The 72,089-nt window shown below is 38.3% G+C and overlaps 1 protein-coding gene across 7 annotated transcripts; it reads right to left on the bottom strand.

The window, feature by feature from the left end:
• Positions 1 to 21,519: 21,519 nt before the first annotated feature.
• Positions 21,520 to 55,234, bottom strand: ikzf1 (IKAROS family zinc finger 1 (Ikaros)). 7 transcript variants are annotated; one of them, XM_041788707.1, is made up of 9 exons: positions 48,974 to 49,070; positions 48,346 to 48,355; positions 46,425 to 46,478; positions 46,102 to 46,269; positions 28,886 to 29,152; positions 27,236 to 27,403; positions 24,058 to 24,183; positions 23,450 to 23,584; positions 21,520 to 22,973 (listed from the first exon to the last, which is right to left on the bottom strand). In XM_041788707.1, the coding sequence occupies exons 3-9, from the start codon at positions 46,462 to 46,464 to the stop codon at positions 22,282 to 22,284; spliced, it is 1,596 nt and encodes a 531-aa protein (XP_041644641.1). In that variant the 5' UTR covers positions 46,465 to 46,478; positions 48,346 to 48,355; positions 48,974 to 49,070; the 3' UTR covers positions 21,520 to 22,281. The 7 variants fall into 7 exon arrangements, with proteins under 7 accessions (XP_041644641.1, XP_041644640.1, XP_041644643.1 ...); XM_041788706.1 differs by lacking the exons at positions 48,346 to 48,355; positions 48,974 to 49,070 and adding an exon at positions 55,135 to 55,234; XM_041788709.1 differs by lacking the exons at positions 48,346 to 48,355; positions 48,974 to 49,070 and adding an exon at positions 55,135 to 55,234 and having other exon boundaries at positions 23,450 to 23,581.
• Between the last annotated feature and the right edge of the window lie 16,855 nt (positions 55,235 to 72,089).

Raw genomic sequence — 72,089 nt, 5'->3', positions numbered from 1 at the left:
GAATTTAAAGGGTTAAAATCCTGAAAACTATTCAATAATTGATTGTTTTAATCAGAACTGAAGTTGATCAAAAGGTTTGACCAAAAAAGCAGAAAAAAATATTAATGTATACTGTTTATATTGGCATTTTTGGAAGTGGACATTTTTGTCCTTAATGATTTGAAAGGGTAGGACATTTTAAATCAGATGCTACACAAAAACTAAAAATGCATCAAAGTCAATATTTTGGCTAATTATTCCATCATAATCAAGCTGGATTTAGAAATAATGCCTCAGCCATCCAAGATTTGGTTTTAGGAAGATTTCACATTTTTTCACCTTTTTCATAAAAAACAACATTGACTTTAGGTCATCAAACTGGCATTTGAAAGGTTAAAATCCTCAAAATGATTGAATATTTGGTGGTTCTGAGCACAGCTGAAGTTGTTTAAGAGACTTATGCAAAAAAAATAAAAAAATAAAAAATATGAATCTGTTAAGTTTTCATAGCAGTTTTTTGGAAGTGGACGTTTTTGTCCTTAATGGCTTTAAAGGGTAGCAAATTAAAGTGATGCCTGAGGGTTAAAAATAAAATTTCATGACTCACAAGGTTTAAGACCAGGGGTTCCTTAGATTTGTTACACAAAAAACCCATTATCGTTATCCTCCGGGGACAAACCCTGCAAAATTCCTTAAATTGTTCTACATTAAAACTGAGTATCAACAGGTTTTTATATGGAGTGTGTAAATGTGAAGATAGCACTCAGTTTTAACGTGATTCTACCTTTTTTTAACTTTGTAAAGTTAAAGACCATCATTAAACAACAGTGGTCTGTGCTATGGCTCAGCAAAACAGTCCTTTCTAAAGGGGGCTAATAATTTCAGTTTTTGGCTGTGAAATAATTCTGTTTCTGTGTGCAAAGAAAAATAATGTAAGTGTCCAAAATAAAACATGGATGTTTGGGAAAAAGGGAAAAACTCCTGGCATTGTTTGCCAGCTCTTGGGAAAAACTGAAAATTTTTAGGGGGGCAAATAATTTCATCCCCATTTGTATATAAACTAAGGCTGTCAAAATTAATTGAGTTAAATCTGAGTAAGGGCCACATTTAATTCACCAGTGTTAATTTGGACAGCTGTTGTCGTCTTTAGATTACATCTCTTTTAATTTCAGTCACATTTCTATCCTTTCTAGTTTTAGTCTCGTTTTAGTCCGTAGAAAGTCCTTTGATTTTAGTCTTAACTTTTATTCTCTTGCCTAAATCTGGTACCAAATCATGGTAGAGTCTTTGGTGCACTCTACCAAATCAGGGTTCCTACTTTCTACAGCTGAGAAGCAGAATAGCTACAGATGTATGTTGACAGATTTACCCACAGTGGAGAAATATCAGAGTCTGAATGTCTGACGAAAACTAAATGACTTTTTAGTCTAGTTTTAGTCATCTTGATGGAAACTAAACTTACTTCAGTCAGTTTCAATCATAACAGATCTATTTTTGTCTTGTCTCCATCTAGTCTTTCTCATGGAAAAAGGTCAACAAACTTTATTAGTCATAGTCTTAGTTGAAAAAATTAACAGTGTAATGCACTAATATTTTTTAATTGCAATTAATCGCATGTTTTATTGTCCCTACAAACACACTGGCTAAGGTGCATCAGCGTCTCCCTGCAGCCATGGAGCTGTAAAATAAGTCCCCCACTGCTCCTTAAGGTCTCATTTCTCTTTAAAAGACTTTCTCCACTTTCACTCAGACTTTCAGTAGACTAGTAAAAGTCATCTGAACCTTTTACTGTTTTCTTATTATTTTAAATCCAAAATAAGTTCCTTTTCTGTGGTAAAGAAAAAACAGGTTAAAATGCAAAAAAGTGGAATTTTAAAATGCAATAAAAAGGGTGGGAGTAGCGGCACAAATTCTGCAATTATTTGAGATTAAAATGTGAATCTTTTGACAGCCCTAACACAAATATATTTGAATACTAACCAGCTGGGATAGGCTCCAGCCACCCTGAATGAGATCTATGCTTATTTAGATGTAACATGCCTGTAGTGTGTGATCTACCAGTGGATTATGTCAGTGAATTTTGTTGAAACTCCGATGCAGTATTGCAATATAACAAATACCTTCCCCTCCCCCCATGATTATTTTTTTCTAATTCTTTGCCTTTTTAGCATTTTCTTACAGGATTGTTACTTTCTTGGGTACATTTTGATCATGTATTCATTTAGAAATGCATCAAACCTAACACTAATGATTGTAAACTGTATGCCTGAAAAGCTCCTCTGTAAAAGAATTGTAAAATATCCCAATCAAAGAGAACCTCAGCATTCTCTACTGAGTCCACGAAACACTCCTCTATACAGTTTCTGAGATCTGACAATGACTTCTAACCTGGCCGGATTCTGAGTTAAGGTCTGACCTGTAGGCCTAACAGGGTCCACATTTATCTGTCAGCATGATTTTTCTCCAGTAATTAACTATAGGGGAAAAAAAGTTAACAGTGATGATAAATGATTCTGAGATTTAAAAAGTCAAAATGATAAGTTAAGGCTCAAAATCTGAGATATAAAGTCAAACTTATTTGTTTCAAAAGGTCAAAACACAAAATTAAATGTTAAAATAGTGCTTTAAGTAGGCGAATATATGAAAAAATAAAGTCACAGTCATATTTTCAAGGCAAAAATATGGCTTAAAATTTAAAATGGTGCACCTTAGAGGTTAAAATTTGATATCAAGGTTGAAATGATGAATTAAAAGGGCCAAAATATTAAATAAAAAGTCATAATAATCAGTTGACAGTTAAAAATATGAGATAGAAAGTTAAAATCATAAATTTAAAAGGTCAAAATATTGGCTAAAAAGTCAAATATTCAATTGAAAAGGTCAACATGTGAGATAAAAAGTCAAAATAATCAACTGACAGTTAAAAATATGAGATGGGAAGTCAAAATCATTAGTTGAAAAGGTCAAAACATGAGACAAAAAGTGAAAATAATAAATTAAAAATGGTCAAAATATGAAATAAAAGTCAACATATTAGGTTGAAGCCATAATTTTTCAATGCAAAATTGAAAATATGAAATGAAAATACAAATGAATTTATTTGTATAATATATATATATATTTTTTTAATATATATAATTTATTTTCCCACATTTCTTTTGATCTAGTTATTTTTCCTCTTTATTTTTTTTTGACACGTTTATGACTTCAGGATATTTCACATCATCCAGGTTACGTTTACATTTTTATTCTACAGGAAATCTGCAGACCTCACATTTTAGAGCCAGTTATAATAAGATTAGGAATGATCTTGTGGGCTGGGTGTAACTGTACCATGGACCGGATTTGGCCCCTGGGCCTTGGGTTTGGACCCCCCCCCCCCCCCCCCCCAGATAGACTGTTTCATATTTTTACTGCATGATTATATTTCAACATGGTGTCTGGCCAATCCATCTGCTTCTAAAGTTATAGGATGACATTAAAGACTGACAAAAATACATTGAAATAATCAGTGAACGGAGTGCAATGTTGCAAAAATTAAATGGAGTTAGTTGAGTAGTCAGATTATCAGATAAGCAATCACACAAGGACTAATTAGCAACACCTTTCTTTTAATATAAAATAAATTGACAGTTAACATCAGTCATTAACAGGAGTTCATACATTTACCGCAGCAGCAGATTCTGGTTAAAATCAACATTTTTGGGCTGAATTTTAATTTCTATTAAAAGCAACACTTCCCTTTTAATATAGTTAACATTATGAAAATAATGAAAGTGGAATAAAAATAATTTATTTTCTGATTCTGCTGTAAATGTATGTCTATTTATCAGAATTAAAACTGCTTAGATGAGTGATGAGGGAAAAAGTTGGTTAATCCACTTCTAAGTCGTGGTTCTGTCGAGGAAAAGAAGCTGACCTTCTCTGCCTCTGTCCCATTGAAGAGGACCATTATAGATTGTGCACACATGAATCGAAATTCTCATGTAAATTTAATGAAACAATCTTTCAAAATCTGGAAGACCATGAAAAAATTGACTCATTTATTTTTCATCTTTTTGTCAAGTCCCTGATAAATATTTCAGCTGAGTGTGGTTGGCCACTGCATTGAAACTTTGTTGATTTAGCCAGTGGTGAAAGTAGTCACACAACACCCCCTCGGGCGTCTCCAAACACGGGGACTCCTCGCAGCTGAACTAGAACAGATGCACAGAATTCCTCTGGTGCCGGCGGGATCCATAGAGTACGGACTGAATGTGGGGCCATATGGTGGAAGCTTGTAGCACTGTGGCTGTGCAGCAGTGGTCACATCTGGGGCTGTATGGTCACAAGCATTAAGAATACATAGTCTGTGTTCATCAAAAAAGAAAGATTTAATACTTTTTCTCCTTTATTGCTTATAGATGAGGGAAACGTTGGATGTGGAGAGTCTGTTTAAGGGAGGATGTAATCTGCCTGTTGGACCATCGCTGCTGAGTAGTACCTAGACCTCAGGCCTGGTAAATGAGGCCCTATCATATTTCACACAGGCTGCTTACACTGACCTGACTGTTATTCTTTAGTAGATTATTGATCTGCACCCAGTGAAACAACTTTAGTCAAGTCAAACTGTATGTCTGTAGCATGTTTATAACAACCACAAAGTGCTGCACAGGCTTAGGACACAGAAGCCACTAAACAACAATACAAAAAAATCAAAGAGCAATAATAAGCAGCATAGATAGGAGCAGAAAATGTCAACATGTCAAAGCTCAACTTGTATTAAAAGCCAGTTCAAAGAGATGGGTCTTAAGTAAGGACTTAAAGTGTTCACTAGATTGAGCAGCTCTAATATTTTCAGTTTTCCACAGTCTCAGAGCAGACGCTGTCACCTCCACTTTTAGGCCTGCACCTTGAGACATCTAAGACCCCCTGATGTGTGGACTTAGTGGACTAGTAACGTTTAAAAAAACCACTGAAAGAATCTTAAAGGTCACATATAATACAAAATACACTTTTCAGGCTTTTCTGACAAAAATATGTGTCCCTAGCGTGTCCACAACCCCCCCAAGAATCAAATAAATCCCCCCTCTCTGTCTCGACCTTTCAGGAGATGTGTTCTGAAACAAACCGTTTTCAGATTTTCAACCTCATGATGTCATGTGGGCAATTAGCCCCGCCCCCAGGAGCAATTTCTTTGAGGAGCTGATAAAATGTCCTATTATTGAGAATCCTTTCTTGAAGGAGCTGATAAAGTGTCCTGTTATTGAGAATCCTGTCTTTAAGGAGCTGATAAAGTGTCCTGTTATTGAGAATCATTTCTTTCAGGAGCTGATAAAGTGTCCTGTTATTGAGAATCATTTCTTTTAGGACCTGATAAAGTGTCCTGTTATTGAGAATCATTTCTTTAAGGACCTGATAAAGTGTCCTGTTATTGAGAATCATTTCTTTCAGGACCTGATAAAGTGTCCTGTTATTGAGAATCATTTGTTTTAGGAGCTGATAAAGTGTCCTGTTATTGAGAATCATTTCTTTTAGGAGCTGATAAAGTGTCCTGGTATTGAGAATCATTTCTTTCAGGAGCTGATAAAGTGTCCTGTTATTGAGAATCATTTCTTGAAGCAGCTGATAAAGTGTCCTGTCTGTGAGAATCCTGTCTTTAAGGAGCTGATAAAGTGTCCTGTTATTGAGAATCATTTCTTGAAGGAGCTGATAAAGTGTCCTGTTATTGAGAATCATTTCTTGAAGGAGCTGATAAAGTGTCCTGTTATTGAGAATCATTTGTTTTAGGAGCTGATAAAGTGTCCTGTTATTGAGAATCCTGTCTTTAAGGAGCTGATAAAGTGTCCTGTTATTGAGAATCATTTCTTGAAGGAGCTGATAAAGTGTCCTGTTATTGAGAATCCTGTCTTTAAGGAGCTGATAAAGTGTCCTGTTATTGAGAATCATTTGTTTTAGGAGCTGATAAAGTGTCCTGTTATTGAGAATCATTTGTTTTAGGAGCTGATAAAGTGTCCTGTTATTGAGAATCATTTCTTTTAGGAGCTGATAAAGTGTCCTGTCTGTGAGAATCCTGTCTTTAAGGAGCTGATAAAGTGTCCTGTCTGTGAGAATCATTTGTTTTAGGAGCTGATAAAGTGTCCTGTTATTGAGAATCATTTGTTTTAGGAGCTGATAAAGTGTCTTGTTATTGAGAATCATTTCTTGAAGGAGCTGATAAAGTGTCCTGTTATTGAGAATCATTTGTTTTAGGAGCTGATAAAGTGTCCTGTTATTGAGAATTATTTGTTTTAGGAGCTGATAAAGTGTCTTGTTATTGAGAATCATTTGTTTTAGGAGCTGATAAAGTGTCCTGTTATTGAGAATCATTTGTTTTAGGCGCTGATAAAGTGTCTTGTTATTGAGAATCATTTGTTTTAGGACCTGATAAAGTGTCCTGTTATTGAGAATCATTTGTTTTAGGAGCTGATAAAGTGTCCTGTTATTGAGAATCATTTGTTTTAGGAGCTGATAAAGTATCCTGTTATTGAGAATCATTTCTTTTAGGAGCTGATAAAACGTCCTGTTATTGAGAATCCTGTCTTTAAGGAGCTGATAAAGTGTCCTGTTATTGAGAATCATTTCTTTTAGGAGCTGATAAAACGTCCTGTTATTGAGAATCCTGTCTTTAAGGAGCTGATAAAGTGTCCTGTTATTGAGAATCATTTCTTGAAGGAGCTGATAAAGTGTCCTGTTATTGAGAATCATTTCTTTCAGGACCTGATAAAGTGTCCTGTTATTGAGAATCATTTCTTTTAAGAGCTGATAAAGTGTCCTGTTATTGAGAATCCTGTCTTTAAGGAGCTGATAAAGTGTCCTGTTATTGAGAATCATTTGTTTTAGGAGCTGATAAAGTGTCCTGTTATTGAGAATCATTTCTTTTAGGAGCTGATAAAGTGTCCTGTTATTGAGAATCATTTGTTTTAGGAGCTGATAAAGTGTCTTGTTATTGAGAATCATTTGTTTTAGGAGCTGATAAAGTGTCCTGTTACTGAGAATCCTGTCTTTAAGGAGCTGATAAAGTGTCCTGTCTGTGAGAATCATTTCTTTTAGGAGCTGATAAAGTGTCCTGTTATTGAGAATCATTTGTTTTAGGAGCTGATAAAGGGTCCTGTTATTGAGAATCATTTGTTTTAGGATCTGATAAAGTGTCCTGTTATTGAGAATCATTTCTTGAAGGAGCTGATAAAGTGTCCTGTTATTGAGAATCATTTCTTGAAGCAGCTGATAAAGTGTCCTGTTATTGAGAATCATTTCTTTTAGGAGCTGATAAAGTGTCCTGTTATTGAGAATCATTTGTTTTAGGAGCTGATAAAGTGTCCTGTTATTGAGAATCATTTCTTGAAGGAGCTGATAAAGTGTCCTGTTATTGAGAATCATTTCTTGAAGGAGCTGATAAAGTGTCCTGTTATTGAGAATCATTTCTTTAAGGAGCTGATAAAGTGTCCTGTTATTGAGAATCATTTCTTTTAGGAGCTGATAAAGTGTCCTGTTATTGAGAATCATTTGTTTTAGGAGCTGATAAAGTGTCTTGTTATTGAGAATCCTGTCTTTAAGGAGCTGATAAAGTGTCCTGTTATTGAGAATCATTTGTTTTAGGAGCTGATAAAGTGTCCTGTTACTGAGAATCCTGTCTTTAAGGAGCTGATAAAGTGTCCTGTCTGTGAGAATCATTTCTTTTAGGAGCTGATAAAGTGTCCTGTTATTGAGAATCATTTGTTTTAGGAGCTGATAAAGTGTCCTGTTATTGAGAATCATTTGTTTTAGGAGCTGATAAAGTGTCCTGTTATTGAGAATCATTTCTTGAAGGAGCTGATAAAGTGTCCTGTTATTGAGAATCATTTCTTGAAGCAGCTGATAAAGTGTCCTGTTATTGAGAATCATTTCTTTTAGGAGCTGATAAAGTGTCCTGTTATTGAGAATCATTTGTTTTAGGAGCTGATAAAGTGTCCTGTTATTGAGAATCATTTCTTGAAGGAGCTGATAAAGTGTCCTGTTATTGAGAATCATTTCTTGAAGGAGCTGATAAAGTGTCCTGTTATTGAGAATCATTTCTTGAAGCAGCTGATAAAGTGTCCTGTTATTGAGAATCATTTCTTTTAGGAGCTGATAAAGTGTCCTGTTATTGAGAATCATTTGTTTTAGGAGCTGATAAAGTGTCTTGTTATTGAGAATCCTGTCTTTAAGGAGCTGATAAAGTGTCCTGTTATTGAGAATCATTTGTTTTAGGAGCTGATAAAGTGTCCTGTTATTGAGAATCCTGTCTTTAAGGAGCTGATAAAGTGTCCTGTTATTGAGAATCATTTGTTTTAGGAGCTGATAAAGTGTCTTGTTATTGAGAATCATTTCTTGAAGGAGCTGATAAAGTGTCCTGTTATTGAGAATCATTTGTTTTAGGAGCTGATAAGGTGTCCTGTTATTGAGAATCATTTGTTTTAGGAGCTGATAAAGTGTCTTGTTATTGAGAATCATTTGTTTTAGGAGCTGATAAAGTGTCCTGTTATTGAGAATAATTTCTTGTTGGAGCTGATAAAGTGTCCTGTTATTGAGAATCATTTGTTTTAGGAGCTGATAAAGTGTCCTGTTATTGAGAATCCTGTCTTTAAGGAGCTGATAAAGTGTCCTGTTATTGAGAATCATTTGTTTTAGGAGCTGATAAAGTGTCCTGTTATTGAGAATCATTTGTTTTAGGAGCTGATAAAGTGTCCTGTTATTGAGAATCATTTCTTTTAGGAGCTGATAAAGTGTCCTGTTATCGAGAATCATTTGTTTTAGGAGCTGATAAAGTGTCCTGTTATTGAGAATCATTTGTTTTAGGAGCTGATAAAGTGTCCTGTTATTGAGAATCATTTGTTTTAGGAGCTGATAAAGTGTCTTGTTATTGAGAATCATTTCTTGAAGGAGCTGATAAAGTGTCCTGTTATTGAGAATCATTTGTTTTAGGAGCTGATAAAGTGTCCTGTTATTGAGAATTATTTGTTTTAGGAGCTGATAAAGTGTCTTGTTATTGAGAATCATTTGTTTTAGGAGCTGATAAAGTGTCCTGTTATTGAGAATCATTTGTTTTAGGCGCTGATAAAGTGTCTTGTTATTGAGAATCATTTGTTTTAGGACCTGATAAAGTGTCCTGTTATTGAGAATCATTTGTTTTAGGAGCTGATAAAGTGTCCTGTTATTGAGAATCATTTCTTTCAGGACCTGATAAAGTGTCCTGTTATTGAGAATCATTTGTTTTAGGAGCTGATAAAGTATCCTGTTATTGAGAATCATTTCTTTTAGGAGCTGATAAAACGTCCTGTTATTGAGAATCCTGTCTTTAAGGAGCTGATAAAGTGTCCTGTTATTGAGAATCATTTCTTTTAGGAGCTGATAAAACGTCCTGTTATTGAGAATCCTGTCTTTAAGGAGCTGATAAAGTGTCCTGTTATTGAGAATCATTTCTTGAAGGAGCTGATAAAGTGTCCTGTTATTGAGAATCATTTCTTTTAGGAGCTGATAAAGTGTCCTGTTATTGAGAATCATTTGTTTTAGGAGCTGATAAAGTGTCCTGTTATTGAGAATCATTTCTTTTAGGAGCTGATAAAGTGTCCTGTTATTGAGAATCATTTCTTTTAGGAGCTGATAAAGTGTCCTGTTATTGAGAATCATTTGTTTTAGGAGCTGATAAAGTGTCCTGTTATTGAGAATCATTTGTTTTAGGAGCTGATAAAGTGTCCTGTTATTGAGAATCCTGTCTTTAAGGAGCTGATAAAGTGTCCTGTTATTGAGAATCATTTCTTTTAGGAGCTGATAAAGTGTCCTGTTATTGAGAATCATTTGTTTTAGGAGCTGATAAAGGGTCCTGTTATTGAGAATCATTTGTTTTAGGATCTGATAAAGTGTCCTGTTATTGAGAATCATTTCTTGAAGGAGCTGATAAAGTGTCCTGTTATTGAGAATCATTTCTTTTAGGAGCTGATAAAGTGTCCTGTTATTGAGAATCCTGTCTTTAAGGAGCTGATAAAGTGTCCTGTTATTGAGAATCATTTCTTGAAGGAGCTGATAAAGTGTCCTGTTATTGAGAATCATTTCTTGAAGCAGCTGATAAAGTGTCCTGTTATTGAGAATCATTTCTTTTAGGAGCTGATAAAGTGTCCTGTTATTGAGAATCATTTGTTTTAGGAGCTGATAAAGTGTCCTGTTATTGAGAATCATTTCTTTAAGGAGCTGATAAAGTGTCCTGTTATTGAGAATCATTTCTTGAAGGAGCTGATAAAGTGTCCTGTTATTGAGAATCATTTCTTGAAGGAGCTGATAAAGTGTCCTGTTATTGAGAATCATTTCTTTTAGGAGCTGATAAAGTGTCCTGTTATTGAGAATCATTTGTTTTAGGAGCTGATAAAGTGTCCTGTTATTGAGAATCATTTGTTTTAGGAGCTGATAAAGTGTCCTGTTATTGAGAATCATTTGTTTTAGGAGCTGATAAAGTGTCCTGTTATTGAGAATCATTTCTTTTAGGAGCTGATAAAGTGTCCTGTTATTGAGAATCATTTGTTTTAGGAGCTGATAAAGTGTCCTGTTATTGAGAATCATTTCTTGAAGGAGCTGATAAAGTGTCCTGTTATTGAGAATCATTTGTTTTAGGAGCTGATAAGGTGTCCTGTTATTGAGAATCATTTGTTTTAGGAGCTGATAAAGTGTCTTGTTATTGAGAATCATTTGTTTTAGGAGCTGATAAAGTGTCCTGTTATTGAGAATAATTTCTTGTTGGAGCTGATAAAGTGTCCTGTTATTGAGAATCATTTGTTTTAGGAGCTGATAAAGTGTCTTGTTATTGGGAATCATTTGTTTTAGGAGCTGATAAAGTGTCCTGTTATTGAGAATAATTTCTTGTTGGAGCTGATAAAGTGTCCTGTTATTGAGAATCATTTCTATTATGAGCTGATAAAGTGTCCTGTTATTGAGAATAATTTGTTTTAGGAGCTGATAAAGTGTCCTGTTATTGAGAATCATTTCTTGAAGGAGCTGATAAAGTGTCCTGTTATTGAGAATCCTGTCTTTAAGGAGCTGATAAAGTGTCCTGTTATTGAGAATCATTTCTTTTAGGAGCTGATAAAGTGTCCTGTTATTGAGAATCATTTCTTTCAGGAGCTGATAAAGTGTCCTGTTATTGAGAATCATTTCTTGAAGCAGCTGATAAAGTGTCCTGTCTGTGAGAATCCTGTCTTTAAGGAGCTGATAAAGTGTCCTGTTATTGAGAATCATTTCTTGAAGGAGCTGATAAAGTGTCCTGTTATTGAGAATCATTTCTTGAAGGAGCTGATAAAGTGTCCTGTTATTGAGAATCATTTCTTTCAGGACCTGATAAAGTGTCCTGTTATTGAGAATCATTTCTTTCAGGAGCTGATAAAGTGTCCTGTTATTGAGAATCCTGTCTTTAAGGAGCTGATAAAGTGTCCTGTTACTGAGAATAATTTCTTTTAGGAGCTGATAAAGTGTCCTGTTATTGAGAATCATTTGTTTTAGGAGCTGATAAAGTGTCTTGTTATTGAGAATCATTTGTTTTAGGAGCTGATAAAGTGTCCTGTTATTGAGAATCATTTCTTGAAGGAGCTGATAAAGTGTCCTGTTATTGAGAATCATTTGTTTTAGGAGCTGATAAAGTGTCCTGTTATTGAGAATCATTTGTTTTAGGAGCTGATAAAGTGTCCTGTTATTGAGAATCATTTCTTGAAGGAGCTGATAAAGTGTCCTGTCTGTGAGAATCATTTGTTTTAGGAGCTGATAAAGTGTCCTGTTATTGAGAATCATTTCTTGAAGGAGCTGATAAAGTGTCCTGTTATTGAGAATCATTTGTTTTAGGAGCTGATAAAGTGTCCTGTTATTGAGAATCATTTCTTGAAGGAGCTGATAAAGTGTCCTGTTATTGAGAATCATTTGTTTTAGGAGCTGATAAAGTGTCCTGTTATTGAGAATCATTTGTTTTAGGAGCTGATAAAGTGTCCTGTTATTGAGAATCATTTGTTTTAGGAGCTGATAAAGTGTCTTGTTATTGAGAATCATTTGTTTTAGGAGCTGATAAAGTGTCCTGTTATTGAGAATCATTTGTTTTAGGAGCTGATAAAGTGTCCTGTTATTGAGAATCATTTCTTGAAGGAGCTGATAAAGTGTCCTGTTATTGAGAATCATTTCTTGAAGGAGCTGATAAAGTGTCCTGTTATTGAGAATCATTTGTTTTAGGAGCTGATAAAGTGTCCTGTTATTGAGAATCATTTGTTTTAGGAGCTGATAAAGTGTCCTGTTATTGAGAATCCTGTCTTTAAGGAGCTGATAAAGTGTCCTGTTATTGAGAATCATTTGTTTTAGGAGCTGATAAAGTGTCTTGTTATTGAGAATCATTTGTTGAAGGAGCTGATAAAGTGTCCTGTTATTGAGAATCATTTGTTTTAGGAGCTGATAAAGTGTCCTGTTATTGAGAATCATTTCTATTATGAGCTGATAAAGTGTCCTGTTATTGAGAATCATTTGTTTTAGGAGCTGATAAAGTATCCTGTTATTGAGAATCATTTCTTTTAGGAGCTGATAAAACGTCCTGTTATTGAGAATCATTTGTTTTAGGAGCTGATAAAGTATCCTGTTATTGAGAATCATTTCTTTTAGGAGCTGATAAAGTATCCTGTTATTGAGAATCATTTCTTGAAGCAGCTGATAAAGTGTCCTGTCTGTGAGAATCCTGTCTTTAAGGAGCTGATAAAGTGTCCTGTTATTGAGAATCATTTCTTGAAGCAGCTGATAAAGTGTCCTGTCTGTGAGAATCCTGTCTTTAAGGAGCTGATAAAGTGTCCTGTTATTGAGAATCATTTCTTGAAGGAGCTGATAAAGTGTCCTGTTATTGAGAATCATTTCTTGAAGGAGCTGATAAAATGTCCTGTCTGTGAGAATCCTGTCTTTAAGGGGCTGATAAAGTGTCCTGTTATTGAGAATCATTTCTTTCAGGACCTGATAAAGTGTCCTGTTATTGAGAATCATTTCTTTTAGGAGTTGATAAAGTGTCCTGTTATTGAGAATCATTTCTTTTAGGAGCTGATAAAGTGTCCTGTTATTGAGAATCATTTGTTTTAGGAGCTGATAAAGTGTCCTGTTATTGAGAATCATTTGTTTTAGGAGCTGATAAAGTGTCCTGTTATTGAGAATCATTTGTTTTAGGATCTGATAAAGTGTCCTGTTATTGAGAATCATTTCTTGAAGGAGCTGATAAAGTGTCCTGTTATTGAGAATCATTTCTTTCAGGAGCTGATAAAGTGTCCTGTTATTGAGAATCCTGTCTTTAAGGAGCTGATAAAGTGTCCTGTTATTGAGAATCATTTCTTTTAGGAGCTGATAAAGTGTCCTGGTATTGAGAATCTTTTCTTTCAGGAGCTGATAAAGTGTCCTGTTATTGAGAATCATTTCTTGAAGGAGCTGATAAAGTGTCCTGTTATTGAGAATCATTTCTTGAAGCAGCTGATAAAGTGTCCTGTTATTGAGAATCCTGTCTTTAAGGAGCTGATAAAGTGTCCTGTTATTGAGAATCATTTGTTTTAGGACCTGATAAAGTGTCCTGTTATTGAGAATCATTTCTTTTAGGAGTTGATAAAGTGTCCTGTTAATGAGAATCATTTCTTTTAGGAGCTGATAAAGTGTCCTGTTATTGAGAATCCTGTCTTTAAGGAGCTGATAAAGTGTCCTGTTATTGAGAATCCTGTCTTTAAGGAGCTGATAAAGTGTCCTGTTATTGAGAATCATTTGTTTTAGGACCTGATAAAGTGTCCTGTTATTGAGAATCATTTCTTTTAGGAGCTGATAAAGTGTCCTGTTATTGAGAATCATTTGTTTTAGGACCTGATAAAGTGTCCTGTTATTGAGAATCATTTCTTTTAGGAGCTGATAAAGTGTCCTGTTATTGAGAATCATTTCTTTTAGGAGCTGATAAAGTGTCCTGTTATCGAGAATCATTTGTTTTAGGAGCTGATAAAGTGTCCTGTTATTGAGAATCATTTGTTTTAGGAGCTGATAAAGTGTCCTGTTATTGAGAATCATTTGTTTTAGGAGCTGATAAAGTGTCCTGTTATTGAGAATCATTTGTTTTAGGAGCTGATAAAGTGTCTTGTTATTGAGAATCATTTGTTTTAGGAGCTGATAAAGTGTCCTGTTATTGAGAATCATTTGTTTTAGGAGCTGATAAAGTGTCTTGTTATTGAGAATCATTTGTTTTAGGAGCTGATAAATTGTCCTGTTATTGAGAATCATTTGTTTTAGGAGCTGATAAAGTGTCCTGTTATTGAGAATAATTTCTTTCAGGAGCTGATAAAGTGTCCTGTTATTGAGAATAATTTCTTTCAGGAGCTGATAGTGTCCTGTTATTGAGAATCATTTCTTGTAGGAGCTGATAAAGTGTCCTGTTATTGAGAATCATTTGTTTTAGGATCTGATAAAGTGTCCTGTTATTGAGAATCATTTCTTTCAGGAGCTGATAGTGTCCTGTTATTGAGAATCATTTCTTGTAGGAGCTGATAAAGTGTCCTGTTATTGAGAATCATTTGTTTTAGGAGCTGATAAAGTGTCTTGTTATTGAGAATCATTTGTTTTAGGAGCTGATAAAGTGTCCTGTTATTGAGAATCATTTGTTTTAGGAGCTGATAAAGTGTCCTGTTATTGAGAATCATTTGTTTTAGGAGCTGATAAAGTGTCCGGTTATTGAGAATAATTTCTTTCAGGACCTGATAAAGTGCCCTGTTATTGAGAATTATTTCTTTTTTTCTGTCGTGCCATCCCTCTGTGTTCTGCAGGAAGAGTGACTGAAAGTGACGGAGGGTGTGTTTTAAAGAAGCATGTCAGTCAGCTGGCTGAAAGGGGAAGTGAGATTTGGGATTCTGGCAGGGCCATACTTGGTTGGCCAGATTTTCCCTCTCATGCAAATGCCCTCCCTCCCCTGTTGGGTCCTATTCAAGCGTGGGGGGGGGGCTCAGCGCTGGCCGCAGCTGCTTCCCGTTTCTGCTAATTCACACAGAGGCCATCTGGATGAAGCTGTCGCAGCCCAACGCCGCCGAAGTCTCCTGCAGGCCTCTGCTGAGCCTCTTCAGACAGGCTGGGCCCTCAGAGCCCCGGCCCCTGCCTTCTGCTCCAGTGCCCAATCCTCGCTGTCCCAGCTCTCGGCCGCTGCTCCTCAGAGGTCCTGTGGGACTCTTCAGGTCCTGAAAACAGCAAATGTCAGTGTGCTGTTTGTCCATGGAGGGTCTCCACGCTCATATTCAGGCTGATAAATCTGTCTAAGACCAGGATCTCTGTGCAGACACATGCCATTGTAACGTGTTAGTCCATCACTGCTGCTTTGGCATGTTTGGTGAATCAGACACTAGCTGGGGCTTAAAATAAATATGATGATAGCTTTAGTTTAGTTTAGTTTTATTTAATCATAACATAACTACTCCAAACATCTTACACAGTATAGATATTTCAAAAAAATCAGCAGTCATGTGATGAGTAATGACTGAAAAGGCATAGGCAGAATCAAAAAGCCTATCCTACATTTTCAACTATTTACACTTCATCTTCCAGAAATACAAAGAAACGACAGATAATCAGTCACACTTGCAAGATAAAAAAAAAAGCTTTGCAAACCATTTTCTTAAAAACCAAAAGTAAATTACATGTTTTTCATTTTATATTGGCATCATCCCAGAATTTAATTCCAACAACAGAAACACGTCTCCTTTTCATACCTTTTTTTTTTTTTTTTTTTATGTCTTTGTACATTAAATTAACAAACACCTCTGAGATTACACGGACTCTCCTGAATTGAAAAGAACCTCTGTGCTGATTAAGAAGGCGTTTTTAAATTTTGCTCTAAACATTATTCGCATTATTTTGTATTTAAACAAATGATTAAATTTCACAACATGAGAATTTAGAAAATTATTATTAGTGAGCAGAATAATCAGCCTTATTGATGATACGTACGGCTCGTTTTTGCAGTTTTATTATTGAATTTATGGTCATTTTAAAGATGGATCCCACAATTCCACATAATAAGATATACAGGGAGCAATTAGTGAGTGACAGATTGAAAACAATTGTAACAGGTTCAAAATACACCTCTGTAGTTCATTATTACCTCCGCCAAGGAGGTTATGTAATCGGGTGGGTTTGTTCGTTTGTTAGTTTGTTGGTTTGTTTGTTAGCAACATAACTCAAAAAGTTATGGACGGATTTTGATGACATTTTCAGGAATTGTCAGAAATGGCATAAGGAAGAACTGATTAGATTTTGGGAGTGATCCGGATCACCGTCTGGATCCAGGATTTTTTTTTTAAGGATTCTGCACTGTTGGGAGAAAGGGCTAATGGCAGAGGTCTCTGCTGTTACCACTTTACACCAGGAGATGGCCGACATGGGTAACTTCAATCCCAGCAGCAGTTTTTGGTGTGTTTCTATTCAAAGTTTTGGAGTTTTGGAGTTTACAGATGCACGGTTGAGGAGACGAGTCGGAGCATAACAGAGAGAAAGACGGCGAATTGTAGCGAGAATACTCACAATACTGGGAGGAATAGAGGAATATTCACCCTCTGCCATGACTTCCAGTCGTCCAGTGAGACCATGGGTGCATCTGTTGGCACTCGTAGTGAAGCCAATGCTTTGCCAGCCCCACCGGGGAGGGAGTAATTGGCGAATGCCGTGGTAGGGGGCACATGGGGACAGAATTTTTTGAAGGGTTCTTCACTACTGGGAGATTGGGCTAATGGCAGAGGTCTGCGCTCTCCGAGTGCTTTTCTAGTTCATTGTTATAATTACACAAAATTTCCTGGCATTTAGCTGTTTTTTAGCCTGAGAGAAACTCCTTGGTCCATGATGCACTGTGTTGTTGTTTGTAGCCCCTCCTTCCTTTGTTTTCTTCTTCGTTGGTTACTTGTATATATTCTTTTTGCCCCCTCTCCCCTTTTGTATGAATCCCTGTGGGAGAGGTGGGTGTCCATTGTTTTGTTCAAGTTGATATCTGTTTCCATCCTTGTGTTAAATGTCACATCTTCTACATATTTTTAGTTCTTACAGTGTCCTTACATATTTTTCCACCTGTTTACATGTTTATATCGTTTAAATTTCTTGTATTATTACTTTTATGGATGTTCGTTTGCTGTTTGGGCTAGCTTATGTGCACGTTACTTCAAGCTAACATTTTGTGTACGTATTTTTGTTTTGTGTAGAATCTGAGCAGGCTGGGAAATTCACGGGAGTTTTTCTGTTTGATGTTATCCTTGCTAGCCAATAAGGAGGTCAAAGAGAGATCCTGAGTCGCAGTCTCCTTCCCATCATCACAAACACAACACAGATATTTCCACTGGTTACACAAAGTCCTAGAATTTGATATATTTATGGATTTATACCAATGTTAATTTCAACTAAAACTATGACTAAAAATGTTCATCAACAGCCTTTTTTCCATGACAAAACTAGACTAAGACTAAGAAAAATAGATCTGTGATGACTAAAACTGACAAAAACTAAGCGTAGGTTTTTGTCAAGATGACTAAAACTAGAATAAAATGTAATTTAGTTTTCATCAGACATTCAAAATCCTTACTGTTTTTTCACTGTGGGTATATCTGTCTAAAAACAACGCATCTGTATCTATTCTGCCTCTCAGCTGTAGAAAGCAGGGACCCCAGGTTTGGCAGAGTGCAGAGAACACACTACCATGATTTGGTACCAGATTTAGGCAAGAGAATAAATGTTGGACTAAAAGTAAAGGCTAAAATGTGAGGACTTTTTATGGACTAAAACTAGACTAAAATGTTCTTGAGTTTTCGTGGACTAAAACTAGACTAAAACTAAAAATGAGTAAAATGTGACAAAAACTAAAATGCATTCCATCTAAAGACTAAGACTAAGACTAAAATTAAAAATAGCTGCCAAAATTAACCCTGATTTATACAGAATTGCAACTGACGTTAAAATTTTCTCTTTCATGTATTCAACATGTTGTTTCCATGTTAACTTTTGGTCCATCTCAACCCAGAGGAATGTGGTCTAAAAAACCTCTTTCAGTGTCAACATTACAGATTCTTAATTTAACATTTCCATCACTTTCCTTTAGATTCCCCAAAAGCATAAGTTAAGTTGTCTTAATATTTAGAGATAATTTATTGACATCAAACCAAGTTTTGAGATTTTCCAGCTTCCTTTCTACACCACAAAAGTTCCTTTAAATTCTCATCTGCAAACATTACACACCTAAAGAGATCGGTAGCAGCAGATATCATTGATGTAAGGAATGAACAGTATTGGACCAATCACCGATCCTTGTGGTACACCACAGGTAATCTTTCTAAATGCTGACACAGTATTATTCGTCTGTACACACTGCTGTCTATTTTCTAAATAACATTCCAGCCAAGAATGAACGACCCCTCGTATCCCACACATCTTTGATTTCTTTAGTAACAGTCTGTGACCGATGGTATCAAAAGCCTTCTGCAGATAAACAGACCAATAACTCATCATTTTCTTTAGCTTGCCATTTCTTCCACCATTTGCATTACAGCCAGGAGTGTAGGAGGGATTTTGGGCCCCCAGAAAGAATATTACCCAGGGCCCCCCTTAGCTGGCTAGCATAGCAGCAAATGTCTCATTTTTACAGATATTAATGCATTCTAATGTATTTTTGAACCACAATTTCCCCATTTATGAGCAACATTGTTTACTATGGTTAAACTAAATTTATTAGCATTATTTCACAGTGCTGGACTACACCATTGGGACATTTTTAAGGGAGCAGTAAAGCCCCCCAGTATTTTACTCTATTTAAACAAATTTAAATCTGTTAACCCATTGGTTCCTCGGGATGGGGATTGTTAATTTTTATTGATATTGATATCCTTATCGATACTCCTCATTGATCCAAGTCCTTATCGATACCACCATTGATACTTTTCTATGGTTTAAAAACAAAATGGAAACAAATATTTACACTCGAGTGGTCTTGGCTGAGCAGAGCTTGAGGTAAAAGCTATAATTCAGTCCGTAACCTCTATTGTATATCCCTCAAAAACAAACATTCTTCATATTCACAACTGTATTCAGTAAGGTTTCTCGTCCAAAACTAAATTTTCCCATTTTTAATGTGACATTTGAACACATTGTAACATATGGAATACAGTCGTCTAATTTACTGAGGTTACCTGAATGCATCATATTTTCTGTCTTTCAGCTGTGAAATTCACTAATTAACTTTAATTCTGCTGATTCCACCGTGGATTTCTACAATGCAAAGATCTTTAGGGGAGGTGTGTAGCGCCACATCATTTAATAACACCGCATTTTGTAAGCCACTAAGCGGTTAGGGTTAGGGCAAGGTAGTAGGGTATACCCTGGAGCCCACACTAAGTCCTGTAGTTAGGGTTATTACATAATGTGGTGCTACAAGGTGTAAAGCTTTGTCTGTTCTGATGGTACCAAAATCAGATTTGCAAATACTTATTAAAAACATGATAAAGCCAGGGAAAACTGGTGGAGAAACATTGTGTTAACTGATTCATTTAGTCTCTTTTGATTCAGTAATGACACTAATTACTAAGAAAAACTAAATAAAAACACAGGCCTCTCAAGGACCCCTCTGAGGTCGGCCCAGGTAATTAGCACACTTTTTCCCCTGTGCTACACCCTTGATTACAGCTTAAGCAGTAGTTCTGTTTTCTCTAAATCCGTGCTGATCTTCATCAGTTTATTTTTATGAATACACAGATTTAGTTGTTTCAAAAACAACTTCTCTAAAATTTTAGAAAATTGTGGAAGAAGTGATATTGGTCTGTAATTTTCCATGCAGTGTTTACCCCCATTTTTAAAAACTGGGATCATCGTCACTAACTTCATGGTTTCTGGAAAGATTCTCTTTTGGAAAAACAGATTACAAACACAGGTCAAAGGTCTGACAATATAGTCCAGATGTGTCAAACTCAAGGCCCGGGGGCCAAAACTGGCCTGTGGTGCAGTTATACCTGGCCCACCAGATCATATGATATTTTGATTAGAACTGGTCCACCAGTATGAGGTCTGCAGATTTCCTCCAGTATAAAAAGGTAAACCTAATCTTGATGATTTATAAAATCCTTATTGAGACATCAAAAAATAGAAAAGGTAAAAAGTAAAATTAATTGGATAAAAAGTCAGGAACGTAGGAAAGAAATTTGTGTTTTCTCTATATTTTTAATTTTGCATCTCACAGTTATGATTAAAACTTATGGTTTTGACTTTTTATTTCATATTTTAACCTGTTAAATTTATTATTTAAAATTTTAAATCCTATTTTGACCTTTTAAAGTCCTGATTTTGGCTTTTATCTCATGTTTTTTACCCTTTAAAATCATGATTTTGACTTTTATCTTATGTGTTGACCTTTTTCAACTCCTGACTTTAACTTTTACCTAATTATTTTTACAGTAAAAACTCATGATTTTTAATTTTATTTCACATTTTTAACTCATTAAGGTCAATGTTTACCTCGTATTCTGACTGTTAAAAAACATGATTTTGAATTTTATCAAAGTTTTTGACTATTAAAATTCATGGTTTCAGTATTCTATCTCATATTTTGCCTTTTAAAAACATTATTTTGACTGTTTTTACCTTTTAAACTTATAAGTTTGACTTTTTATCTCAGATTTTTGAGGTTTAAACTCGTCATGTTCACCTTTTATTGCAAACTTATTTATCATCAGTGGTGAAAACAAGGCTGACATTTTATGGTTAAATATGGACCCTGTTAGGCCTTCAGGTTACACCCAAGTTCAGAATCCGGCCTCTGCTGTGACTGAGTTTGACACCCCTGATATAGTCAATAACATTAAGGATTACTGTATCAATAGAATGTATGTGGACTTTTTAAAAAATTTTGTTACTATTCCATTAATATCAGTTTCATCTACCCCACTGAGAAAATATTATTGTTTAAGAAATTATTAAACATGTTTTTTGTCATCAGATAAAATAATCTGTATTGCCAAAGAAGCTACAACATTTTACGAAAATCAAATGTGGGTAAACCTAAACTGTTCTCTTTGGCCTGCATGGAAATAAAGCATGTGGATAAATATTTACTTATTCACTTCTCTTCCTTTTAATGTCTCTGTTGTTTTTCTATTTTGTACTGAAATGCCAGTCATTCAGTCTTTCTTGGCTTTTTCTTGACAGCTCAGGTAAGCAGCATCTTGAATGACATCCAGTCTTAATTATGGTGGATAGTTCAGGAGTGTGTAATGTCATCTCCTTGTTTATGAAGACCGTATAATTATTGAGTAAAACTGCATAAACTCTAGGAATCATTTTTTCGAGCCTTGCTCTAATTTAAAGACTTCTGACAGTTATTGTGGACGTATTCTTTGGCCAGAGGCAAAAACAGTCCAGTGAAAACATCTTCTTCATGCATAAGTCTGATTCCACAAGGCCACAGTTTATTTAGCAGAATCTCTAATAAAAGGATAAAACTTCCAAACTCTTTGTGCATATATAAAATATCCTTTATTGATATTTTGCATACATCAAACTCCGTCAAACCTCAAATAGCTCCTTTTCATAATGTAAGTGAAATAACTGGTAGTCATCAGGTATAAAACAAAAAGCCAGGATAATGTTTATTCTGACTAAAAAAAAAAAAGCTGGCAGCATTCATGTTTTATCTCAAATACATTTAGAACAACTGGACAGAAAGATGCAGCTCCTATCTACTACTCTATCCACAAACATCAACCACTTTAATAAATACAAAACACACAGCTGTGTAAATATGATATAAATAATAATAGTGCAGGAAAGAAACTCTGACTGGGAATGAAGGGTTTATCTACACTGATTGTTACGGTTTTAATGATTGTTTTTAACACTGGTGATAAAATGGGTTCTCCTGCACTGAAAACAACCCTGTTTACACTATTCACCACTCCAGTACAGAGGTTTGTGATGTGATGTGGGAATATTTTATTGTTAAATCTAGAAAAGAGTTGTTATAGATATCTAAAAGCAAAGACACATCTTTACATTTGTACATTTTGCAGCAGTAATGTTACAGAGAACTTTCTGCTGTGTCGTCTTTACTGATCAACATTACTGAGCTTCCTTTCATCCAAATTGAAATATTTTGTAATATCTGTTTACATTTATCTGTGTTTTCTAAGTTGCATGCTTTAAATAAAAAACTTTCAGCCATGAACAGTGTCTTTGCTTTATTTCAGGAGCCTGTCTATGTGTTCTCCTTATGTACAGCTGTGTCTTCTCCGCTCAGTAGCGATGCTCCCCACGCGTCATGTGAGAGGAAAACTCGTATCGGTCCTGGCTCCGGTGGCCACAGAGGTTGCACTCGAAGGGGTCTCTGAAGCCGTGGCAGCCCATGTGAATGGTGTACATGACATGGTCGAGGAAGAGAACACGACAGTGTTCACACCTGTACGCCCTCACCTGCTCTCCGTCTGCTGCCACCACCTTGAAGCCTTCAGACGCCATCTCCATGCTGGCCCGGATGGCGTCGTACTGCCTCTGCTGTTCCTCTTTCACCAGAGGGAGGACGCCGTTCCTGGAGGTGATGTGGTTGGTCAGGTAGATGAGGCCAGAGGCCGCTCCGCTCGGCCGATCCTCATTGTTGCTCTCTGTGTCTGTGGAGTCCTGGCCGCTGTGGCTCGGCGAGCCATCTTTCTCGCTGGAGGCGGACTTGGAGTTGGAGAGCAGCAGCAGGTTTTCTGCTGCGCTGTCTTTGGCTGACAGGCCCGTCCCCGCCTCAGGTGCAGGTTTGTGGAGGGGGTACATGGAGCCGAGGCCCACATCAGTAGAAGAGGCTGGGGAGGTCTGAACCAGAGGACGGAGGGACTCGGCCCCAAGGTAGCTGATGGCACTGTTGATGGCCTGGTCGATGACGTGGGGCTGAATCAGCTCACCTCCTCCTCCGACATAAGGAAGGTCTGAGAGACGCTTTTCACCTGGCAGACAGAGGAGCCAGACACACATTAAACCACTTCAACTTTCACATACATTCAGTCATTTCATCATCTTAATACTCTGCTGACTTTTTGCTGAGTTTGAAAACGACTCAGTAGTTTCTTCCTTTTAGTATTTTTAGTATGAAGCAGGAATTTTCCTCAGAAAACTCCCTTCTCCTCTCTTTTACAATCATCTTCTAAATGTAAAATTAACTCAGATGGAACACTTAAAAACATCTAAGCTCCGTCTTTAGTAAAAGTAAAAAAAATCAGAGGCACAATTCATTATAAGGCCAATCAGAAAATATGCTTTTTATTTGATTCTTCACACTGCATGCATTCTGCAGAGCCAGGCTGACAAAGAACAATGCAAAAATAATCACACAATCACCTATGCACTGCTCATAGGTGTGTCAGTTTGTCATGTGAGAGTATGAACATAGTATTTGCACAAAGAAGCAGATTTCAGCCCTTACCCACAAACTTCTGTGGCATAGTGCTCTTACGTTTAGCTACATTATTAGCTAGTCTGTCTAGCACCAGGGCTCTGTCAGATCCCGGCTGGCTTAAGTCTTCCCTCTGCTCAGTGTGGTTGCTTTCTTCCTTAACTACTGGAAAGTAAGAGAGAAAAGTACATTTCAGAGTCAAAGAATTTGAGTTTTTCTTCCTTAAAGAGATGAGCTAAAAACACAGCATGGTGCTGACTACTGCTCGTCTATGTTTAATCTCACTGAGCACAGTCTGACCTGAGCGGATCTGGGCTGATAAATGTGTCATTTAGACTTTCACAAATAAAGGGAAGATAAAGAAGATCTTCAGCAACCAGCACAAAAAGTTTCCAAGAAATCTATACCGTTCTTTCTATTTACAGCTGCTCAAATACGGAACAGATTTAGAAATTACTAGTGATGACATGATTGAATTAATTAGCTTCTTCTGCATGAACCTTGATTCAAACAGACCTCACGGTATTTTTAACCAGCCCGTGCAGAGCATTAGGTAACATCGACACTGTCAGCGTTTACTGCTGCTGCCTGCATGTAGGGTAAGTAGGTCATCAGATGTGTATTTGTAAGGCACCGACCTGTGTAGATGCTGTTCTGCAGCCCCATGCACTGAAGGTAGTTGTGACACCTCTCCTTGTGCTCCTCCAGAGAGCTGCGCTGCTTATAGCTACGCCCACAATACGCACATTTGTGGGGTTTTCCAACTGTCAAAAAAAAAAGCGCAACGATATTATAGATCACTGCAGAATAATTATCAACAAAATAGAATTTATGCACTCTATTTTAACAGGGAATCAACAATGCAATAAATCACATGTTGAGAACAAGCATAGCATTGAATTAGCATCTCTTTAAAACTGTTTAAAAATAAGCCTAAACCCCAGTATAAAAGAAGGATCTGTGCAGGATTGCTGCACTAGATTGATTCTTTTGCTCTCCATTTATACCTAAAAATAAAGGCTGCTCAATTATGGCAAACATCAGAATACAAATTATTCTGGCTGATACTGAGATCATGATGCATATTCCACTTTTACATGAATTTCAAGTCATTAAATATTGTGCAGAGTTGCCTGGAGAGGCAGCCACAACCGTAACAAATTCAGCAAGTTTTATAGTTTGTATTTATCCAGGTCCGGCTTCTTATTTCCACACCACAGATGCCATCATATCAACCAACGGCTCCCTCTCTGACATCCTCTTTAGCTCTCTCACTCAGGAGTACATGAAGGTTTTTATACATGATTAAAACTAAAATGTTAAAATTGTTTTAGTTTGCTGAAAGCAAAATGAAAATGATGCTAAAAACAAAAACTAGCCACAACTTTATCATGAGCTCTCTACACTGACAAAAATCAAATAAAATCAGGGACAAAATATCCTTAATTTCAGCGTTTCACAGGAGTAGAGTAGCCTACCTGAGTATGTTTTTTGATTCTATGCTGCTTACTTTTCTACCCCTGGCACTTCAGAAATAAAAATAAAACAAATGTAAAATCCAGACTGTAGCCCTGGAGTAGCTGTTGGCTCTCCCTCTGCTCCTCACATGAGAAGTGAGAACTGATTCAGTGGGAGGGCCAGAGCACAGTAAAGGAAGAGAGGAGGTAATAATTTAATCTCAGTTATTTTGATTTCTCAAAAATTAACAATCTAGCGCTCGAGGCTAGAGATGTGAAACATTTTGGTGAAGAGTGGTGATATAAGGAAATACCTGTCATGCCTTTTTTTAAAGACAGCTGATCTTCGAACATCACCCCTACTAATACACTGAATAATTATCAAAATACATGGGGAGAAGGCATGTATAAGAGAGGGAATTATCAGTGACTACTGAGGGGGGAGTATTTGGGGCCATGCCATAAAGTCCGTTCAGTTCAGAATTATACACAGAATTCACAATCAATGACTTTCGTCTCTGTGTGTCAAATTCAAAAGAGAAATTAGTACTTTAATTTACTGCTTATGATCACGATCTAAGCTGCAGACAAGTTGGTCAGAAATACTAATACAGAATTCTGATTTTGGGACTTTAGAGTTAAAATAAAATCACTGAGGCTAATCAAAAGTAAAATAAAATTCATGCTTTTTCTAATAGAAAAAACAAATCATTACAAAAATACAGGGTAAAGCATATTTGGGCTTGTTCCTCTAGAATATCTCAAAAGTATATAACAGGCAAAAAAGATCAGTTAGTCTGTCTGCCCTCTCTTATATAATATTATTACAACTTATAAAACTTTAACAGAGTTTGTTCTAATTTCACCCCAGGATCCCTGTAACTGAGCTGTTGTTTGTGATTGTTTGAATGTGTTTATTAATGTTATCAATGCTTCCATATGAGTGTTTGTTGTGTTCACTCAAGAAATTACAAAAAATAATAAAAAACGCTTTTTTCTTTTAAATCTCGCCTCTGTTATATTTCATAAAAGTTATTAAACTGGGCTTACATTATTCAAAAACACTTGTGTTTATTTTCATCCCTGTAGACTCACCAATACATTTACCAGAAATAATGAAAGGTTAGATAAAATAATAACATAATATAATAATATTTTTGTACCACAAATGTAATCCTGGCCTTAAATGAGTCTTAAATCTCATAATGTGAAGTTATGTAAATCTTAAATATGCACACATGTTTTAGTTTTGTTTCCTCAGGGAAAGTCTCATGTGAGGCGTTTCTCCAGTAGGCTGAGGGAAACTACAGTGAGTAAAAAAGTACGTAGCAGCATCTCTTTTCAGGTCAAATCAGATTTAATATTCATCGTTCCAATATGTCTACAGGGATCAACCTAACAGTAAACTACGTGATTTTAGGACATGTTTGGGTTTTTCAGGGACTGTGCTGCCAGGGCCAGAAGTCCTCCAAAAGGACATCTTTGACTAAACAGAATCTATTTTGATGCTATTTTATTCACCCTTGGCCCCTTTATTTATATTTAAAATAAATGCCATAATCATTGAAACTCATTCAGATGTATAATTCAAACTTCTACATCTATAATGACTTTATTTTGAAGCCTCTTGGAGCACAAGACTCTAGGCAGCTGCCTACCTCTACCTAATGTTAAAACGGCCTACATTGGTGTAGGGACTGTTGAGTCATCGTGGCCTCTTGACCCTAACATTTTCACAGTTTTACCTGAAATAAGGCCATTACAGTTATATTCATTATAACTATTGAAAAGGGCCAAATTATTCCTTTTTTTGGTGTACATTTGATCATGTGATCATAATTTAGTAAAATTTAGCATGTGCTTAAATCCACGGCTAAAAATAGTCCTAAAAAAGTGAACAAATTTGTTCAGCCATGCTGTCTCAGTCTTTACAAAAATAACATTTTATGGCTGTGACCTTTTTTTAAACTTGTCTCCACTAGAAATACATTAAAAAAAAGGTTAGAAACATAAAAGGGGAATTGAGATGTTCTGAGGAATGGCAGGGAGCCTGCAAGCTGATTAAGGTGCAGAAAAATGTAAAAACACGTACACCTTAGCTCTCATAAAACTATTCAGAACAGGCTTTGAACAAGTATTGTTTACACCCAAGAATGCTTCTGCAAAGCATGTGCAAAAAAAAAAAAAAAAAAAAAAAATGCTACCACATCCACACCCTGCGAACTTCCCCTTCTACGGTCCTGAGTGCCAGCACTACGTACTGCAGAGCATGTAGTCTGTTCAGACTTCCACCCATCAGTCCCACAATTACCATTAGCACAGCAGTTGTCACATTTTTTTTTTTTTTTTGCATACTGACCCGAATGAGTGCGTAAATGGCCGGTAAGAGCGTCTCTTCTGCGACAGGCGTAGCTGCACAGGTGACACTTAAAGGGTTTCTCCCCTGAATGCAGTTTGATGTGACGTAGCAGGTTGCCCTTCTGTGTGAAAGAGGCCCCGCACTGGCTACACTGGAACGGACGCTCGCCTAGAGAAGAACACAAACGACAAATATTACAAATTAGAGGCAGGAAAACACAGAGAAAACATATTCATCTGACTCTCATCCATTTAAGTATTTTTACACACCCTACCATGGAGGTTAATATTTTTGAGTATGCTATGTCCATTGCACTCCTCTCCCTGATCTCCCTCTTCCTGCTTTCTACACTGACAACATCACAGAGCCTTTGGTGTGCATGAAAACATGCGTTTCTGTGGTGGGAATGCAGGGTCAGCGCACTACAAGCATCCCAGACGCCAGAACAAGCCGAATGATGGAGTGTCGCTCGGCAGAGACCCATCCAGCAGCCTGTGGGAGGGTTTCACAGCAGAATGACACTCCATCTCTCCATGCTCCCCCTGCCCCACCGACTTCTGGCGCTCTGATCGAACAAGAGCCTTTCAGACTCAGCCTGCCAGTTCCGTAATGCACCATTGCCTAGGTCAATTTGATCTGAAAATCTCATTTTTTCCCTCTTCTTCGTCTCTAAAATAAGAGCGGCACATCACAATGCAAATTCAGCCTCATTTGAATAAAGCGAAGGAAACACTTTGTGTTGAGAGCCAGTCTTCCTGATCAGCGCTTCTGGAATAAACCAATATCCAGCCTCTCTGAGTGTTGTGGCATTCTCTGAGAACGTTTTAATATGGCTTTTTTTTCAAAGGCCCCCCATAAAATAAGAGTCACCAGTGAAGCAGCAAAAATATATAAAAAAGGAAATTCATTAAAAATGCATTTCAGGAGCAAAGACTCACCACAGAATATTTTCTATTTAAATAGGAGGCACTTCATTATATCTTTTATTGTACTTTCTTTTGCATTTACATTAGTCTAGTGTTCCTTTCTTCCACTTCGAGTTTCATTAGTTTCTAAAGCTTGACAGTTAAGTGCCTTTTTCAAAAATGTTCCCCACCACTGGTTTGGCTTCATCACAATAGAATATCAATTTTGAAACTTGAAGAACTTTTAATAGCCAGATAATTGTCACTTTATAGAGATTCCATTTAATTGCAGCTGATATCCAGTTTTCAACTGAGAGCATGTTTTTTTTTTTTTTTTCAGAAGTTCATCTTTGCCACTTTATCTCATAGAAATGTGATCAGTTGTCATGTAATAATTCCTTTTTTTAGATGAACATTAATGAATGATATGCTCAAAGTCTATTTCACGCACCAAAGGAGGGTTTACATACAGCCAGACGCAAGGATGCCATTAAACTGAGCATAAGGGCGAGTGCAAACACAGGAGCAGGCTCTGAAGGTGATCTTCCTTATACTTATGTTTGTGTGCATGCAGAGAAGACGCCGCTCTTTACACTGTCGGACTGCTCTGATACTACCAAACATGTCTGAGGCCTTGATTTCTGTCCAGAACTGCGGGCACAACTTCCTACCCCTCATCCATCCTCTAACACTAACAGTGAACATGGGTGCAAAGGAAGGGCAAGAAGTAAGACAGGGAGCTTACCAGTGTGGCTTCGCTTGTGCACCATCAACACATTGGGGCCAATGCAAACTATCCCACAGATATCGCACTTGAGCTTCCCGTTGGGCAGCCGGATACCGCCGGCTGAGGTGAAGGCTTTGGAGTCAGGGCTCGGCTGTGAGCCGTTCACCTTGGCCCCCGAGGCATCGATCACGCGCAAGTCCTCCGCACACTCCTCCTCCACGCCATTCATGTCACAGGCCAGCCCATTCTCCTCATCACTTCGAGCCTCAACTTTAATGTTACAGGCTGGAAAAGAGGGCAAGGGGGCCACGGTTTAGAATACGAGCATGATCTTTTCATGAGGTTAGATACTGAATATGGGCACTTTCTAAATGTGCTGCTGATGACATGAGAGGACAGATAGAGCTGCTCTTTCAAACATTTGGATTGAACATGAATAATAACATGACACTTAGCCTCTGAGATCGACAAGCTCCATGATTTAGTGAACCCTGCCGATTACTGACTGGTTGTGTTTGGATGTTTTAAATCATCATACCTAACAGATCTTCATAAAACACACTATAGAAATTATTACATGAGCCTCTGTCTGCTCTTTTTAGGGATATTAGAGCTGTGTTCTCTGATGTTCATAATTACTAACAAATGACTAACCGGCAGTTAACCAGGAAATAAATGGGTAACTAACACTAAGTCACGAGTTTGTTATCTAATGCTTAAGTAGCAGTTAGGCCCTCATTAATTCCCTAATAAACAACATTTGAAACACCTTATCTGACACTCACTATCTATTAAGTAATGATTAAATAAAAACAATAGAAAAATGATGAGTTACTCACCATTTTTGTGCAAAACTAAGGTAATCTGGCAGTGAAATTCTCCTTTATTCCTTAGATAACAAATATTTAGTTACCAATCATTGCGTTCTTATGCCATTTTTTTTGTGGGTTACCAAGCTGTGTGCTTTTATGCTTAGTTTAGCCCAACTTAAGTGTAAATTAATTAGCAGTTAATTCTCATTTGTTGTGATCCAGTTTAATTTAATTTGCTGCCTTGCCATTTTGCCAGTTTTAGTGTAGGCTAACTCTCAGTTTGTTGCTCATTCATTACCTAGGAACTCTGCTAATATCAGTGTTAATTTAGTCGACTAAAACTATGACAATAAATGTTTGTCAACAGCCTTTATTTCTATGACAAAAACTAGACTAAGACTAAGAAAAATAGATCTGTGATGACTAAAACTAGAATAAAATGTAATTTAGTTTTCATCGGACATTCAAAAGCAGTGATATTTCCCCACTGTGCCACAGCTGCCCTAAATTAACAGCATTGGTAATTACCACAATCATTTTTTATGTTTCTGCAATGGTTAATACACCAATATGTAGAAGCTCTTTAACCCAAATGATATTTTTAATGCTAAAATAGAATTATTATTGTTATCTATGAATTTTCCAATTTACTGATTTACAAAAAACTAAAACAAATAGTAAAGCACATTAATATTTCTTGATTAATATGTCAAATGATAGTTATTTACTTGTATTCCTGAACAGGAAATGAGTTTTAGTGGTTGAATGTTATGCTTGATTCATTTCTGACTTCTCAGAGAAGCCCAGTGAGCCGGCTCAAATTTGGTTGAATTCAGTTTGAAATCCCTCATTCCTGTTCAGAATGGTAAAACATGGAGAGCTCAGTGAAAATGAAAGAGTCTGCATTGTAGCACTTCATGATGCTGGATGGTCACCGAGACAAATATGACAGGTGGTCTAATAAATTTGTTAAGCACTGTAGTTAGTTACTAATTTGTTGCACAGGAACTCCACCAGTTTGGTGGAGGTTAAGAAGAAGTCAGTTTTCATTCATTAGTTTGTAACTATTGCCAGTTTGGTATAAATTTAGTTAGTAACTCATTTATAGTCTAGTATTTCTGTCAGGTTCAGTGTATGTTAAGTACCAGTCAGTCACTCGTTCATTACCTTCTAGCTTCACCAGTTTTACTGGTAGAGCTATTTAGCCAGTTTGGATGAGTTAAATATTGGTTTGGTGTTGATGGCATGTTAATCCTTGGCTAGTAACCCAATCATTACAAGTGTAGGGTAACTAGTAAACTTAGCACTAAAAGCAAGGACACTTGCATTTGGCGGAGTATTTCTTTGTTGTAAAAATGCTTCTTGCCAATAAATCTAACGCCACCTGAAAACCAGTTTATTACCCTTTTAAATGGTACCATATTTGTAGGGAACATGCCTTTGTAGGATGAGCAGCAGAGCTGAGTATGTGGGTTGCACCCATGAAAAATTTGCCAAATCTTCTGCCAATGCCAAACAGCTGATTCTGCCATTGCTACTGACTGGTTTTGAGCTTCAGGTATTGACAATCAGGTGCTGATTGGCAATATGTCCTGTTTCTTCAGACTTCAATCATCCAGTCCTCCAGACAACACTAAACAAGAGTCAACGGCAGAATAAGCTGTTTGGCATTGGCAGAGTAGATTTAAAGCATGTTTCATGGGTGCAACCCAAACATTCAACTCTGCTGCTTATTCCACAAATGTGGCTCACAAATGTGGCTCCACTTAAAAGGCAAATAAACAGACCTTTAAAGGTATAGGATTTATTGACAAGAAGCACTGTTACAACTAAGAAGTAATCTACTAAAGACAAATTTCCTTGGTTTTCGCGCTAGGTTTAGTTATTTACTTCTCCTGCTTAGTAACTCCCCCAATTTGCGATGAGTTACGAAGCAGTTAGATGCTCATTTTCTTACCTACCAACTTCACTAATTTAGAGTTGGTTAACTACCAGTTAGATGGCCCTTAATCAGCTAACTCCATTAATTTTAGTGTACATTAAGAGGCAGTTAGTAGTTCATTTATTACTTTGTAACTTTTCCGGTTTGATATAGATTAGCCAGCAGTTAAAACTCATAACCTAACAATCGTGCAATATTAGTGTACTTTAACTGCCAATTAATCCCTCATTCATTACATTGTAGCTCCACTAATTAGAGTGTAGATTAAGATGAAGATGTTTTTCATTCATGGTTATCCATGTTAATTAATCAGCACATTGTATCTTACTCATTACTGAATAACTCCTCCAATCTTAGTGTGGGTTAGCTAGCAGTTAGTTGCCCCTTAATGGTGCAGTACCTTAGCCAATTTTAGTGTGCATTAACTACAAGTTAGTGCATTAACTATACCAGTTTGTGTGCAGGTTGGCTAGCAGTTAGCTGGTCATTCATTACCTACTAGCTGCTGTATTTGTGTAGGTTAACTTGCAGTCACTGCCAACTACCTTTGCCAGTTTTAATGTAGGATGGCTAGCAGTTAGTTGCCCCTTTATTGTCTACTACCTCAGCCAATTTTAGTGTGCATTAACTACCAGTTAATCGCTCATCTATCACCTTATAAATATACCACTTTTAGTGTGGGTTAACAAGCAGTTAGCTACTCTTTTACTGCCACCTAATTTTGCAAATTTTGATGTCGGATAACTAGCAGTTAGTTGCTCATTCAGTACCTCAGAACTCTGCCAGTACCTACATGGTAACTGCCAAATTTGGTTATGTTAACTGGCATTTGTTAACTCCAATACAATACAATGTATTGTTTGTATTGTATTGTATAGTATTGGCATTTGTTAACTCTACTTATTTAGTGTCGAAAGTTAATTGCTGCTTTATCGCCCTGAACTCAGTTTCAGTGTACGTTCAGAGGCAGCCACTCGTTCTTTCCTTACCTTGTGATGGCCAGTTTGATATGAATTAACCTCCACTTAGTAACTCATTTATTACTGCACCAGTTTTAGTGTGGATTAAGTAGCTCTGTTTTCCATCATGACCCCATAATTACTCCACTTTGGTGTTGGTTAACCAGCAGTTAATAACTTTCTCATTTCCTCCTACCAATTTGGTGTAGCTTAACTTAAAGTTCGTAACTCTTTCAGTGCCTAGTGAAGCTGCTTATTCGTTAGCTTACACTGTTGCTAACTAACAGCTGTCTAGTAACCATGCAATCTTTAGCAGCATTTTAGCATTTGGTGTAGGTTAACTAGCCATCAGTTACTACTGTTTCCCCCGGTCAGATACCATTTAGTCCCTCATTCATTACTGAGTATGTACACCAAGTTTTACTGGGTACTGGCTTTAACTTTGGAGAGATGTTCGTACAAAGGTGACATTTATTCTCATCAATAATAATAATCTATTTGCTTTCAGACACATCAGATTGTGACATTTTCCATCCCCTTTTTTCAAAAGTTGAGTCAAAGATTTTTTAAACTCCATAAAAGTGAAGTCAGCATGAGTCTCTCACAGCCATGACACGTCAGAAAAGCTGTCTGCCTGTTTTCTTTAGAATTTTCGGTATAGTCTGAATGGTTTTACATCTCCTCTACTCCTCTGTTCAGGAAGACACAGCGTGTAACATGACAACCCTGCACTACAAAATATCCTCAGCTACGATGGTGTTAAAGTGACAAACTTCCTGTATAGTGCACAACATAATATTCTCATCAATACTTCAAACACTTCCTCTTCTTTCAGGTGTTTTTCTTTTTAACTGAACATGACAAAAGACGACAGAAATCACATATGAACTCTCATCTCATTCATTCAGACTCTGCTGTTTGTCTTCATATTACAGACAGGTGGATAGCAGGTTTACTGATTCAGGATGTCAGCAAAGATATGAAGCAACACACATCATCTCACACCATCACGCTTTGGTGAAACAAATGACAGCAAGATAAACAGGAAACAGAGACACAGGAAGAAGTGTGAAACTAGGGACGACAGCGGTGACTGTCAGAGTAACCGAGCACCAAGAGCTCGAAAAAGCACTCCGAAGGCGCACTTGTATTTCCATCATTTAGAGAAGTCCTAGTCAGTTTGAGAGTTTTCAGGGTGCAAAAAGTAAAGGCTGCATGAGTGAATATTTTCACCTTTTATTTTTATAACTATTTAGAACGCCTCAGTTTGAAGCCTCCATGCTTCCAGTGTGAAACAGCAAAGCCCCCTCTGTGTTGTGCCACCAGCTCTCCTTCTTTTCCCAGCCGAGATCTTTAGAAACATTTCAGAGAACTAACTGATCATGCAAGTCCCACAGCTACCAGCCTGTGGTTTGCATGTCACCGTGGCAGCCTGATTTCCCCATGTCTCTACCTCTGTTTGTTCAACCGAAGAGGAAGAGGTGGAAATCATGAAATATAGGAATCTATGGAAAAGGGGAAGCTTTAGAAAGAGGGCTTGTCTAACTGAAATACCAAGAATTATGGAGAAGTGACAGAAAGGGAAGCACAGGGAAGGAATTGTAAAACTGCCTGTAACCGAAAGTTTTTTCTTTTCTATTTTTTTTTTTACTGACAGCCTCGAAAAGAACGTACAGAATAATGTTTCCCATAAGAGCAGGGGGAGAGAAAATAAACTGAACAGAGCAGGATCATAGGATGCATTTGAGCTTTGACTCTCTTTCTTTATTTATTAAAGTCACGAAAACTGATGATCATCCCAGCTTAACATTTTCTGAGTTACTCGCTGATAAACACTCGGCAGGTGTGTTCTTTTCTGTTTTTACATAGCAGATCAAATAAAAAGACTTCAGCTATAAAAGCAAGGCAAAGCAGCCTTTATCTCTAAATACAGAGTCATATTTCAGTTTAGCTGCTGTTTCTAGTTCTAATTGTAAAATAGATGGGTTGGAAGGCAACTATTTGGGGGTCTTGTTTTTCAGTTAATACCTTCGGGTTCTTTAGCTATCACATCTTCTATTGAATTTTTACTTTTTGCAAATTAATCCTCAGGAAAAAACTGAGCATATTCTAGACTAAGGGCGAGAAAATAAAGCTTTTTGAGGGCATCTGATCCAAACTACTCTTTGTGAGTATTCAGGGTGACCCCAAAATATCAAAGAACTGGTGGTTCAGTTGAAGGGCCGATCTCGAACACCTGCTGATGAAACTAGGATCATTTGATTCCACATCTATGGAGATGTCAAAATTTACAAGGTTCGCAAATAAATAATGAAGTTTAGCCTATCATGGAATTAATATCTATAAAGCTTTTAAGTGCTCATTAATGCTATTCTGAAAATAACTAACGCTCCTCTATTCAACCTCCCATACAACATAATGGTATGAGGGATTTTTGTCCATGCAATTATCATTACTATTTATTTTTGGCTGACCACCTTCGTGACTCCACCACGCCCGAAAGTACTGCCCCTCAACGCTGATTGGTCCCGTCACTTTCTAACCGGGCCTGAATTGTTCAGAAGGGAGCTTTGCAAGATGGATTTGCCAGTGAGAAACGGAAAAGGGTGAATCCATCTGCTAGTCATGGATTTGATTGTGACTCATTGTGCCGTTTACTGCCAACAGGGCTGTATGTTTTGAACTTTTAAACAGACATACTGGACAGCACAATTACACACACCAAAAACAAACCAATCACTCTGCCAGAATACACTTCAGTCCAGCATTTCAACAGGCATCCCAGGAAGGTGGGTCAGCCATAAACTTGGTTTTAACCTGGTCTTGTTTTTCAGTGTTTGGTGTATTTCCTTTTAGATAATTTGAAATGCTGCAGTGCTTTTTAACCTACTATACCAGTGGTTCTCAACTGGTGGGTCTGGACCCAAAGTGGGTCAAAGAGCTGTTTCCAGTGGGTCATAAATATGTACCTGGATAATAAATGTGCCTAAGAGTCAATAAAGTCCTGTTGTCCCATGGTTTCCTCCTGAATTCTCTAATAATTTTCTCTGTGAATGTACCCAAACTCTTCTCTTTGGTTTTTTATGGAAACAAAGGTAAGAAATTTTCTCAGAACTTTTTGTGGAGAGTCCCCAGAAGCTTCTACTCTGGGACTCTTCCTGTACATGTAAGAAAGTTTCACAAGGATCTCGGAACTTCCCTAGAAACTTTCAGCAATCTTCTACACTATATCTGAGGAATTTTCATTGGAAACAGTAGGGATTTTTTGGGAGTATTCCTGTGATTTTATCTGGGTTTTTTTCCCCAGAATCTTTCAGAAATCTAAGATATTTTCACACTAATTTAATTCTTTATTACTTATTATATACTGTTTATGTTCTTCAGTCTATTTGTTCTGTCACAGATGCTATCTGGGGTCCAAACAACACCATCTTTATTATATAAACCCAATATAAATGGGGCTATTGTATTACATTGAGTGGCTAGGAACTATGTGGTTTGACTCAGCATGCTGGCTCCAGTGTGGCAGGGAATTCATGTCTCATTTGAGGGCCAACTAGAGCTGATGATGAGGCATTTTGGGTAAATGATGCTAAATAGCTGTGCTTCAGTACACATTTTTTTTTTTTTTTTTTTTTAGTTTGGTGCAGCGGCTGCTTCTTAAACATGTGGGAATATTCCAGGCATGGCTCGGAAAAGCCAAGCCAGTGATGGAAAAGTAAAAAAGCACGGCTTGTTTGGATTGGTGCAACCAAAAGTCGTAACGGAAGAGCTCTAAAAGATATCAGAACTTTGGGTCACAATTTCTTATTATGGAGCCTCTGGTGGTCCCAAGACTAGACCAGTTGCGAACCACTGTACTATATTCTGCATTTCAATGGAGATCAGCAGTGTTATGGTAAGAGAAGTAAAATTCACCATTTAAATCTGAAGCAGACGTCTCATAAAATCCTTATTGCAACAGTTTTACTGCAGGAACCGAGCTAACCAGAGTTACTGTTAAAACCCCAAAACTGAAAAGGCAAAGGTGAAAGACTACGCCGTTCTTTATGAGGATGACAGAAAAACGTACTCCACAAACCACTGCCATTCATTTTATTTGTTAATAAAGATAATTTCTAAGCTTTCAAACCATAAATATTAGTATTAGGATTAGTTGACTGTGGCAGTGGTTCTCAGCCTTGGGGTCGGGACCCCCATGGGGGTCACGAGACACTGAGAGGGGGTCTCCAGTTGCTCTAAAAAAACTAAGAATATTTTTTAAATTACACTTTACACCAACTTTACCCCTTTTCATCATTTTTCCCACCAGTTTAACACATTTAACACCTATTTTTGTCAGTTTTAAACTCTTTCCTCTGCTTTTTTCAGCCTGTTTTTACCACTGCTAAACCAGTTCTTGTCACTTAAGCTTAATGCTGCCTCTGTTGACCCATTATTGCTACTATTAACCCTTTAAACCACATTTTGCACCCAGTTTTTCCCATTTCAACCCCATTTCACCATTTAATATGCCCATTTATCCAATATCTGCCTATTTTTTCTTTATCAGTTAACCCTTTTTTGCCAGTTTATATTAATTTTTTAATCCCATTTCACCAAATTTCCACCCAGTTTTGCCAATTTAAAACCAATTCAGCCACATTTAACTCCTCTTTATCACTTTTTCTGCCCATTTTTGCCCCTTCAACCCATTATTATATTTTTTTCCTAGTTTTTTACTACACACGATTAAAAACGAGATTTGTTTCTTTGAGAAGAGTGATTTTTCAGGCAAAATATAAGATATATTATAAATATATATAAAATATGGATATACAGCTTAACTTTACAATGGACCATGGTTTTGCTGACCTCCATGGGCCCCAGTTTGGCTTGGTGCCAACAAGCGTCCCCCTTTGTGGACAGCTGTGTTCAACCACCTTCAGGTACACTGGGGGTCCCCAGTCTCTGGCACCTTTATTTTTGGGGGTCCAGAACCACTGGACTATGGGACTATTAGGGATTTTAGCCACAAAAGGCATCAGTGAAACAGCTTAAATGATTTTTAATGTCAAGTAGTTGGAAAATCTGAAGACTGAAGACGACTGCCTGCCCAGGATTGGTGTGAAACAGAGAGCCTGATTCAGGGAATTACTGTCATTAAAATAATGTTTGTCACATTGAAAAGGTGTTGGTATGATCACCTCATAAATCATTGTGTTTATCTTCAGCTGTGAGCTGATGAGACGTGTAATACATCAGCACAGGCTATCAGACAGAAGGGAACCATGAAGGCTGGGCTCACTTCTCATGGATATGGGGAAGTTGAGAGTGAAATGGGAGTAGGAACAAGGCTTTTACTCTATATCATGTTTATCACGGTCACACATCCTGATTCGCTCGTTTTGGGAAGCAACTGTTTGATCGCACTGTTAACTGACAAACAAAAAAGGCAGAAAAAAGAGGTAATAACCTGATGTGGATCCACTCAGATAGCAGATATAGAAAAAAACAGTTACTGCAGCTGATACCGGCACGCCGATAAAGCCTCAGACAAAAAGACGACTGACACAAAAAAAGCTTTGGCATGAAAAGAAGAAACAGCCATGTTATATCGACTGATGTTGATAGCAGATAGGAAGCAGTTTAGTAACCGTGTTAGTTCTGCAGTGTGGAAACGCAGGGAGCCTGCTGGAGGTTCCTGTTACTGACTGTGTGCTGCTCTCACTGCCTGAAAATAACCCTGTGTGCAAAATAGTGGAACCACATGTGTTAAAACCACGCCAGCTTCACACTCAACACAAGTTGCAGGAACACCAAAAACAGCCCTCTTTTCCCCTCACACACTTCTTAAAAAACTCGCCTCCATGTTTTCGGGAACTAGGCGGCTCAGTCTCCTTCTTAGTCTCATGTCCTTGAAATAGCAAAGGCTCTGTCTGAGTCACTGAAAATGAAAGAGACATTTTTTCACCGGGGTGTAGAGCAGGTCATCAAACTGCCATGTGACTTCAACCAAAATGTCTACATGGTTATTTCTGATGAAGCCACACATGAAAATATACGTCACTTAGACTGTAGGCTGACCTGAAATACTAATAAAGGATTACTTGATAATAAACACACGCAAAAGAGTAACTAACTGCTAATTAAATAATGGTCATTCACAAGTTAACACATGAGAAGCTAACTGCTTTAAACCTACACAAATATTGACATGGAAAAATAAGTTGCTAACAGTTCAGTAACAACCGGCTTTAAATGTACAAAAACACTAACATGGTTACCAGGGAAAAATGGGTAATTAACTGATTAGATATCGTTAGCCTCGTAGCATAAAAGCCTAAGTTATATTTAAGGTTTTCAGAAAAATAAAGCTCAATGAATCTGCAGTGTCAAGTCCATTTCAGACTGGGAGCGTGTTTTACTTGTGCGTTTGCTCCGGCTCCTGCCGGTGCGGCTTTCACACAGGGCGCGAGTTTGCTGCGTGTCAGCCAGATTTCCCTGCTTTTAAAGCCCTGTCCTTCTTCATAAGTTTACCTGAATAAACCCCCCTATAAGCGACGCGATTCAGTGTACAAAGGAAGTGTGTCGGGAACTATTCAAAATAAAAAGCATTCTGTAATAGTGAAAGGAATGCTAAACCGGGCTTTTAATTTGAAAAGCACAAACCAGAAAAGCACTTACTGTTTCTAACTTTTCTGTGACATATTCTACCAGTGTGGAGACAGAAAGTTTCACTAATAGCAGATCTTTAGAGAACAATTTCATCAAACGGGCGCATTTAAGCTTGTGGCCTTCCTCAGGGTTATCAAGACACACATAGGAAACATATTCTATGTACAAATGTGCTACAACAATGTAATATGGCTGTCCATTTATCATCAAAAAATAGGCGAGACTTCAAATCTCTAAACTCCCCGTGCCTAAGCAACGTGTATCAGGCACGTAGGACGCAGAGCACATGCAGGCAGTCTGAAAGCTTTGACTTGTTAACATGCAATCAGACTGAAAATCCAGCCGTGTAGCAGTGGAGACACACGCGTCACGCTCCCAGTCTGAAACGGGCTTTAGGAGAGTGAAGTGAGGCAGATATCACAATTTAGACAAAAACATGAATTAGGCATTTATGCTATGAGGCTAATGACATGAGCTAAAAAAGGAAAAAACTGCTAGTGAACCTGGTAAAGAATTACTAACTAACTGCTTATAACCAAAGAATAAACTTACTGCTAATTGATCAGGTAACAAGTGGGTAATGAGCTGCCATTAAAACAGGTAGTTAGTAATCGAGTAAGTCACTGATGACTTACCAGGTAACGTGTGATTGACTTACTGCTGATTCACCAGGTGACAGATGAGTAAATGCTAAAAACAAAGTCTGACAAACAAGGAAGGAACTGACTGCTTAATAAACAGGCAACAGGTAAGTTTTCTAATAGTAATTCACCAGGTAACAAATGTGCCAGAAACTGCTTAGTACACTTCAGCTGGTATTGTTACTAAGTAACAAATTAGTAACTATATGTTAGGAGAGAATCAATAAGTCACTAACGACTAGTTAACCAGGCGATGAACTAGTTTTAACCCCCGCCCCCTGCTAATTAACCAGGTAACAAATGACTGACTGCTGCTAACTGCAGGTGAGCTAGCTAGTAAATAAGTAAACCTGCTAATGGGACAGGTAACAGATTAGTAGCTTACTGCTAATGAACTAGGTAACACATGACAAATAAATAAAAGTTAAAGTGAATCAATAAGTGACTCACTACTGATCACCCATGTCACAAATGACTAACTACCTTCTAATTAACCAGGTAACAGGTCTTAACATAGCTAAAACAGCTGCATAACAGCTATTTAGCCTACACTTAGTTACACTGTAAGTAAATCAGTGACTTCCTACATATTTAGAGGGAATTAATAAGTGACTACCTGCTAGTTAACACTAGAACTGCCAATGGGTCAAATTTACCCAAGGCTGTTCTTTAATTGTATCTTACTTGATGTGTATACAGTTTTTAAGACTGTAGTATTTGGCTTTTCCTAAAAGTTTGTTAAATAGTACCTGGTGTCATAACAAAAATCTTTGCCTAAACCTAAATTTTTTAACGGACATTTATATCTAGAACCAGCATGCAGGTCAAATCTATCCCCTAAGAAAGCCTTGATTATCCCACTGTTTAATTTCACACCAGCATTAAACAGATGCCACAGTGCAGCAATGCCTAATCAGAAGTTAATAAATCAACCTTCAACATGGATACAACAGGGAACAAAGACATTTACCACTGATAAATCAAAGGTAATCTCAGTGCTTTAATGAAGAAGAATACGGTGATGACGAAGTTTCGGGATTCAGTCCAATGATGATTTTTCTAGGTGACGGCTTGTCCACTAATAGTGATCTAGTTTGCTGTTTGTGGTTAACAAGCTGTTCAGTGTCAGTAGTCAGTAGTTAACTAACAGTCCTCAATAAGTGCTATTTATGAAAATCAAGGTACTTTAATGACAGGTAAATATGACCTGTTGGCTGTTTTGGGTATGTAGAGATCCACGGCGGTTCTAGTGTTAACCAGGTAATAAATAACAAAATACTTGGTAACAAATGATAAATACTCATTAAAGGGAAATCTATGTGACTTAATGTTTATCAACTGGGTATCAATTAAGTCAGTAAACGCTAATAAACCAGGTAACAAGTCAGTAACTTACTAATTATTTCCCAACTAACTATTGACTAACCAGCTAATTAATGTTAATTAACATCTGAGTAACTCAATCATGATGAACCAGGTTAGAGATGATAGTATATGATAATTAACTTACATTTACTGTTAGTAGTCACTTGGTAACAAACTAGTAACTTCAAACAGAGAGGTAAAATAAGTGACTATTTGCTTGTTAACCACAATAAATTAGTCAAAAAGTCCTGCTAAATAACCAGGTAACCATAAGTAACTTACTGGTTATTAGCTAGGTAACAAACTACAAATGACTAGTGATAAAAGGGGAATGAAACTACCACTCATTGTTCAGGTAAAAAAAAAAAAAAAAAAAAAGCTAAACAACTGTGGAAAAACAGGTAATAAGTAAACACGTGTGTAATTATCTGCTAATTAGACTTCACTTTCTTTGTCATTGTTGCTAGGTAACAAATGAGCAAGTCAACGAGGTAGCAAACTAAACAGCCAGAGAACAAATGAGCAGCTAAATGCTAACTGACCTCTGCTTTATTCTACATAGTTTACTGAGGAATGGACTGCTAGTCTACTATTTGTTTACTTGTACATGTGGAATTACTCCTCATCAAATGTACCGGGTACTTCAAAGATAACAGCTGTTTGTGGAGCTATAGGAGAACAAATGAGGACTTCACTGCTAGTGAACCATTAAATAATGGTAGACAGTCACTTCTCATCAGATTGGATCATGTTAAGATGATCACCATACTGGTTAGTTACTCAATACTGACTCATAACTAGATTACTCATTCATCTGGTCCTTATTGTGTACCCGCTATTGTTAAGTCATAGTGCGGAGTTACTCAGAACCTAAACATGCCTGGGCCAATGAGAAGTGAGTCATGTGTTACCTGGTAACTATGTGGATTGTTTTGTTACTGTAAAGTTTTACCAATAAAGTTTTACTTCCACTTTAACACCTCTTTTGCAGTGTTGATTGCAGCATAGTTCATGCACTGCAACACCGTGGATCCCAGGCTTCAAACACTTATTTTCAACAGGAAACAACCTCAGGCTTGAGGTTTTAAGCTGATACTCTGAGGTCCCCTGTCCCACATGCAGTCCCCCCCTACTTTCTGTCTATTTTTTTTTTTTTTTTTACAGAGAACTGAGCAGAGCATGATCCTGGATGATAATTATAACTCACGCTGGCTTTTATCACGGAGGCAGCCATGCATAGATGTACCAGATACTTGCACTTCCCTTCTTTCACTCTTTGGGCTCTCTCTCTGTCCCTATATAGACACATGAGAACTGAATATGCTGCACAGGGAATGAACAGAAACTCATGCAGTGTAGGGAGTCATACGTTGATGCGTCCAGCTGTGCCTTACCCTTTTTTAAATATTCAAGCAGATAAAAGACAAACTTTTCAAATCAAATCCCTGACTGTGACTTTTTCCTCTGAATATTTTAGCTAAAGTTCATCTGGCCGCTGAGCTGTATACATTGTTTCTCTAAGAATGATCCCTTTCTGGATTTAAATGTTTTTAAATGTTTAAAGCATTCAGAGATCCTGACTGAGTTAAGAGCTACGCCTGAAGGCTCAGCAGTCGTAATGTCAAACCGGGACAGTTGGAGTTAACATGCGCCTGAGTGTATTCATGTGTATGTGTGCAGGTGTGTGACCTATGTGGTGTAGTGATGCGCTGAGCTCTCAGGGCTCGGCCCTGTTCCTGAACTCTTTATCTCCAGGAGTGTTGAAACCGCCTGATGTCAAGTTCTTAGGAAACTCTTACACATCCAATTTCAGCTTCCTCTCGCATTTATTTCTGACAGTGTGCTGCTAATCTTTGATGGCAATCTTGATCGGCGTAAAAACAGAATGATGGTAAGCTTTCATGTCACGCAGGCAAATCACTAAGGCTGTCTAGATTAACTGCATTAATTGCGGTTAATTAGGGTTCATAATTAGTGCGCTGGGATTTTTAAAATTGCATTTATTGCTGGTTGTCTTTTTCAGCAGTCTCCCTGCAGCCACAGTGATGAAAAATAACTCCATCACTGTTTATTAAAGGCTGAATCCCATTCCTCCCCTTAACCCTCCATCTTAACCCTCAGTCTCAACATGCGCGACAATTGTCGATTTGAATTTTGCATGTTAAAAATTTGATCTCTGATGACTCAGACTGCACATGGAAGCGGTCTGGGACGCCTTCATCTCAGTCCACCAACTGCAGTCATCTCCAGTAGTCCGCCAGGGAGTAAAAAGAGTGGTTTTATGGTACCAGTCCAGCCTCACTGGTCTCTTGTCTAAAAATGTCTCTTGTCTTTAAATGAGGAGGCAATTTAGGGCTGAACGCTTAGCAAAAATAATCTAATTGTGATTTTTCTCCACAGTGTTGCAAGTGCGATTTAATATGCAATTATTTTTAGGTTCCTCATCTTCAATAAATACAAGCAAAAATATCTTCTATATTACAATCTACACAGTATTAGACTATACTAGGACAAAAAGATTTAAACCAAATATCTAATTGTGATTGCTTTGGCTCATACTGCAAATTTGAAATCAATTGCTATACTGAAAGGATGAACCTTTATATGTCAATCTCATTTTAAATGAAGAAAAACCCCATATTAGTAGAGAAGAAAAACTGGTATTTTACACATTTCAAGTTAAAGAAATATTGCAACCTTTGTCATTTGGCATTGCAGCAGGCCATACTGCAATTTAATCTAATTTGCAATTATTTTTCCAGCCCTAATTTAAGTCTCACCAACAACCCACAAGGATTATCTTAATGGCAAACAGTCTTGAACTTGTATAAGGACTTTACACCACTGGTCACACATGACCATTCACACTCATTCCACATTCACTCCGTCAGCAGAACTACGACCTAGAATCGTAAATATCAAACATGATTGGTATTTACGATTCCGGGTTTGGGAGACTACGACGTGATTTGGAGCAGGAAAACAATCATGATAACACCACACACATGCAGACTACTCAGAACAAATAATTGTTTGCAATGATGCTTCAGTCAGTATACACCCCCACAATTGCTGGGGGAGTCAAAACTTGGCTGAAATCGGGCTTAAAATCCTGTAGTGTGTGGCTGGCCTAGGACTAATAAAAATAGATCTGTGATGACAAAACTGACAAAAACTAGTTTTTGTCAAGATGACTAAAACTAGACTAAAATGTAGTGTCATTTTTGTCGGGCATTCAAGATCCATATTATTTCTCCGCTTTCTACAGCTGAGAGGCCGAATAGCTACAGCTGCATTGTTTTTTTGACAGATTTACCCACAGTGGAGAAATATCACAGATTTACAATGTCCGATGAAAACTAAATTACATTTTAGTCTAGTTTTAGTCATCTTGATGAAAACTAAACTTAGTTTTTGTCAGTTTCAGTCATCAAAGATCTATTTTTGTTAGTCTTAGGCTGAATTCCAATTCTCCCCTTAACCCTCAATCTTACCCTCAAGCTCATCCCTCGGTCTTAATTCGCCCCTCAAAAGGAAGTGTAAGGGCCATCTCGTGACTTAGAAATAGGACACCCCTTAATAGCAATTATGATTTCAGACTGTAGAGGGCAGTAATGTGCCAAAACTGCGTAGTCTGTCAGAAGAAGAAGAACGAGATGGCATGGCTACCGGCTTACAATCATAAAAATAAAAGTAAATGTTACGCTACAAAAAGGCAAGTATTCTGTAAAGTAACATTAAACTAAGAATATTGGAGTGGTTTTTGTAATTTTTTGATCTCTATTAATGAAGAAATACTTACACTTGTAGCTTGATTTCTTCCCTGCATTCACCGCCATCTTTCTTTGAGTGATAACCCTCAATACCAAAGGAGCTCCAGGAACATGCCAGAATTGAGGGCGATAAAGCCCCTCAACTCAACTCTCGGGAGAACTGGGACAGCCCTCGCACTTCGCAGGAACGCACATTTCTAGACTGAGGGTTAAGATTGAGGGTTAAGGGGAGAATTGGGATTAAGTCTAGTTTTTGTCGTGTAAAAAAAACCGGCTGTCGATGAACATTTTTACTTTAGTTTTAGTTGATGAAATGAATACTGCACAGATCTTAATTCAAATGTAAACAGGGTCTTTCGTATGTAGATTCATGGATTCCTCATGGGAATCTGGAACAGGTTGCATTTGAAGAACTAATGCAAACAGACAAAAACCTGACTTAAGCACAAAAAGCAAAATTAAGCCCTGCATTGTGAACGCACCTTTTCTCTTTTTGGACAAATCAACAGTAGTTGTAATGAGCAGCATTTTATAAAGCTGTTTGCTGTCATATAAGAACCTGTTAAAGGCAGCCAATGATTCCACCTTGATCATTTCCCTCTTTTTAAAACCTCCACATTAGGAGACATGGCATGATCTGCTGATCTGAAACGCTCTAACATGCTTCATCCTTATTTTCAACATGACATTCCCTGGCTTGATGTTCTCAAACTCAAATCAAGGCCACATTAGCTATTCCTTAAGATTCAGCTCATTAATGACATGCCATGGATCAAAGGGATTTTTATTTTTTTCACCTTTTCTGCCAATGACCTAAATGTGTCTCCTGCAGCTATAAATTCACATTTCCAAGGGATTTAGTTCAGCAAATATCTCCCGGCAGACGTGAAAGGGACTGAGTTATTAAACATTTTATGTACTTATGTGGGCGCATTTAATACTTTGATACTGACATTTTCATTTAACCTTTGCCTCTGATTTTGATGCTTTGGGAATGTTGGCATTAATATTGGGAGAGGAACTGCAGTGGTTTTGCTTTCAAATGGATATACACTTAATTCAACACTTTATATATTTATTCTTACCAGCATCAGTGATGTTCTGACTTATGGGTGCGTTTGTTGGGATGATGCATACACCTTTGTCCCCTCTGTTGTTCTGCTGTTGGGTGGAAGTGGCCGACAGGTCCTCAGGGACGGCCATGGGCTCCTCTGCCTCCTCGGACGCTTCGTTGGCAGGAGGGCTGTCCCTGCCTGGGTACAAAAGCCAGCAAACACCATCACTCACCGTGCAACCCCTCGACGAGTCTCATTCAGGTGAGGTAAAATTGCCTCCAGGTAGGGTAAGAGCTACTCCTGGGCCTATTGTATCTACTTTCTGCTCAATCATGCAGTGGGTGGACTTTTACCTGGCAACTGAGCCATTTCTTGGGCCTCCTCTGTCTCCATGCGGTGCAAGTACTCTAATAGGAGAGAAACGGAGATGTAGATGTGTGTAAGTTTAATCAAGTGCAGGCCAAGGAAACAACATTATAAAAAGCTAGAGTAGAGTAAAGGGTGCACTTCTCAGCGTGACTTTATCACCTCAGTGAGATCACTCCTGTCACCGCTGCAGACACACCGCTGTCCCCCACATTACATTACAAAGAATTACAGACATTTTCATTACAAGTCTGACAGAGGGAGTGAGCTTGGAGAGTGGCTCTGCTGCAGCTGATGTGGCCCGCTGGTGGCACAGGGTTGGAAATGGGCTTTCAGACCACATTTGTTATTTATTGTTAATTTCCTGCCACGTAATCATCCAAAAATGCAAACTGACTGCCGCAAAATTAAGCAGAAAATTAACTGGCCCCAGGTCACCAGGATGCGGGTGTTTGCCGTGCCCAGCTGATCGGCGCTCATGTTCTCTCTAATTTACTGAGCATGCATCAGTGAGCCCGTGGCCTGAACATGGACGCATGCAAGCCACAGTGAGAAACAAAGAGAAGGGACGGAAGAGAGAGAGGGGTGAGAGGCAGAAGAAGACGGAAAAACAGCGAGAGAGACAGAAGCAGAGATAGCAATCTGAGTGTCAGAGGAGAAAATGCAACAGGAAGGTGCAGAAAGAAAAGCAGGCCGAAGGACAGAGAAGTTCTCTTTATTTATTTTTTAAGAGCGATCCTCTGGCCAGGGCTGAATATCTGAGGAGTCACCAGTGCTCGTGGCCCCATTAATAATGGATGGCCCTGAAGCCTGCAGCAGATGGGCCCAACAGCCTCAGCCCAAGTTCCGCCACTTCAAGAAGCCCTTGGTGGGGCCGCTGCCCAGTCCAAGCAGCCACTCAGGGAGAAGTGAAGCTCCTGAAAATAGCGAAATGAGCCCAAGGGAGAAGGGGAACCTAGGCCTTCCTGTTTTACTGACAGATGGCTCCACACATTTGGAACAAATAGTGGGAAGCTGCCGGGCCGCTGTGTTGCAACGCGCAGTATTCTGCGGAGTCAAAGTCAGGAGCTCGAAGACGCCCAGGATGCAAGTGTGAAGGGAGGAGGGGGGCAGAGGTCACTGGTGCAGATGATTTCTTCAGCACAACACCGGGGTGTTGCGTGTGACGAAGTGACGACTCTGCATCGCCGCTTTTCAGCATCTGGAGTTTGGAGGTCGGGGGAGAGGGGGTATATTCTCATGTGCCCTTTTTCTAGGCAGATGGTGTAAGGGAAATACGGAGGCTGTGTTGGTGGGGGGCTTCGACAAAAGTCAGAGGAGTTCCTACACTGTGCCACACTTGCGTAGGCAGGTGGAAAATACAGTGCACCTATAGGCAATTCAGGAAGTAGCTCTTTTCTTTGAGCACAAAGTGGTACTATTTTCATTTTGTTTCAGCTTTCTGTAGATACAGGTGTTTCTGGTTAAATTTATACGTCTTAAAAGTCTTTTAAGGTGTTAACCTTTACACTGTAGTGTAGGAGTAAACGTAGGATGATTTTTTACTCATATTTTGAGAACATATTTTTAAGCACAGGTGCTTTGTAAGACACAAATTTTCCTTTTACAGACCTTTTATAACTTTTTGTAATGTTTAAAATCAAAAGCAGTTTATAAGGAAATAGTGGACCTCTTATTACTCATGTAATAGTAATATGGTGATTTAGAAGTCCCAGGCAAAGAGAAATAAGAGGCCGGTCTCCATTTTGCTAAGAGAAACCAGAGCTAGTGAGAAAAATTGCTTTAAGCTTTTAAAATATAATTAACAAAGCCAGAGTACTGCAGAACTTCATAGAGCAGGGGTTCTCAACCTTTTCAGCCCGCGACCCCCTAAATAAAGGTGGCAGAGACTGGGGACCCCCACTGTACCTGAAGGTGGCTGAACACAGCCATGAACATTCAAGAATAGTCATGTGGAGAGAAGGCCGTCCATTAGGGGGGATAAATGGGAGAGCTTTCTAGGGCCCAGCCAAACTGGGGGCCGACAAAATCATGGTACACTGAAAAGTTAGGCTTTGGTATTTTATATTTAACCTGAATAATTACCACTCTTATCAAAGAAACACATTTTAATTCATTTGTGTAGTAAGTAACCCTCTTAAAAATGCAAATCATTTTGTGAAAAACAGAATTTAAATACGTTAAAAATAACTAAAATGGGTTAACAATGGAATAAAATGGTGGGAAAATTGGTGAAATCAGATTTTAAAAGTAGCAGAAATGGGTTAGAAATGCAAAAAATGAGATAAAAGTAGCAAAAAATAACCAAAAACTAGGGATGCATGATATTGAATTTTTGCCGATATCCGATATGCCTTTAATTACGGATTCATTTTAGCTGATACCAATATCGATACCGATTTTAAATATGTTTCAAATAACTAAAAATTTAGTCCTTAGAACATGATTTAAGATTTGAGGATGAAAAAAAGAAACAAACGGTTTTTCTCTAAAGTTTAAAGAATGAGGATAAATACAGAAAAAGATCTCAACTTACATTGATCTGTTGGTCCAGCCTAAAACTCCACTAATTTATTAATGGCCAAATTTTATAGTTCGCATATATTAATATCCATGGCCAAAATATCGGATGCAAATATTGGCAGAAATTTTGATATCTGCCTATACCGATATCCTGCAGATAATATTGTGCATCCCTACCAAAAATGACAAAAATGGGTTACAAGATTTGGTTTAAAAGTGGCAAAAACAGGCAGAAAAAGTGGTGGAAAGGGTTTAAAACTGACAAAAAATGGGTTTTAATTTGCAAAAGTGTGTTAAAATTGGCATGGAAAAATTGATAAAAATGGGTTAAAATTAGGCAATGGTGTAATTCAAAAATGTTCTTAATTTTTTTAAGGCACCTGGAGACCCCCTCTCATTGTCTTGTGTCCCCCAATGGGGTCCCGACCCCAACGTTGAGAACCCCTGTCCTAGAGTACCTGTTCATCACCTCTTATATGAGTGACATGTCTTAACGCCTCAGAGAAGGCAAACAGAAGTAAACGGTGGTGTCTGGAGAAGTTGGTACTCTGAATTTATTCCCCACATTTTTAAGCAGCATCCCGTTAAGGACAACCACCCTGACTTATAAACAAAGACAACGCCGTGAATATGAAGTTCAGCTAACGCTGGACCTTTAGTTTCGTACGTGGTTTCAGGGAGTGAGGTTCACACTGAAATTAACAGCCAAAGACGAGCAGAATTTACCATCACAGCTGCCCCACAAAAGCTGAGCCGACTACATGATTATACATTTTAAATGAACTGTAGCACCTTCAGGGGGCAATGCAGTAATGCACTCTGATGACATCTTTGTTTGCCAGCCTAGGAGAGGGGACTTAGACGTGGTTTAACTCTGCAGAAACTGAGAGATAGGTGGGTAGACTCTGGATACCTGAATATATCCTGCACTGCACCTACGGACATGAGCAATACACACACGCCACACACGTAATATCAGATCTACTGGCAGGAATTATGATATTTTAGGTTCTTTCATCATAACTCTATCTTATAAATTAATACAATTGGATATGGATGGGTGGAAAGAGAACAAGCACAGTCACTCTGATCAAAATTTGTTTAAGTGAAATTTCTGGTTTATAAATATTCTCAAGCAAGTAAAACTAGGGCTGTCAAAAGATTGCAATTTTTGACTCAGGATTAATCTCAGAATGTCCTTATTTAATCAAGATTAATCACACCTGTTAAATCAAATTTCTAAATTCCACTATTCTAAAACTGTGCCTGCATCATTTTGGATTTTAAACTAAGGGTAACTGACTTCCTGTTCATATCCAGGCTTGCTTTTATTGGTAGACTGAAGATCTGAACATGAACTTAACCAGAAAAAAAAAAGAAGGTTAGGGACTGAAAAGGAAATAAGCAGTGGGTTTATGCATAGATATCCCTTTCTAAAGAAAGAGTGTACATTTACAGCATGCCCACTTCTGCACGCACCAATGGAAATTAAGGAAAGGTAAAAAGGTCAGTGTTTGATAAATGACTTCTGATTCGTCCACTGAGCGATCCATGAGTTTTTAAAGTGAAATGAGATGTTCAAGAGCAGGGGTGTACTAATTTCACATCACTATTGCTGCAGAGAGACGCTGACGTGGAGAATGAGGAGAGGGACAATAAAACAGGAGATTAATCCCATTTAAAAAAACAGTGCACTGATTATGGACATAAATGCAATTAATGCAATAACTCTTGACAGCTCAAATAAAATTAATTCATTTAGTGTTCACTCAAAATACTGAGTACCTAGATGTTATTTTTGATATCTGAAATAGTTGTAAGGTAAAATATTATTTTTATGCAGAAAAACAAGAGAAAACAGAGACCTATAAAATAATAAAAGGCATGTATTTTAATAAACTGCAGTGCAGCTGAAAATTTTGGTGTTGTGTGAACTTTGGGTCGTTTCTAATTTTCACCGTTAACATTTTGATTTTGAGCCGCCCCCTTTTCTCTTAGAAGAGGTCGTGGTTTTCACCTACGAACGCCATTCAAGCTCCTATAATTCCTCACAGTAAAGCTTGGACCTTTTATTCAGTATGCCATGCTTTTAAAATAGTACAACACTCCCCTTAACTGTTTTTAAATCAAACTTAAATTACTTGATTTAAAAAAAAAACTACTCAGAAAAAGTTTGTTGCCATAATTTGCTTGGCATCATAATGAGTGGAGGCTTCAGGGAATTTAGGTTGGTCTGACTCTGTTTGATGAAATTTTGTTCACTCTAGACGTCTTTTTTTTTTTTATTTTCATTCAGAATATTGTCTTAATTACAAAGATAAGTGCACCTCTCATTTAATGCACACCTTTACCTATGCCGGGCCCCTGGGTGCACAAGGCCCCTGAAACCTGTCTTATGGTAAAACTACCTACACGACTTTTGACACATAACGGGGGGGGGGGGGGGCGGGAAAAGTTTTGGTGTGAATGTGTCGATTGAGGAGAGGCAGGAAGAGGCTTGTGGGTTGAGAGAATTCTCAGTCGATCCTCCTCCTGTGTGTGTGTGTGTTGGTGTGTGTGTGTGTGTGTTTGGTGTGGGGTGGAGAAGCTCAAAATGAGGTGCAGACGCTACACTAGGGAGCAGGGTGGAGATGAGCAACAACGAAACCGTTAACAGATACTGAGGACCACACCAGCCCAGTGTGGATACCAGGAGGAAGCTTGAACACGGGTGGGTATGTTTAGATCCCCGACAGAAAAATAAGTTAAAAAAAAGTGGCCCAAACACAAAAAAATAAATACTATAATACGAAATAAACACTAGTGTCTGTGAACACAAAGAACATTCAGCACTAATTAGATGGAATTTATGAAATAATAACATTTCCGTCCAGTTTTGAGTATTTTCATTCCTCTGGATCATTTTTGTAGTCAACATGTTCTAGAACAGTGGTTCCCAACCTGGGGTCCAGGGACCCCTAGGGGGGGCACGGGATCCTGCCTGCTCTGACATTGTCAAAATTAGATGTTCATTTAAAAATAAATCATGATTACAAACCTAATGTACAGTAGAGCAGGGGTTCTCAACCTTTTCAATAAAGGTGCCAGAGACCGGGGACCCTCACTGGACCTGAAGGTGGCTGAACACAGCCATGAACGTCCTAGAATAGTCATGTGGAGACAAGGCCGCCCATTAGGGGGATAAATGGGACAGCAAACTGGGGGCCAGCAAAATCCTGGTCCATTATGAAGCTAGGCTGTGGTATTTTATATTTAACCTGAATAATTACCACTCTTATCAAAGAAACACATTTTAATTCATTTGTGTAGTAAGTAGCCCTCTTAAAAATGTAAATCCTTTTGTTAAAAACAGAATTTAAATATGTTAAAAATAATTAAAAAGGGTTAATGATGGCAAAAAATGGTGGGAAAGGTGGTGAAATCAGATTTTAAAAGAAGCAGAAATGGGTTAGAAATGCCAAAAATGGGATGAAAGTAGCAAAAAATAACCAAAAATGGCAAAAATTAGTTAAATTGCCCAAAATGGGCATAAGTGGTAAAAGGGATTCAAAAGTGGCTGAAATGGTGTTAAAGTGGCAAAATTAGGTGGAAATTTGGAGAAATGGGATGAAAATGAATATAAACTGGCAATAAAGGGTGAGCTGAGGCAGAAAAATTCAGAAACTGGCAAAAATGGGCATATTAAATTTTGAAATGTGGCTAAAAAAGTGGTAAAAAGGGTTAATTTTGGCAATAATGTGTCAGAGAGTGTCGAGATTTGGTTTAGAAGTGGCAAAAAACAGAAGAAAGGGTGGAAAGGGTTTAAAACTGACAAAGATGGGTTCTAAGTTGCATAAATGTGTTAAAATTGTTGTGGAAAAGGTGATAAAAATGGGTTAAAATTAGGCAAAATTGGTCTAAGTGGCAACAGTGAGATTAAAAAATGTTCTTTGTTTTTTAAGGCATCTGGAGACCCCCAATGGGGTCCCGACCCTAACATTGAGAACCCCTGCAGTAGAGTATAGGGGCCAAGCTATAAGATTCAAATATGAGGAGAATCTGTAGATTTCTAATCAAAAAGGTCAAAAATTTGTTTGGAAAAAAAAAATCCAAATATATGAGATTATTAAGTCTTATATTTACAACGTTTCAGACTTTGAAAAGTCAGGAATTCACAAGAAAAAAATCAAAATTTCAGAATTTAAAAAGACTTAAATTTACATTAGAAACTCAAAAATTTATTTTTTTAATATCCTAATTTTAGAACAATATGAAGTCAAAAATTTACAAGAAACCAAACAGAAAACAGGTCAGATTTGGACTTCTGGGCTTTATAAGCTTAAAAATTCTTACCTAGGGTTCTGGGACATTCACTGCTTTTAAAGTCATAAAAATGTATTTTTCTTATGAACTAATTTTTCAAACTGTTTTTCTTTTTTCCAGGAGTGGTCCTGATGCGCTGTCATAATAATGGACAGATGGACATAGATCTTTAGTCCAGAACGAGTCTATATGCTGTAGATCTATTGTGTCAGTGGAAACAGTTCAGGTGATGTGGGCTTTTCCTGAGTGGGTCCGAGGGGCTCTGAGGAAAAAGGCTGCTCTAGAATACGCTCATTTAAATCTATGTTTGCTTATTCTACAAACATTTTTCTCTGATCAGAATAAACATGAAGCTCCCACTCAGAACTCCCCAGACCTGCTGGTAATCAATAAAAACACAGGAACATCTAGTTTCACTGTCTGCTGTTTTATCAGCAGCAGCGGTGGGCGCCTCCTCGTCCTCTTCAGTAAAATAATCCTCCTAAAGATTCTCATCAGTCATTCTCAGCCTGTTTTGGGGTAAAGTGGGTAGATTGTGTTAGCCGGGACCCTAATGAGGGAGCGAGGGGAGAGGAAAGGTGCACTGAAGAGAAGTTTCCTCCATTTGCATCTGACACACTTCACTACTCTGCTATTCAGACAGAATAGTCATTTTAATAACTGTCTGCCCTTTTTTAGCCCCCCCAACACACACTTCTGTTTCGGCTGACAGAAAGATGATGTAGGATCTCTGCAGACAGATTTCAGACTTCTCTGTTCAGCTGTTAGTGCAGCTATCGGCTTCACTAATGCTAACACACCTCTATAAAATCAGACTTTTTTAAACTGAGAGTGAAGTCAGGGGAGAATTTACAGCAGCATTCTGACATTTCCTACTCCAAGTAAACACAACATTTTAACATGAGGAGGTTTCCTCTTTTATATTTCAGCTCCTGTGAATAAATTCTTCTGTTATTATTTCTTCTTTAGACAAAATAAAAAAGCTGGACTTTTAGAGGTGACATTTTCAAACCTGATTCTTCCTCATTTACAGACTGCTCCTCTCTGTCTGAACATTTTCACTCAGCTAAAGTTTCACCACTCCTCTCTTCATGCGTTTTCCTCTCCTTCACAAAGAAATCATCCTGAGGAGTCTGAGCCTGATCCAGTCGGGTAAATTCAACTCCTAACAGAGCTGGGATTCACTGGTACATCGATGATGAACTTTTAAAAAGCTTTCCTGCTGTCTGACTCTGTGCGTTAGGATTTCCTGTTGCGGCACCAGAAAATTTGACATGCGATTTTCCCCCGAAAAGAATCGCGTCTTCCTGCTTTTCTTCTGCTTTTTAAAGCCTTTTTGAAATTATGAATTAAGATGTGAAGAGATTAAAAACACAGAGAGGCTTCTGAAGTTTAAAAAGTGCTGCAACAGGTGCCCAAACAGGAATGTCAAAACCTTCTAAATGTTCAAAATGATGTAAAAGCTGTTCAAAGCTGTTGAGAAATAGAATCATTCAGATCAGCATTTATTTAAAATTAAAATGAAGTATTTACAGAAAAATTTCCTTATGATCCCAAGAGGAAAAAAGCATGGAAAATGAGGAACATTCCACTTTTCCTTCAGTTTCTAACTCTGAGTAAAGTCGACGCGTGTTTGCGGTCCTTCTCCGTATTTAAAGCTAAAATCTCCTCTTCTTTCTCGGTCCCTCACATTTCCTACTCTGTGAGAACTAAACGGGATCTGATGCTGCAGCGTGCACCTGCACCGAAACTACAAGGAGTCTTTCCCAGAAAGGTGCAAAGAGTGTGAGAGAAGGCGCAGAGTCAGCTGAGAGCTGTGCGCCAGCCTGTCCCTCAGTGTGGAGCGTAAAAGCGCGCTGGAGGTCACTTTACCTGCTATTCCTTGAGTTTGCAGTATGAAGTTCTTCCAACTCTCCCCGGCTCCATGTGCAGAAGGTCGCAGCGCCGCGGCGGCCCCATGGAGCTGCGCCCTCAGTCCCTCCCCTCTCCACTGCACTTCCTCGTTCCAGCCCAGCATGACTATGTCTCTGAGCTAGCAAGGAGCATTTTGCTCGCTTTTATCCACGGGCCCGGTCTGCGGCGGGGAGTCGAGCCCACCGAGCCCTTGGCACTTGCTTTGTGCCGTGCCAATAAAAGCTGACACCCAGTAGACCATTACTGGCAGCCATGCATGAGATGGGATGAGGCGCGCGAGGAGAGTGGACCATTCATTGTTTATTTATTTCATTCTCACCGAGGAGGCTGACGGGGGGGGGGTCCTCACTTGCATATTGGACAGCTCCCCTTCTGTCACCTGTTCAGGCACTGAAGCAGTCCATGAAATTAACACAACCCCCCCATAGATGACTCCTCTCTACAATGTTCCATACTTTTGACTTTGCTCTAATATCTGCAGAGATTTTCCTCAATGAGTCAAAGCTCCTCACTCTTCTGTGTGTGGATGCTGTCTGAGCGTCAGTCTTAGTATTACTATCATAATTAATATTATTATTATTGTCAATATTATTATAGTATTATTACATTATTATTATTATTATTATTAAAGCAGGATGCCGGCACTTGGAGTGTATCCCCTCTTCATAACTGACTCATCCTTATCATCATCCTCATCTTCCTCCTCCTCATCATCATCATCATCATTACGCTGATCTTCATTATTTTCATAGAGAACAGGGCTTCCTCTCTGGTACCACAGCCAGGTTATTATAGTTCACTAAAACTAACTAAATAATTAAACTAACATGTAAATAAACTGACTTCTGTCTTTACAAAACTAACTAAATAAAATAAAATAAAATTAGAGGGCTTCACACACACAGGTAGTTTTAGGGCTCCAGGTTTACAAACATCAAACTTAAACAAAGAAAATTAAAAAAAGAGAGGAGCCCTTTAGGGTCTAGCCTCTGACAGCTATCCCATTTTGCTGGGAAAAAAAATAACACTGAAACTAATAACTAAAAAAAAAAAAACAAAAAAACAAACCTAAAATCTACTAAAAAAAAAAAAAAATAATAAAAATATAATAAAAATAAAAAATAACTAAAAACTACTAAAAATAAAAAATAAATAATAATATTAATAATAATATAATAATAAAATTAACTAAAAACTAATACAAATAATACAAATAATAATAATAATAATAAAATAATTAAATAACTTAAAACTAATAATAAATAAATAAGTCGTAATAATAATTCAAAAACTAACTAAAAACTAATAAAAAAGGAAAAAATAACTAAAAACGAATAAAAATAAATAAAAAACCCATAAAATCAAACTTTAAAAAAAAGGTAAAAAGTAAATAAATTGAAATTAAAAAAAAGAAAAATCAAAACCTGTGTTGACCTCATACCACAGGAGTGGACAGCTTTCGTGTTAGTGATGGCAGCTTTTTTAGTTTGTGTTTGGGTGAAAATGCGCATCTCTTTAGTCACATTAAAGTTCTCATCTAGATGTGTGATGTTCAACCTGTGGCTCTCAAACCCAAAGTGGCCCTTTTTTTTTGACAAGCTGTGCCCACAGGGCCGTTTCTAGCTTTGTGGGGGCCCTAAGCCAAATGCTGTTTAGGGGCCCCAGTTTGCCAAAGTACGATGGAGAGGTTCCTAATCCAGTAGACCAGGACTGTTCAGTTAGTCTGGAATGAGGGCCACTTCCTGAAGAAGGGCCTGAGAGCCACTGCGTGATGCTTTGAACAAGAATTCACCCCTGTCCTCATTCTTTGGTAAAAAGTCATTGCCCCCTAACCCGGTTGTTCAAGCATTTTTGATAAATGTCGATGAGTGTTTCACGTCACTGTGGAGGGATTTCTGCCCTCTCTTCTCTGCAGAATTGTTTTAATCCAGTCACATTGGAGGGTTTCCCAGCATGCTTTGACTACCAGTTGCATGCTCTTGCACGGCAAAATAGTGATAAAAACACAGAGGCTTTCTGGGAATAACACTTCAAAAACATTTGATAGTCTGTTAATTTGAAATTTTAGGGGTGGAAATTCTACATACTGGATCTTTAAAGAGCCACTAAAATGCTCTTGGGGACCTGATCTGGCTCCAGGGCCTCCAATAGAATAGCCTGGCAGTAGATGATCCACAAACATGCTAATGATGCATGCATGCATGATAACCTCTCATTTTAAAATGAAACTTCTTAAGTTGAGCCACTAAAACAAAAATCCTGTAAATGTCAATAAAAAATAAATATCAAGTGTTTTTAAAAATTGTTCACTTGAAAAGCAAGAGCACAACTGATGTCACTCACTACCATTCAGGCTAGTGAGGCTAGCTGAGGACAAATGACAAACTATTGTTGTGACCAAAATGAACAAACGAGAAAATGGCCTGGTTTTGTTTTGTTTTTATTTCAAACAGTGAACTGATCTGCCAGAAATGACACTGACCCAGTCATTCCCATGCTAGCTGTTGGCAAACCTCACTCACTACGTGACAGTGGAGTTCAACAATTTTGACTTCATTTTGCCTCAAAAACACTGGCAACAGCTTATCATTGAGGCTTATTTCATTCTGATATCCTTCCTTTATTTTTACAGGCATAAAGACAGGTCATCTAATTCTCCTCAGATGAGGCTGAACATTCAGCTTTGGGGCCCCCTGTTGGCTCGTGGGGCCCTATGGATTTGCGTAGTCCGCGTTTAGAAAGACACGGGCCTGGCTGTGGCCCTAAAAACAAAACCAAGAGGAAATGTTTGAGGACGGCAACATTATCAACAGAATGATTCACTGAATGCTTTATTTATCTTCGGCCAGCACTCATTCTACTGAGCTGACCTTGAACACATCTTTATGTTACCAGGGCGGGGGTCAGCACCCCTGGGTCTTCGCACACTCAGTCCGTTGTTTTCAATGCTTTTTCGTTACCCGGTGAGTCACAGACTGCAGCATCTGTGTGAGGGAGCCTGCCCTATGTACCCGGGACTAACCCGGCACCCTGGATGTGTTTTTTCTGGATCTTTAATACGAAAATAAACGTAATGCACATGAACCTTGTACTCTCAGTCTGATGTGTTTTTTTTGCATTCACTGCAAAAGTTTGTAGAACATGGCAAACATTTTTGAGAAGAGGAAAAAGAGTGAAGATGATTCTGTGCCTCTGTCACTCCAAAAACCCCACTGGTGGTGTTAAAGGTGAAGTTCCAGTACGAGGAAGAGAGAGGAGGAAGAGGAGCAAGAGAAAGGAGGGAGCAGCAGATGTTCTGAATCATCAGTCACACATCTGAATGGATGGATGGATTTGAAAAGGCAAAAGATGGAACCTGTTCCCAAAAACAAGAGAAATGATGGTTGAAAATTCTGGCATCAGTGTGAAAACATAGAACTAAGCAGATCTAACTACCAGAACATAAACTGACTCAGTGTGCCAAGGCCTTAAATATATTCTGAAAAGGGTTCAAATTAGAATCAAACCAAGTTAATAAGTGTGATTTCTGCTTAAATGTTTGTAATGTGTACAAAATATTCCTTAAAATGTACCTTTGCTACATTATTGTGCACCATCGTGTGTTTTAACCTCCTCTGGGGTGCTGGGGGTCTCTGGTCTCTGGCGCTGTTATTTTGGGGTTACAGGCTGAAAGTTTGGGAACCCCTGACCCAGGTAGCGAGGGTGTTCGGTCCCCAAGAAAGAAAATGACACAACCCCTTTTAGCTGGCCAGCTAAAATGTCCCTGTGTTAATAAGCCTTCCTTTTTGCCATGGTTGAACCAAATGTTCTTGTATTATTTCCTCACTTTAGTGAATGTGTTCACTAGCCTGTTCCAAAAGTAGAAGAAAATAAGCCCCACATTAGAAAAATGCTTAAAATACTGCAGAATGTATTTCACCACTAACTTCATCCACCTTATACTGATGTACTTTATAAAATAACAATACGCCGGGCTCTTCATGTTTGAACAAGATCCCAAATGTTCTGGTTTTTATTCATCTTATCTTGTTTTTTCGTGCCCACTGACATTTATGTGCATTTGATTCAATAATGACACAAATTAGAAACTGTAAAATAATCATAACAATAACAATAAAATAATTAAAATGAAGAACTTTCTTCCAGACTTCTCAAGGACCCCCCACTGTGGGCCGGGGTAATCACTACCCTTCCCCCCCGTGCTGCGCTCATGTCCTGACATATGCCACCTGGATGAATGAGCTGACCGTCTGTGATTCTGCTGATTTTGTCCAGTTTTCTAACACATAAGGTCACCTGTTTTTATTTATTAATTTGAAAACCACATCACTTCCTTGAGCTTGTTTTATAGACCTGGTTCCTTGTTTTTCTTGCAGGATCTGGCATCAGTGATCTCAACATAATTATAATGGATCTGATAGATACCACAGGTGCTGCTGACCAGATGAAGAGGATACCTGTCCTGTAGCAGCAGCAGCGGTCCACATCATGTTTGCATGATTCTATCAGCAGCGTGAGACAGTCAGAGGTACTGTACTTGGCCTTGACTTCATGCACAATGCTTGTTGGTTTTATTGGATAGAAATTTTCTTTCTTTCTTTTCTTTTTTTTTTTTTAAAGCTCACCTCTCATGCACATTTTAATTTCCTCTCACCAAAAGAAAGCAAAACAAAGTTTGTCAGTGTTTTCATTATGATAAAAAAAATCTATTTTTAGCTCATGATTGTGTTTGTCATGGAACAAAGGTTGTTGATGAGCGTTAAAACCACCTGCTCCTTGAGTCTAAAGCCATCAGCTCTGTTCTTAAATCAGTCACACCGATGGAAAACTTTAAAACTTGAAATGAGTAGAAACTCTTTATCTTCACCCCTGCATGTAGTCTCAACGCCACATGTGCCTCCCTGCAGAATCCACGTTCTACTATGTAAAACCCTCTCAGCTGTTAAATTAAATACTTCCAGTTGTCCTGTAATGAACTCAAAATGTCGATCTCTAGTCCTGTCATGTAGGAACCACAGCGTGTGGATGCAGATGCGTTGTCCAGCAGCGTTAAATGAAATAAAAATGGTGGATTAATATTGATGACATTTCTAAATAAATAATGAGTGACACCTCTGCTTCAGCTGCGTGTTTTCAGATACATCCTGCCATTATACTCTCATATGAATATCTGATAAAGTGGCTGTAATTACTGAAACAGTGTTAGTGGTGGGATTTTTCATAAATGTATTCTGTGCTGATGAAGTTACAGGAGGTTAACGTTAATTTCCCCCCTCAGAGTGGCCGTTTGATTGGATGTGTGACTGTTTTTCCCTGTATCCCTCTGTCCCCCAGCCTGCTGAGCACTCTTATCTCAGGACAGGTTGTGTGCTGGATTGCTGAGTCACCTTTCATGGGAGGCTGCCCTTATCTCCTAAGAAGCACAACATTCAGGCAGTTGGTTGCAAAAGGAGGAACTTCGGGCAGGAGCCCTGTGGCCTGCTGTGTCTTCACAACCATAAACAGGACTTGCAGCAATCCCCTCTGACTTCCTCCTGGCCAGGACCGCTCTGTCGCTGAGGTCAGAGGGGAACGGCTTTAGACACATACAGGTGAGAAAAAGACGCAGGAGGAGCCGCTCCTGAGGCCACATGGAGGGAATGCTGGGACTGATACGTGACTCAGCAGAGTGCAGAGGGGTCCAGTCATGATCCTCCGTGACTCAGAGATACGGTCCCGTCCCAGTGACACAGCAGCTTGGGCCTGCGCGGTGAAAGAGATAGAATATTTGTTCAAGTTTCCAAGAAGACACTGCAGAGGCAGCAACACTTACCCAGCACCATGTCTGATAATTCACCTTTATTCTTAGCACATTTAATAACCATAGAGCTTTACAGAATAAGGCAGGGTAAAACGACACACATCGTACTACATAAAATAACATGAACAGTAAAGGTAGGAATGAAACATCAGTTGTAAAAGTACCAGTAAAATGAGCCGGGAAAGAACATGCTTCCATTGAAAGGAAGTCTAAAAAGAAGAAGACAACGCTTCATCATCAGGTGTTTTTAACCACGGGAATTTTCCCCAGTAACTGGGAACATTTAGAGCAGCGGTTCTCAACCTTTGGGGTCGGGACCCCAGTGGGGGTTGTGAGACACTGAGAGGGGGTCACCAGATCCCTAAAAAAAGGAAGAATATTTTAGAATTACGCTGTTGTCACTTTACACCAATTCTACTTTTTTTTTTTTTTTTTAAAGGTTTATTTTTGGGCTTTTTGGGCTTTTATCTGATAGAGGAGAGGACAGTGGATAGAGTCGGAAACAGGGAAGGGAGTGGGGAGAGACATGCCGTAAAGGGCCTCAGGCCGGATTCGAACCCAGGCCACCCGCACGCCTTATCCATCAATTCTACCAAATTTTAACCCTTTTTCATGACTTTTAACACCAATTTTAACACATTTTTGCCATTTAATACCGATTTCTTTCAATTTTATACCCTTTCCAACAATTTTTTGCCTGTTTTTGTCACTTCTAAACCAATTCTTGCCACTTTCTGCCTAATGTTGCCTCGTTATTGCCACTAGTAACCACTTTTTGCATCCCTTTTTGTCCATTTTAACCACAGTTAGCCCAGTTTTGCCAGTTTAAATTAATTTTTCATCACAGTCCACCCATTCTCCCCTAATTTTTTGCACTTTAAGCCATTTTAGCCATTGTTTAATCCCTTCTTACCACTTTTTGTGGATGTGTTATTTCTTGCCCTTTTAATCTTTTTTTTTTTGCCATCTTTAACCCGTTTATGTTCTTTAAAAATCCAATTTCAACACTTTTCCCATCATTCTTGCCACTAATTGAACCCCTGTACCCTCCTCAAATTTACTGCCCTCTGGACACCTTCGAGGCAAAAATGTACACGTACAGAAAAACTGCCATTAAATCAGCATACGTCAATAGTTTTCTCTACTTTTTTTTCATAAATCCTTTTAACAACGTCAGATCTGCTCAAATCAAACATTCAATAATTTTCAAGATTTTAACCTGGTAAATGCCAGTCTGATTATTTGAAATATTTTATTTTTTTACTAAAAAACAGTAAAAGTGAATTATTTTTCATATAAAAAATAGTAGAAAGATGGAGCGTTGGTTCTGATGAGAGTCTTGGATGGGTCAAAGATTAGCAACAAAATTGATTTGATTGCATTTGTGTTTTTTATGTAGTGCCAGCTTTAACATTAAAGCACCCTCTGGGTGCCTTAACGTGTAGATTTTTGCCTCGAAGGTGTCCAGAGGGTACAAAATTCACTGAGAGAGTATGAATAACATCTAAGAGTAAAACATGCTGGATTTCAGAAATTTCATTAGAAAGAAAAGTTCCTGAAAAAATTCATGCAAAAAGGAGTAAAATTGACAAAATGATCACAAATTTAAAAAAAGTTGATAAAAATGTCCAAAAATGCCCGAGGAGGGCACAAGGGTTAAGCAGTTTTTTCACACATTTTAAACATATTTTTAACAAAAGTTATTTTCATTTTAAGAAGGCTATTTACTGCACAAATGAACAAAGATATGTGTTTCTTTGATAAGAGCGGTTATTATTTAGGTCAAATATAAAATGGTTTCAAAAGTTTAACTTCATGATGGACCATGGTTTTGGTGACCTCCATGGGGCCCCAGTTTGGCTGGGTCCCACAAACCCCCCCCCCCCCCTTTATCCCACCTTATGGTTGGCCTTGTCTGCACACGACTATATGGCACAGGCTGAAAAGGTTGAAACCACTGATTTAGAGGAAACAAACAAAAAAAAAAGTCCATCCCTTGAAGTGTCCCAGAGGGCAGAACTTTCCAAAGGCCCAGAATCTTTTTCAGTGGGGCATTTCCTATGTAAACCATCAGACAGCACCTTTAATCTCCATGAAAACAGCAGGAATATTTTTCTGATGCGCCCCCCTATAATAAAGAAAACAAACAAGCAGGAAATAGGCCAACCTGCAGACCTCCAGCTGACACAGATAGTGATGCCGCTTGTGTGTGAAAAACAGTTTGTCGCTGTTTGAAGTGTGAAAACAAGCCAAGAGATTTAACTCCAGGGTTTGTGGCTTTTTTAAAGGAAACTGTGACCTGAACTTCACTGGAACAGTGTGAGTAATCAGGTCGTGCATGACCATCGGGATAGTTTTGAGTACATAAATCATGCATGATGGTCATAAATGACTCTGCTGCAGTGTGAACTGACATCCACCTCTGTGACAGCAGGGGCGACCCCGGATGTTTGAGGGGCAGGGGCGAAAATGATGAAAAGGGCACCCGCTGTGTCCAGCAGCAGGGCACCAGCATTCAGAAGACTGTCAAACATTTATAGTAAATATTTATTAATCCTGGTCTAAGATTTACCGTTTTAAATTATGATCATAGCTACCAAGCCGATGTATAAAATAGATGAGGAATTACGAACCATTTAACCAGTGATTTACCAAAAACACACAAGGGAGGCTGTCAGAGAAAATGACCTTTATACCAATGAACATATAGCACTTCAGTTCATTTTCTCCACTGTTGGACATTTGTTTCAAAAATAGTTCAAGCGCATGCACATCCCAGAACATTAAGTACTGATGCTGAACCGAAATAAGTTGCGGGATAAACAGAAAAATCAGTTTCGCTGCTCTAAAGCTGATTTAAATGAAGATTACCACCACATATGTGAAGTTTCAAACTTCATCAGACATGAGCAGACAGCAGATACACCCCCATATATGCCCGGCCAAGTCATGTGACACAGTTCTGCCAATGTTAGAAAATACAACACATGCAAAATATTTACAAAGCATGACATATTAGAAAAATGTCACAAGCTTTACTAAAATAAACCCACAAATACAGAAATTCTGAATGAAAAACCCATCATTGTGACATGCAGTAATAAGCGAAGAAACATGCAAATGTTAAAATAATAGAGTAGAATTACCCTCGTCAATTAAAGGAAGTGATACTCTATTATCACAGTGAAATATTTTGTTACTACAGGCTAAAACAGGAAGTTAACCTCTATTCCACGGTAAATGGAAAACATAAAACACACATTTAGAGCCCTCTACTGGGACTGGGGCTTTGATGATTTACACTAAAACATTTGCATACCATGGGACCAGAGAGCACATACAAAAAAAAACCCCAAACATATTCTAAGTACATCAGTTCAGCACACAAAGTCTTTAGAGAAATGGCCTGAGACCAGAGTCCTCATTGGGACCTCTTGGAGACATAGTCTCCAAAGTCTAAACCTAAAGGGCCTCTCTTCTCAGTGGTACTGATCTGACATCTCCACTCTAGGGATGTTTAACCAGTTCAATGCCACAGTACCTGAGACTGGAAACACTATGAGAGTGGTTCATCCACTGAGAGGTACCCTGCCCACTAAAGGCTGACCCTGCAGAGCACTCTGTAATGTTTTTGTCCATTTAAAGGCAGACACTTTATCACATATCCACAGTGAGATCACAAAGCCACATTTTTTATACATTTTTACACTTGAGAAGGAATTTGTATAATTTTGTCTATTTAGAGGGTCCCAGTGAGTGTCCATTCAGTGGGCACTTTAGGGTACTTCTTCAAATTGTGTCTATTCAGAGGGCGCTTTGTCAAATTTTCTTAGAGAGCACTGGAAGTTTGTCCACCTGCAGCTCATTTGGAGGGCACCAAAGAGGCAATTTGTCAAATTTTGTCCACCCAGAAGGCACCAAAGAGGACATTTTATTGTGTTTATCTACCATAGTTGCATACAAGAGGACACTTTCCTGTAATTTCTTAAACATAAGGAGACCAAGGGGGGCAGTCGCTCCCATCCTTTGAATCCACCAGTGCGTTACAGAATCGGCTGGAAATCGGAGACCACGTGTCTCTTATAGGTTATTTCCACCAAGCGGTCTGGTTCAGTTTGTTACGGCAACACATTTCTTGTGTTTCCATATATCAAAAGACAGGGTCCCAAAAAGGAAGACCCTCACATAGCCCTAAGGACTGTAGGAAGGACTTTACAGAGGACCTGCTGGTTGTAAGGCCAGAAAGTAAGGCTATACAGCGTAAGAGAGGGGTTCAGTTTCTCACCAGAATTTTAGAAGTTTTTGATAAAAATGGGCCACAAAATAATGTTGCCTCAAATTAACACACTATCAAAATGTTTTTGAAGTGTTATTCCCAGAAAGCCTCCAATGTGCCTGGATTAAAACAATTCTGCAAAGAAGAGAGAGCAAAAATTGCCTGGAGCGTTGTGATAGCAGACTGAAGGGGGTGTATGATTCAGAACTCCATGGACCCTGGTAGGAGAGCCCCCTTAGAGGTCTGGAGTAATCCCCATAAATCCATCACTGAACCTTCGTCTTTATTCTTTCACTGAAGATGAGTTAAAAAAATCGTATCAATTAAATACAGATAAAAGTCTAATTTGGGGCATTTGTGATTGTTTTAAACAGGAAGCAGCGCAGTGACCACAGGTTTTATCTAACATCGTAACAGCCATCAAATGGGGGAGGTCTTGACAAATGGGTCACTTCCTGTTGATGTCATAGACGACAAAAGGTCACAACAAACTGTAATGGTCACACCTCAGATGAAAGCAGAATTCTGCAAAGAGCCCAGAGGTTTTCTTACATTAACGGGGTTCTGCAGCCTTTAATCCGTGGCAACAAATCAAACTAAACATAACCCTCTACCTTTTCAGGTCAGTCTGCGACCTGCAGAAAGCCGTGTCTCTGTAATTAATATCATTACCTGGCAAGTCTCAAAACATCATCAGGGATGTAGCCAGTCGACTACCGAACAAAAGACTCCGTCTGGTTCTTATTTCATGGATCTTTAAGCAGTATTCACTGTTTCACATTTGGAAGCATGAGCAGCATGTAACCCTTAATTGGTTTCAACACCTTAATAAGTCAAAGACGTTCAGGACTGATAATCACATTAAATAGTCCAATTCATCTAAAAAGTCAATTGCAAACTGAAAACTCTCTTTCTTTAGGAATGCATTATGCTGTGAGGATGTCAGAGTAAATTAAATTCCCCTCTGCACACTAAAGCATCTATTTCCTTATGGTAATTATCTGCTGGAATAGACGTGTCACTAGAAGGAGTCATGCATGCTTGACATTTAGCCTTTTTATGGAGAGGCGATGAGTAAAAATTAAGATGGGGAAAAGGAAATTAATCTCTGGCCCAGGCAGGCATTGAGAGATCCTGGAGGATAGCAGCTGAATCAATCATGATGTTTGTGAGCCTGTTTCGAAAAGAAGCAGTGATGAGATTCAGACCAGAGACTGGAAAATCTAAGGAGGGGGAGGGGGGGAGTGAGGGGGAGGGGGAGGGTACTTTACAAATAGTGAAATGATTGCCATGGGAAGGTTTACACAGTTTTAATAGTTTAGAGCAGAACAGAAAATGTGCAACATGTGTTACAAACCAAATAATATTGTAGAAAATAACTCAGAGCTGTGCTAACTCAGACTCAGAATTTCATTTTCTACCCATAAATGTTTTACTGTGCAGATTATGTTCACTGAAGACAGAGCCAGAGTAGCTTTCATGCACAGCTAAGGAGCATTTTCAGGGCTGTAGCTACAAATTTAGTCATCAAACATGGAGTTTTATCAATTTTTTCATGTAACCGCATTGAGAGAGCTGGAGTGATTTTTGGTAGGTGGTAAAGGTGCACATTCAGCAAAAACTCTGGATGACAGAACAAGCTAAGTGTATACGGAGGTCTTTCTCTGTCATTGACGGAGAATTTTGAAGGCCGTCTGTCATTTTGACAGACTGGAATGATGAGGATGATCCTGCATTTCAGGTGCATAGACCTTTTCCATTTTGTACACATGGACTATCAAGGAGGTTATTTAATCTTATTAACCAATCTTGTAGCCAGTGGGCTCTCTCACTGACTTCAACACCGTGGATTAGTGAAAGCTCTTCTGTTTCCATGCTGACAGCACTCTTAGAAGCTGCTGGAGGTGTCTCAGTCACAGAGGGACGGCATAGAGAGTGTTCAGGCCTTTGCACAATGAGTCCATTTCATGTTGTCCTAATCACGTCTGCACACCGACGCCAAAACTGTCATTTTTTTGTTATTCCGTTTTTACAGAACAGGTTTGATTTCTGTTTTCATTTCATATTCTTGATTTTGCATCTCACAGTTATCAGGCAAAGTTATTGTTTGACTTTTTATTTCATATTTTGACCTTTTACATTCACATTTTTGACTTTTTATCTTATTTTCTTCCTTTTTTGATCTTCAATTTTAAAATTACAAGTAATATTTTGACCTTTTAACTCACAATTTTATTTTATTTTCTCACGTTTTGACCTTTTTAGCTCCTTACTTTGACTTTTATCTCATATTTTGGCCTTTTGTATCCTCAAACCCTCAGTTTTAATTTTTAAATAGTACTTTCTCAAAAAACCTCAAAATGTATATTTATATATATATATATATATATATATATTTGCCTTATAAAACATGATTTTGACTTTAATTGCCTTTTGAGCTATAAGATTGAATTTTTACCTCAGATTTTAAGCCTTTAAACTTAACATTTTTACTTTTTTTAAATCTCAAAACCTTTCATCATCAGTGCGGCGGACCCCCCCCCCCCCCCCCCTTGCTGGTGAAAATGACTTTGACACCCCTGCCTTAAACAGTCGTGCAAAGATCCTCATGAATGAAAATGCATCTAAATGAGCTGTCAGATCACAGGTTTTTGCTGTGAATGACGGCAACTGGAAGGAAGTTGGAGTAAATAAACTTTCTGACAGAGAAACTGAGGTGCTTGTGAAAGGATGGACGTTAGCAAACACTGATTGTTATGGGAATGGTCAGAAAAAAATGACTGACACCACACTGCTGCTGTACGCACTCCTCATACTGTGGAAAATTCCCCTTTTCATCATTAAGCACAAGTGTTGCGACTAAGATGTTTATGCATATGGGCCAAGGTTGGCTTACAGGTGCGCACATTTCACCGTCAGGTCTGTTTTTTATAAATCCCATACTTAGCGTGGAAAGTGGCACACGCCAACTTCAGGCCCTGTTCTGTGCATATGCAACGTTTATAAATGAGACCCCTGGTCTGTTTCCCTGAGTAGTTGGAGTGGTGTGAAAGTTTCTTAATTCTGACAGATATTTTTAATTTGAGTCTTTTGACAACATGCCTCTTAGTTTTAGTCACATTTCAGCCATTTCTTCATTCATAGTCTTTACTTTTATTCCAGGCCTTTATTCTCTTGCCTAAATCTGGTACCAAATCATGGTAGTGTGTTTTCTGCACCCTGCTTAACCTGGGGTTCCTGCTTTCTACAGCCGAGAGGCAGAATAGATACAGCTGCATTGTTTTTGACAGGTTGACCCACAGAGGAGAAATATCATGGATTTGAATGTCTGACACAAACTAAATCACTTTTTAGTCAACTTTAAGTCATCTTGACGAAAACTAAACATTTTCATCATGGAGAAAAGACTGGCAACGAACATTTTTAGTTGATGAAATTAACCCTGGCTCTAAACGAACAAGTGAACTATGGTCCTCTTTAAACAGGGGCGTCAGTTTCCAAATAAACCCTGGTGCCGTCCATTTGAGATGTGAAAGCAAAGTAGAGCAACTTGCAAACCAAAAGCAGGAAGTGGCGTAAGGCCGACTGATTTACAGCTGTGTGATTATGCGTGATTGCTTCATTGTTTATGTGGTGAAAAAGCCGGTGAAGGAGATGGATTTCTGGTTTGTCTTCTGGCAAATAGGTAAGCTGTTTTTGTCTTCTTCTACTTCTTCTTTTCTTTTAATCTACATTAAAAAAATTTTAAATCTGAAAACTAAATTCAAAACAACTGCTAAATTAACATCAGTGTCGCTGAAAATGATTGGTCTAAACTAGACTAGTGTTGCTCCATATCCACACATTTCTGCAAAGCACTTCATATCAGATTAAACCAAGCTTCTCTAGCTCATTTATGTTTAATCCAAAATGCTGCCGCTTGCCTTTTAGCAGGTACTCAAAACACGAACACCCATCAAGATTTGGCAAATTTTTCATGGGTGCAACCCTAATACTCAGCTCTGCTGCTCATCCCACAAATGCATGTTCCTCACAAATGTGGCTCCGTTTAAAAGGGAAATAAACAGGCTTTCTAACGGTATAAGATTTATTGCCAAGAAGCATTGTTACAACAAAGAAATACTCCACCAAACACAAATGTCCTTATTTTCTGTGCTAAGTTTATCTTCTGATGTTTTTATGCCTACCATGATTCTATAGTTTTATCTAACCCCTAACCCTTACCCCTGCAGCACTTTGGTAAAGTTTAGTAAAATGTGTTATTTAAATAAAGTGGATTGGATTGAACTGGATATCTGTACTAGAGCAATGAGCCCACCCTCAAAATTTAAAAAAATGATATCATTAGGATCAGAAAAATCTGACTTGTCCACTGAGCTGTCTGTGAGTTTTAAAGGTAAGAGACATTAATGAGCAGTGGTGGATTTAATTTACATCATTGTGGCTGCAGAGAGACTTTGATTTAAGTAAGGAGTGCTGAAAGAGACAAATTGTGATGAATCGCAGTTTAAAAAATTGGTGCATTAATTTTGATTTGTAATTGATCGTGATTACTGTGATCAATCTTGACAGCTCTAGTTAATCCTGATGGCCAAGTCTCCACGGCAACCTGTGCAATCAGTGTGTGAATGTGGCGTAAATAGGGTGAATGACTAGGTGTGACTGCAGTGTGAAAGTGCTTAGAGTAATCAGACGACTACTAGCACTAAGCTCAGGTCCATTTATCAGATGGTCCCTCCGTGACTCTGGGCCCCAGAAAGCTTTATGCTTTGACAGCACGTACACGGCAGAAACTGAAGTGTTGAATTCTCAGTGTAACGTTTCAGTGTTGATTTTCTCATTCAAAGTGTGATTTTAACTCCTTTCAGAGTAAACGTCCTTCAGTGTTGGAGTTACCTGGCAGTGTTAATCCATTCAGTGTTAATCTAACGCTGCAGAGAGTCAATTCATCCAAGCTCCACCCACTGCCATGTCAAATCTGTGTGCAGAGTTTTCCCATCATGCTTTGTGCAGGCTGTTTAGATGTGTTTTAGATCTTTCAGATGTTTTTAGATGTTGCCAGTTATAAAGTCATCAGTGTTGTGAATTATTCTTGTTTTGGTGTTAAACACTTGTACACCACAAGTGTGGTCGTCTGCTAAGTTGGTCACTCCCTGACTATGCAAATGGGAGATTTTTCGCACCATAATCAGGGTAGTGCAGACATGCAGCTTAAGGCCCGCTCTGGCTTTGTGTCTGTCTCATTGCTCTGAATGCCATATACACCTCAGAATCCTGAAGTACTTTAATGGGGGATGGATTTATTAGTGATGGGCAACACTGCAAAATTTAATATCAATCTGATACTGAGTAAATACAGGACGAGTGCTCATGCCTTGAGTGTCTTTGTGCATGTTGGCTTCATCTGATTGGTCTCCACAGTCATGTGACATGGAAAACAGTGCAGCATTAGCGGACTTTAAACACAACAGATAGAGGAGAACGGCTGCAAACATAGATGAGGTGCATGGTTAGACATTTAAGTACTAATTTAAGTAACTTAAATCACTGTTGTGACATGCGTCATGTTATATGCAGTGCTGTGCTTATTAAACCCCTAACTGTGGCAAAATGGCTCATCTCAAATGCATATCTGCACAAATTAACCTATTACCTTACTAATTACTACTTCACTGTACTCAGATGTGGAAGTTACTCAGACACTGTAAGGAGGCTGCCTCACCTCATGTGCACATTTTGCACTAATCAACTTTGTCAAATGATTGTACCTCATGTAAACTGCCACACCCTTACATATTTAATACTTCTGATCATGTCTAGTCAGCAATCTTGCACCCTTTATACATCTTGCAACCATACTATCAAACACACAGACCTGTATATGGTGTTTAGTAGTAAGATATAAACCCTGGCAGAGTGTTAATTTGATCTCACAGGGTGTTAAATTTGCAGTGTATATTTTAATCTACACTGCAACACATGCACACTCAAAATAACACTGTCAGAGTTAATGCTAACACTTTTACAGTGTATATGAGGGTCCACTAACCTGACATGCCTATTGAAGCTTTCCCAGATGGATGTGTGACACATCCATCTGGGAAAGCTTCAATAGGAAACATCTGAGAAAAGGCAGAGGCTTTGAAAAAACTTAGAGGGTGATTGGATGAACGTTCAGTCTGTCACATCTCTACGGGCCAATAAGAGCAACAAAACACGTGACGTTGCAGCTATCGAGCTGCGCATGTGCAGCTACAGAGAATAACGCGAAACATGGCGATGATAGACATGTAAGTACTCGACTTTTGTAGTTTTTGAAAAGAAAAAGCTCACTGCTGTTCTTTGTTCTTCTTTTAATGAAGAAATGTCGTCAAGTTCTGATAAAACTGGCACTTCAGCAGCATTCACGCTAAGCTCTTCCGCCATAATTGTTCCCCCTCTTGCTGCTGCTTGTTTGCGTCATGACTCTGCTGTCCCTGAAAGTACTGCCCCTCATCGCTGATTGGTTCTGTCACTTTCTAACCGGGCCCAAACAGTTCAGATGGGAGCTTTGCAAGATGGATTCACCAGTGAAAAACAAGGAAACTCCGTATCCGTCTGCTTTGCAAGGTTAAGGGTCCACACCACAGAGTGTTGATTTAACTCTTCTTGGAGAGTTAGTACCTTAACACTAATAAAGTGTCATTGTTGACTCCTCCCAACTCTAATCAGTGTTACTGTCACCAACACTTATTGTTAGGGTTAGAAATAGTGCTGTCATTTGATTAAAAAAAAACAGTCAAGCAAATCTCATCACTATGCTGTGATTAATGATTAATCACAGCATTTCTTTAGTTT

The sequence above is a fragment of the Cheilinus undulatus genome, linkage group 6 (assembly GCF_018320785.1).
Source record: "Cheilinus undulatus linkage group 6, ASM1832078v1, whole genome shotgun sequence".
Classification (NCBI taxonomy): Eukaryota; Metazoa; Chordata; class Actinopteri; order Labriformes; family Labridae; genus Cheilinus; species Cheilinus undulatus.
This window is presented reverse-complemented; position numbering and strand designations above follow the sequence as displayed.

Bases quoted from the DNA above. Each gene is read 5' to 3' on its own strand.
- ikzf1 (XM_041788706.1), bottom strand. From the start codon at position 46,464: ATGGAGACAGAGGAGGCCCAAGAAATGGCTCAGTTGCCAG. The intron at 23,585-24,057 runs GTCGGTGCCTTA...CTTACTTTCCAG, and splicing joins GCAGAACAGCATCTACACAG to TAGTTAAGGAAGAAAGCAAC. The intron at 22,974-23,449 runs GTAAGGGCTGAA...TCTGTCTGCCAG, and splicing joins TATGCCACAGAAGTTTGTGG to GTGAAAAGCGTCTCTCAGAC.